Source organism: Nipponia nippon, unplaced genomic scaffold (assembly GCF_047370975.1).
Source record: "Nipponia nippon isolate SJK-2023a ecotype South Korea unplaced genomic scaffold, ASM4737097v1 scaffold_2, whole genome shotgun sequence".
NCBI lineage: Eukaryota > Metazoa > Chordata > Aves > Pelecaniformes > Threskiornithidae > Nipponia > Nipponia nippon.
In genome coordinates, this window is record NW_028262336.1 from 67,574,956 (window position 1) to 67,647,044 (window position 72,089).

The following is a 72,089-nucleotide window of genomic DNA, read 5'->3' on the forward strand; positions in this document are numbered from 1 at the left end:
AGATCCTCAGTATCCTCTCAGGAGAGGCACCCCTCTGTTTTCCCCCATTACCTCCTTTAATCTTTCTTAGGTAAAACTGGCTCGGTAGACAAAACCTGCTGATGCATGGCTATGGATGACAATAATTTCAGGCACCACAGACAGACCTGGAAGAGGATGCATGTCCACAAGCTGAGGTCTTAAACTGGGGAGCAAGAGTGAACAACCTTGGGCAAGATAAAGCATTTCCCAGACACAGTTCTCCGTTCTCACCTTTACTGCAGGGATGACTAAGTTATGAATGAAGTTGCTAATGGCCATGAATTAAAGAACTGCATATCAGTGCTGGTTTATTTTGACAGGCCTAAAAACTTTGGGCTTATGGCTGCTTCCCAAAAAGCCTAGACCACCTTGCAGTGGAGTGAGTAAACTCAAAAGAGGGGAGAAAGCTAGACTGTGACCAGGAAACGTTACAGCCACGGCAGCATAAGCCATTCTTGCTCCTGAGTCAGAGTCCTGTGTGAGCATGAGTCAAATCCCTTAAATGTGGCAGCACGGCCACAGAAGATTTCTAGCTATGGCACCTTATTGGGGCTCCTAAGCAAAGCCTAAAGTAGGAAAAACCCCCTGTATTTAAAAATTAAACAGCTGACAGAACTGAACCTTTTCAAACAGGAGTAAAACCAGGTTAACATCTAGAAAAACAGTTACTTTGCAGGCACGCTTTAGTGAGGAAAACTATCTGAAGACATTTGTTTAAAAACAGTCACCTTCCTGTACATAACCTTTTTTACTTTCCCATACTTCATGCTGCTGGAAAATTCCTAAAGTTCTTTAAAAAAAAACATCAAAATGTGCCTGGATACTGGCTTGTCATTCAGTGATAGTAGGCATTTCAGACATACGCACACACAGAGAATTGCATATGTAAAATCTACTCAAGCTAGTATGATGAGCAGAAAACCAAAAAAGAATGGTGTGAAAAAAAAGGGATGGGAGAAATGTAGTGATTTTAGTAGGCATGCACTGACTGTGTATTTTCTGTAAAATATGAAGGGATAACCAGACATTTTTTTGGTGACTGTGGGTCACCTAAACTTGAATGAGCTTTTCATATTCTCGTGATTCTTTTTTCCATATGCAAAACTGACACTTCTTAAAATATATGTAAATAAGTGTTATTTACAAAGACAGTCCGGTCATAGATGTAATGAATCCAAATAGATTTAGCCTTAGCTCAGTTGTTATTTTCCAAGCTCCTCTCTTCACATGCAAGAGTCATGCATTTAGAACAGGCTGCCTGAGGTCATAGACAGGATTTAACGAGTGCAAGCCTGCTTAAGGAGGCCGATTTGAACCGAGTGGATACAGAGCCTTATTTATGACACAAACATAATCTGAATGAAATTGGTTTATGTCTTGTTCGTGTTTAAGAGTACTGTGCTACCCTTATGCAATATTTGCATTGGAAAATAAGAGATTTGCATGGGAGTGAATCACTAAAATTATTCACAGGGCATTACAGGATTTTACAGTGGATCTTTCATAAGGGAATCAGGATGGATACTGTCGCATTGATTTCAAAATGAAATTTGGATGCTATGTGTGAAATTTTGTTAGTTTTTTTTAGTAAAAAGACTGTCTCACCATCATTTTGAATTTAAAATATAAAATCTCTTATCTTTCAAATGATACCTTTTGCTCTAGAAGATCTGCAACCTATCTATCTGCATCATGGTGTTAGTGCAGGCATTGAACATGGGGAGATGATTTAGGCAGAATGAGAAAGCAACGTTTGGAGCACATAAGGTCATCTCTTGAATAGGAGGATTTTCTGCTAGCAGCTGGCACTGCTGAATCTGACCAGTGACTGGAAGGCATCATGCCAGAAGCTAGGACTTAAAAAGATCTTCAGGCTGGGGAGCACAAAATTGAAATGGAGAGGAGCTGATCAGCTTTTTTTTCTAGTTTTAAAGATAGGTCAGGGAGGTGAGTGAGGCAATGATTGATGGTGTTGGCACTTCTGGGTTTGTCTATGGGGGAAAGCTGCACTGAGCTAAATTTAATTAGCTTTGAAGCCAGTATTGTTACTGTGGTGCCTGTCCATGTTATGTACCTTCTTGGTGTAGGGGGGCATTTTTCATTTTCAACCTGTCAGTAATATATGCAAGATAAATGGAAAAAATCATTCTTACTCTGTCGTAGAAATGTACACATGAAAGTTTGCTCTGGTACAAAGTTAAGGCCAAATCCATGCCAGGAAAGATTTGTCAGAATAGCTTTCCCAGCAAGCCCTCTTAAGACAGGGAGAGCCTGTATGAGCAAGAAAAGTGCTTTACCTGTGTAACATACACCAGTGCAAAAGTGCAAAATAAGCTGTACCACTTTTGTGCCACGATAAGTAGGTTTCCCCTCAGGCTTTTATGAACATAAAAAGGATGCAAGACAAAGCACCTCACTGGCCATTTGTACAGCTGCCAAAGTTACTTGTTACACGAACCGCTATGTCTGTTTAAATTCACATCTACCTTGTTTTATACTATGCCATTCTCAAGACTAATGCTGCATAAAGCCACCACCAGCCACACTAATGAAACGTTGTGTCTATACCATGGTTACTAATCATGTTCTAAAGAAATAGTGAACACATAGAAGAACAAAGTGAAGCTCAAGCGCAGCCTTGGCTGCAGTGACCATGAAATGATGGCGTTCAAGATTCCTTAGGGCACCGAGGAGGGCTCACAGCAAGCTCGCTACCCTGGACTTCAGGAGAGCAGAATTTAACCTCTTCAGGGATCTGCTTGGTAGAGTACCATTGGATAAAACCCTGGAGGGAAGACAGGCCCAAGAAAGCTGGTTAATATTCAAGGATCACCTCCTCCAAGCTCAGGAGCGATGCATCACAACAAAGAGGAAGTCAGGTAAAAATGCCAGGAGGTCTGCGTGGATGGACAAGGAGCTCATGGAAAATAAGGAGGTGATTGGTGACAGCCAACATGGCTTCCCTAAGAGCAAATCCTGCCTGACAAATTTGGTGGCCTTCTACAACAGGGTTACAGTGTTGGTGGATAAAGAAAGAACAACAGATGTCATCTACCTGGACTTGTGCAAAGCATTTGACACTGTCCTGCACAACATCCTTGTCTTTAGATTGGAGAGATATGTATTTGATGGATGGACCACTCAGTGGGTAAGGAATTGGCTGGATGGTTGTACTCAAAGTCTTGTGGCTCGATGTCCAGGTGGAAACCAGTGATGTCCAGGTAGAGACCAGCGATGAGTGACGTTCCTCAGGGGTCGGTATTGGGACCCATATTGTTTAACATCTTCATTGACAACATGGACAGCAGGATCAAATGCACCCTCAGCAAGTTTGCCGATGACACCAAGCTGTGTGGTACTGTCAATACGTCATCCAGAGGGACCTTTACAGGCTGGAGAGGTGGGCCTGTGCAAACCTCATGAAGTTCAAGAAGGCCAAGTGCAAGGTCCTCCACATGGGTTGGGGCAATCCAAAGCAGGCTGGGTGGAGAATGGATTTAGAGCAGCTCTGAGTAAAAGGACTTGGGGGGTGTTGGTTGATGAGAAACTCAACATGACCTGGCAATGTGCTCTCGTAGCCCAGAATGCCAACCGTATCCTGGGCTGCATCAAAAGAAGTGTGGCCAGCAGGTCGAGGGAAGTGATTCTTCCCCTCTACTCTGCTCTGGTGAGACCCCACCTGGAGTACTGCATTCAGCTCTGGAGTCCTCAGAACAGGAAGGACACGGACCTGCTGGAGCAAGTCCAGAGGAGGGCCACAAAGATTAATCAGGTGGCTGGAACACCTCTCCTATGAAGACAGGCTGAGAGAGCTGGGCTTGTTCAGCCTGGAGAAGAGAAGGCTCTGGGGAGGCCTTACAGCAGCCTTCCAGTACCTGAAGGGGGGCTACAAGGAAGCTGGAGAGGAACTTTTTACAAGAGCATGTAGTGATAGGACAAGGGGTAATGGCTTTAAACTGAAAGAGGGTAGATTTAGACTAGATATAAGGAAGAAGTTCTTTACAATGAGGGTGGTGTGGCACTGGGACAGGCTGCCCAGAGAAGTTGTGGATGCCCCCTCCCTGGAAGTGTTCAAGGCCAGGTTGGATGGGGCTCTGAGCAACCTGGTCTAGTGAAAAGTGTCTCTGCCCATGGCAGAAGGGTTGGAAGTAGATGATCTTTAAGGTCCCTTCCAACCCAAATCATTCTATCATTCTATGATTCTATGATTCTATGAACATAGGTAACACATGGTTTTGCAGAGATACCCTAATGGAGATGACTCTATTGATTTGGACTTTTCTTTACTGCTAAAAAGATTAACTAATTTTTTTTTTAACCTCAGGGAAACCAACGTGTGACAGCTCTCCTGTGCTAAAAACATAGTCAAGATAAGGTGCTTTAAGTTTGTACTGAGGTGAATTTTCCAAGGTCAGTCCCAGGCAAAAGGACAGGGCTGACCTTGCTGAACTAACCTTGTGGTAAAATTAAAGTATCCAGCACTTGGCTGTGTTTCCAGTTTGGCATATCTGACATATATTAGTGATTTTTATGCAAAAATATCATATCTTTTTTTTAGCAGTAAAGATCTAGTCTTTATAATCTGCTTTTGTGTTACCTCAGAAGCAATTCTGTAGTCCACCCTCCACACAGTACAAAGCTTATCAAAGAGACCTAAATTCTACACACGACTGAAATTTGCTGTGAACGTCTGTATCTACAACAAGTCCTCTGAAACAGGGAGCAGTATGTCCAAGTGTTTCGTTATCCTCGGTGATGCAATTTGCATTTGGAATAATCATGTCTACACAGTGCTCTGGAATCACTATGTCTACACAGCTGTTACAACACTGCTGCTTTGCATTCTTGGAAGATTCCACAGTTTATTGCTTTGCCCCTCTGGTTTTTTCCATGCTGGTCATTGTGAAAGATCCCACCAGAAGGTAGTGGAGTATTTCCCACAATTTCTCTCATTTCATCACAACGTTCAAAGTGAGCTCCATTTTCAAAGGACTGTTGGGCATCAAGCAAGAAGCACTGAAGACCACTGGGAGGTTCCTGGTGCTATTTGTATATCTTTAGGGACAGCGACGTGTGCATAGCTGAAGCTGAGCAGAGACAACTGACTAAACTAATGCATTAAATGGTGAGGCTCAGTAGTGATACAGAACAGGGACAGCCAGAAATTTCAGCAGGGTTTGGGAATATTAACTTTCAAGAGCCTTAAATGGAGAAATTGCCCTGCAACTGTAAGAATGGAACATGCCATAAGAATTTCTCTCAGCAGGGTAAAATTTACTTATCCTTTTTCATCTGAAAGCTCGCCATTCTCATTTGGTAACCATTTCTGCAGAGAGAAATCCACAGGAAAAATGGTCAGGATTATTGTGAAGGAGTTATGTGCAACAACTGAAAAACTGTCTGGTTTATATGACTTGGCAATGCACAGGCATTTATTGATGAGTTTGAGTATTTGAAGTTAGCTAATTGTGTGCAAGTCATTAATGTGACCAATAAGGCTATTTTCACTTCAGATCGCACCTAACAGAAGGCAGCATTTTTCGATGATGTAGCAAAGACAGATGATCACCATGGGAGACTTACTAATATTAGAATGATGTGATGGGTAGGTCCAAGAAACCTACATTTTTAGAAATGCCGGGCTATTTAATGCTATTTTTTTCTTTAAAGGCAAATATAGAAAACTATAGTGCTATGATTATTCTTGTCTGTCTGAAACACTTAGCATACCCCTATTTATGAAACCTTTCACTGGACGCTTAACTAAAGAAAGGGTCATTTATACCCAGCCGAGTGGGGTGATTTTAGATTATGCATTAACATCACTCAAAAACTGGATGGCAATATCTGCCTCTTGTGAGAATTATTTCCTTTGTGTTATGCGGATTCTTTCACAGCAAAGTAAACAGAGAAACACTGAGAAATTTTGAGTGGTAAAAATAGTAGTGATGGTGCACTCCTCCATCTGATCAGGAAGACAACAGTCAGGCATGCCCTACAATTCAAATGTGAAATGGGTGCAGATTTGTGAACAAAATGGATGCCCTCTTAGGGCAGGAGTAGGGAAATTCATATACATGAAGGGCTGTAATATATAGTACACAGGGATTATATTGAATTCTGCAAAGCTCTTTATATAATCAAGCAATGTTATGAAAATCGTTTCAGAAGATATAAGCTAGTTAGGGCAAGAGAGCAAGGGAAAATATTCTGTGGAACTGTCGAAATACACTATCCCTTTGGGCAGATGAATGAGTTTATGGGGTCCCACACTATGCACATTTTATTTGTTGCTTTGGAACGTAGAATGTGGAAGGACAAACTTGTACCTGCAAACTGCTGTTAAAAGGTGCTACCTCAGTAGATAGGTTGTTAGAGAAAGGCTGACAGACACAGAGAACAGGGTTTTGTCTTTGAAAAAAGCATATTTAGACTTACCTGCTCTCTGTCTCCTGCAAAAGCTGTTTCTGAAGGTTCATGACCATTTTTCTCTACTCTCTCTCCTCTTTGTCCTGCTAAAATTAACTTTCTTTCCATTTCTCCATCTTTTTAATCACGCTGTTATGTTGTGTACACAAAATCAGTAAACATGCCATCCCTTCATTTCCTTTCCTTTTTGCGTAGATTGGACAGGTGTTCATCCAGTCTAGGCACCTGTGGCCATGGTTGCTGCAATGTGGCATGGGTGGGAAAGATAAAAAGGAATAGTCGTGCCCGAGAAACAGCCTCTGTGCCAAGAATAATAAATATTGCTCTTTCCTTAATTGCGCAATATCCATTCTAAAACAGAGTACTATCTTTGCCTGAAGATTTATTTTCTAATACCTGAAGGTCAGTATAAAGTCATTGTTAAATAAACGGGATTCTGCAGTCACCAAAGATAAAAAATGCTTAGAATCTCCATAGTTATTAAAATATTTGTGTAGTCAGGGTTGGGTGACTTATTTTGTAACAACTCAGTCCAAACCTGAAGGCATAATGAAAACAAGCCAGAAAATTTATTCTAGCATTTTTTCTATCCTGTACCTGCTGTTACAATTAACTTGCCTTCTACTTGTTAGGCCACACAGAGTTGCCACCTTGGATACGTATGACTCCGAGGTAAATGGTAGAATGGGAGAGAAAGACAACAACGAGGAAGGGCTGTTCAGCAGACTTCATCTGAGGGTTTTTTTATATTTATAAGGAGTGGGACTGAGGTCTTGTACATTGAGGCACTTTAGCATTCAACTCCAAAGTTAAGTGCTTTGCTTCTACTGTGGATTCTTCAGAAAAGAAAATTCAGTGTCAACTTTCATTAACCGATGGTGATGTAAGACACTAGCTATTCAAGGAAGATGACATTAGTATGGAGGTCATATGTGTTATAGAGTCAGAGATGGATGGGCAACTTGCTATCCAGCAGGAGACATAAATTCAAGAACTGCTATGAATTTCTAGTGAAGTCTACCCACAGTCAACTCAGTTAGGAATGTGTAATTTCAGTAAAGGAACCAAAAATTATCAGATACCATGATGCACATAATACCCCTTGAATGCTCCTAACTATGAAAGGTAGGAGTACTCCAGCTAATCCTGGAGGCCACATAGATGTGCAGAAGTCTTCTTGAAGACCGTAAGTAAAATGGTGATGCATATATATTTCGTAACCTTTGACAAAACATCTATTATGGTAGAAATGCTGTATATTACATATAAAGGAATGTGTCTTTGTGACACATGGCCATGCATTAATTCTTAAATGTATTAGTTCTCACCATACTCATTGGAAGAGGCAGTATGATCATAACCAGATTAGCACATGAAGGCTCCAGCGTAAGTACAGCCAATACCAAGAGAATCAGGAGTCAGTAGCTAGCTGTATAAATGGAAGAATTATGCACTTTGTAAGTGCAGCAACAAATTCAATTAATTTGAGATCTACACCACTTGGATAGGTGGGTAGCCCTTGGCATAATGCTTTATGCTTCAAATGATATCAGAGGTATTTGAGCATTTGGCATAGCTGCATAATTTGTAACATATGATACATGTCTTAAGACTTGTTGCTTGCTTCAAGTCCTTGGTTGTCAGAGATACATTCACAACCAGAACCTCTGATGCTGTGCATGGTTAAGCCTTTGGGGCGATCATTTAAACGCCTGCATGCCATGATTTCCTATCTATGGTGACAGGTAGTGAGAAAGTTTTGGCTTGTCCACAGGTTTTGTTGGCATAGCCCGCCTAAAAAGACGGAAACTGGTCAATATTGCAAATGCCTTAAATAATTTTCTTTGAAATGTTTTTCAATCCCTAGACCAGACAAGCAAATATCATCAATAGGAAAGGTATTTTCTAACACTGGAATTTCACTTAAACGTTTTTTGTAATGTATTGTTATTTCTGGAGGTCTCCTACTTGATAATCTAAGAAGAGTACTCTTTGTTCAAATTAGAGGCTTAATAGCTGCATTGATGATTATCGAAAATATTTTGGTGAGCCCAAGAGTGAATTTAAAAACCTGTGTTGCAAAAACCAGTTTCCTTTGAGGATTTCCTGTCTCTTCATCACTAGAGCAGAATTCTCGAATGCAAAAGAAATTCTTCACCCACTAGCCAGTCTTTTTGAAGCAATCTGTGTACCCAGCTAGCTATTTGCACCAAGCCACCATGTTGAAATCTTTTGCCAAATTGATTGGTAGGTCAAGATGAGTTATTTGAAAACAGCTTCAACATACCCCTTCAGATAGCTCCCTTATGGATCATCCATGCCATTATGGTTTTATTGTAGAAGGAAACAAATCCATTTTAAACTTTAAGTTTTGAACACATTTTAAATCCTTAAAAACTTAAAGATTAACATTTTCAAATTCAGTAAAAATAAAAAAATGTTTAGATAAAGCAAATAAAAAGAGATAAATGAATTCAATTAATAGTTACCTGAATTAGAGAATGCTGTCTTGCTTTATTTAGTCTGATTCATTCGACATACAGTAATCTTAAATATCTACTTATAATCATTACTTCAATATAAAGCTGTTTAGTTAAGAACTCTAAGTTCTTTCATCACATTTAACTAAAAATAGTAAAAAAAACCCTCATAGAATCATAGTCTAGCTTGCAATTTTGGTAAAGAAATTGAATGGTTTTAAATAATTTTTGTATCTTGAAGATTCAGAGGCTCAGCTGCTTCTTTTCCTCATGATTATATAACCAACTATATTTTTTTCAGTTAGGAAAGAAAAACGCGGTATGGATGGTCTGATGTAGAAGTCTGCAGCGCAAAGAACTGGATCAGGACTAATCATCCTGGGCTCTTTTTATTGTCTGTGAAAAAAAAAAGGGGGGGAAAAAAGAGAGAAAAAGCACTTTAAGGCATAATTCATATCATCCTAATGTAGGCATCTAAAATAGGTCAGATTCATTGAGCTCTAAAATGTCTGTTTTTCTCTATGGACAGAGGCATGGTCACCCTAGGGAATCACTAGCTTAGATGTGGATATCTGTTATCAAGTAAGGCGAGATGATTTCCACCCCATGTAACTTTCGTGACCAAGAACAAATATCTATAAAGAAAGAAACATTGCCTCTGTAAAAAGGCTTCTAATACAATGATATGTGCTACAGCTCTTGTGTCACATTCCCTACAATGCCCTAGATGCCCTAAAACTTATAGTTTGAAATTTCTATCACACAGGAAAACGTTAGAATTCTGCATTATACTTCATTCTGACTCGTGAAAGTGATTGCTCACTAAACTTAAAACTAACACTTGCCAAGAAGTACATAGCAGTGATCTAATTAAAGATGTGCACACAGAACTCAGTGCTGATTAGTATGTGTATTATAATTAGTGCATACAGCAGTACATCAGTATATTAGGGTATATATGCATCTGTGTGTATATACACACATACTAATAGAATGCTTAAAAGACAATTATAAATAATAACTGTAGCTAGGAAAAACTGAAAGCCAACAGATAGTCATACAAATGAATAAATGTCATACATTAATAAATGCAGTGTATCGGTATGCAAACTAAATATATCTCTGAAAATGCAGGGATAAAGACAACAAGAATCTGTCTTTGTTTTATTCTGAATTTCTGTAGGACTATTCAGGACAATAGAAATCCTAGAGATTACATAGTTCCATAGCTAGCTGTGAAAAAGAAAAAGCATTCATTAAATATTTCTGGTTTGCATTTAGAAAGGAAAATAGAGTCTTCATTGCCAAAGTATCATCTATTCTGACATTCTCCTAAGTGGATGGTAAAGAGCATCTATTACCTTTTTTTAATTGGCAGGACCAGATAACTTGATTTAAAGCTTTTAAAAGGAATTGTGTACAGCTGCTCATTGGCCAAGAGCTTTGGCATACTGGAGAAGTCCAAGAGGCCTGGAAAAATCTAATGCCATGTTGATATTTCAACAGCGTAAACAGGATGACCAGGGTAACTGTAGATGAGTTAACTTGACCTTGGTTCTGTGTGAAAGAATGGAACAGCTGATATGGGACCCCGTCCATAAGGAAATAAAAAATGGTAAGATAATTAATGCCAGTCAACATGACTTTATGCAAAACAGGTTAAGTTAAACAAACTGCGTAGTACTTTTATGAGATAAGAATTTTGATTATTTGATTTGTTTAATAAAGGTAACTGTGTTGACAAAACAACGTCTTTCAGACTGCTGTTGAGCAATGATACTACATGACACCCATATTAAAATATTAGCACCAGAGCAAACCCAAGAAAACATATTAAATGAGACTAAACTGTGTAACTCAGACATTCAATGTGTAACTGTTAACTAAATCTTACCAAGCATTGCCAGTGTGGTGCTTTCATGTCTGAGACAGTGCAATTCAATGCTTTTACCTATGGCATGAGAAAAAAAACCCATAAACTACATTCTAGTAACATTTCTAGTGATGCAAATAACAAAAGGAGAGAAATGACGAGGACAGATTACAAGCAGGAAGTGATTTAGACAACTTTCTAGCGAAGTAGAAACAATATGGGTATTAATATTGCCAGTTAAAGGCTATCTATTTTGGGAGGAGGACATACAGCTTGCACTTGCAGGACTGAGGAGTGTAATGGCTCTAAAAAAATGGGAAGGCAATGGTTGATGGTCAATTTTTTAGCGTAAAATAGCATGAAGTTGGCTAATGTGATCCACAGTTTTACTTAGGAAGGGGTCAGAGGTGGTCTTCTAATGGGTATGGTGGTCAGCCCAAATTAAGGTTTCCGTAAAGGCAGAAACAATGAAAGCTACCACCCAAGAAACACATATTACTCTGTTTTGGACTATAGGAACAGAGCAGTTTCTCTGGGATATATTGCAAACACAGTGGATGAAGAAATGGTTAGCAGGGGTTATGTACATCTGCATAATTGAGACACAGAAGAACAGCAGGGAGTTTTTCCTTGCTGTGATTGGGGAAACAAGACTTTGGCTACATTATTGGTAAATAAGATTGCACAACTTTGCTAGTCCTTGTGGTGGTTTTGTTTTGGTTTTTGTTGTTGTTTTTTTTTTTTTTTTTTATTTTAGTAAGCACAAAGCAAGTCTCAGAGTGAATCAAGAAGCTCGAGACAGTGCTGAAATTTTTGAGATGTTTAATGGGAAACCCATCCTGACAGTGTCCAGCTTATTTTCCTGTCTCCTGGTCCCCAGGGATTTGGTGTGTAAGAGGCGGGATGCTCCCCTGGTCCCCTCTGGGGCAGTCATCGTTGGCATGGGAGGACAGAGCCGTCTGTCCATGCCCCCCCCCCCCCCGCCCCAGTTCCCCCCTCTTCCTCCTGTCTCCCTTCTCCAGGAGCATCAAAGACACTCATTTTCCACTCCTTTTTCCCTTCCTGGAAAGCTTTAAAAGGGAAAGATGATGAAGAATCTCTGTAGATCTCACCCCACTCTTGTAGTTTGGAAAGGAGAAAGCATATACAAAAGCAGCTTGATGCTGACTTGAGAAGCTATACCGGATTGCACGCAGTCAGCCCCAGCACCCTGATCCCTTAGTCTTGTCCAGTCTCCAGGGCTAGGGTTTCAGATGGAAACCAGGGAGCAGGAAAAGGCACCACTCAATGATTAGGTTTCATTTCTGTATGGAGCCAAACCTGAAGTCCCAGCTTGGGATGAAGAAACTGCTTGGCGTTTGGCAACCTGGTATGGTTAGGTAGGCTGCTGTAGGGAAGCAGAGATGAAGCTGAAGAGAAATAAGTGGGGAGACGCATATCTGTTGTTATTACTCAGTGCCTGTGGATAAGATAGTAGTAATGGCTGATAACGTGATGGGGAATCAGACTGGTGCATCAGGTCATGTTGTGAGGCAGCAGCCCTCATGCTGCCCTGCAACTCAGGCATATAGCCCACACACCTAAGGGTGCCAAGTATCTTTGGTGACTCACTACCTTACGGTCCTGCAGCCTTTTCTCTCTGTTCTGACACATGATCCTATATCTGATCAGTAAAACAAGGGGTTTGTCAATCAGCTGCATCTAGTACATCAGTTCATGGTGCAGAAGAGCCTGCAGCAAAAATGCGTGAGATGGGGGCCAAATGGAGAGAAGTGTCAGGCAGGAGCAAGTGTACCAATATCTTGGTTAGTGCACAAGATTTGGAAGACAGTGAACTGAGAGGCAAATGTGGGGCAGGACTGATACCAGGTCTGGGAGACAGCAGGAGTCAAAAAATCACGTAATAATCACTGACATTTGTATGGAATGTGAAGATCAATACAGATGAAAAGGGAGAAAATTGATAGGTTATAAATAAAGTACTGATGAATAACACCCCTGCCCCTCAGCATCTTCACCACCACACTAAGGATACTGTGGGCTTCTGTTTTTAAACCCTCTTCTAAACAGCCTGTAATTCTGCCCTTTCTAAAACAATGACCCAACAGCTGGTGTCTTCCTTCTTTCTCTACCATCATCAACCATCATCCGTGAGGAGAGAGAGGGAAAAAATGAAATATCTCCATTTTGTTCCCCTCTGGCTTCCCTTGCTGGCTAAGCGTCTGTCCCACAGCTGTCACACAGCACTCAGAGAACAATGAGCAACTTTAAAGTACAAATGTCTTCCAGTTTTCTGATTTTCAGCCAAATCATCAGGCTTTTGCCCCATAATGCCTAAAATGTTTCCTGAAATTTTCCAATAAATTCCAAAGTGGTCACATTGTATCCAGACAGGCAAGCAATTGAGTCCATGCTGGCATTAGGGTTTTATACTGCCTACAGAAGCTCTAAAGATGCCCTTACTCGCATGAAGGTGAGTGCTGAGAGTGGGTGGTATCTGGCCATAAACTTCCAGGTACAAAGTTAATGTCTTAACTCTTTGTAAAAAATTTGAATTAGTAGTTGCAATTGTACAAATCAACACCTACATCATATGGCTACGTATTATCACCTCCAATATTAACAGGAACATAAAACTAGATTCACTATATTGTGAATATACTCACTGTTAGGTTTCAGATCTATCCAAAGAAAGGAGGAATAACTCTCTAGCACTTCTGGAGGAACTCCAGAGGCTGAAATGCATTAGTCATCCAACTTTTAGATAGCTATGGTTAGCTGAGATGAACACCACCTCACCAAATACACAAGGAGATTCAATCCAGCTGAGTTTAGAGCATCTCTTCACTTACCCCATCACTTATGGATATAACTTAATGGCCACTCGAGGCCTGTAGAGGAAGACTTAAATATTATAATCTAGTTCGATCACAAGTTATTTGTGCTGTAGAGGACATCAGATCACTGAACTCTCTACAGTTTGCTTTAAAATCCATGCTGCTAAAGTGAATACAACTTGAATTCTCAATATCTATTCTTAAGTGACTTGTTAAGCCTGAGAAAAAGTATAAAATTTATCCAAGAAAACCGATAAAATAGAATGTACCTGTTGAGAGAAAATAGGTCTTGTGGATTGTGATGGTTTTCTACAGATATAACATCACTTCTGGAAATGCAGAGTACAGCTGCTGCATTTATGTAAAATAACCCTGGTCTATACAGCACTAAAAAAGTGTATTCTCCTGAGCTTATTTATAATGAGGGACAGAAATTAATTTACTGAAACCAATGAACTTGAGACAAAATATTGTCAGTTCTATGGGGTTGTTTTCAAAAAGAAGGGAGCCGCATCAATTGTCTTGTGTTCCTGAATCTTACTGAAACAATTCAGAGGGAATGGTTTGTAAAATTTTAAGATATTTTAAATTCTTGAAATCCAGCTGGAGGCAAGATATTTGTTTGAAGTAATATGCTAATTTGTTGCATGCGTATAGCGCAGTTACAAATTTGAACATGTACATGGAAAAAGCAAATAAAAAATAATTATAGACAACCTTCAAAAGTGAGAAACTGAACAACCTACTTTCTTTTCCCCAACTGAAAGTGAAAAAAGCAACTAAAATCAACAAATCATTAAATTGGGTTGTAAAATTATTTCAGTATTATCAGCCTAAAGGATTGATAATGTAAGGATGTCTGAGTGCGAATGTTTTGGGGAGTGTGATTTTTAACTTGTTGGTATTTCTTTAAATATAGCCAACACAGGAGGGTGGCAGACAACTGTTGTTTTTAAACCTGATTATCTTGCAAGAATATCTACATCACTTACCCATAGGCATTTTTCAGCAAATGTTCAATTAACAACTTGACAGCCAACCATTGACTTTAAAACTATCTGATCTTTCCACAATCAATAAATCGCATCTGTGTAATTTACACCATTGCGATACAGTTACATGTTTAGCACATTTGTTGTGCTTATGGGTTTCTAAACAAAGCAAAGAAGGTCAGTTTGTTACAAAGAGGGACGCCTTCTGAGGAAATCGTTATGGAGGAAACTGTTGGCTAGATACATCAGCTGCGAAAGGTAAACCAAAGGCCAAACTACGGTGCAGTCCAAGGATCTCTCATCAGGTTCAAGTCAGTTAGGACAGAAGAAGTTTTTGTTAGCAAACAAACTCAGAATGCTTTGTACCAGAAATGAAAGGCCCTTTCAGCTCACTGGAGGCTGTAACAAAAGGATACCCCTATGAGGCTTCATTTCTGAGGTTTCTTCCAGGTCCTTATACAGCTCCACCTGACGAAATGTTTTGCTTTGGTTTGGTCACCATAAGGTAGTGGACCCAATCTTATCTCACTGATCCACTTCCACGACAGCTGCTTTCAAGAGATGACAGCAACTCTTGCAACATCTGCGTTTGGAGTTATTCACCTTTAAAACATCTACTTCCATGGCCTCGAAAGATTTTACAAGTCAGCAATTCCCTAGCCAACAACAACTAGATTTCCCATCCTGTCATAGAAAGAAGTGAATTTCTAAACTCAAATGTATCCTGAACTTCCAATATGCAGCCTACCTCTCCTCATTAGATATCTGAATAGAGTAAGGAGTGATCCAAGGGACATTTCCCATTCCCTGTGGGGCTTGGGGAAAATATTCTAAACCTCCTTTGCTGCATATCAATAAAGACACTGGGAAGAAAATAACGACAAAGTGAGGAACAGAACTGAAAGATGAGATCAGAAAAACAGAAGTGTGTAGGAATGAAGCGAGGCACCCAGAAACATTCCCTTATTGTATGATTAAATGCAACAGATGAAATTAAAAACATGTTCATTTGCCATGGTTACCTCATTCTCTCTTGTTACAAATGCTGTTCCTTTGCTTAATCAGCAGTTTATCTGAAAGCACACTCTTCACTTGTATTTGATTCTGTGGTCTCCCACTTCAGTAATGAAAACATAATGTTCACATGAATATTTTATTAACATTAAGTGACCATTTTGTTTTCCATCCATGAGCACCCAGCAGAACATGCATGAATCTTCTTTTTTCTCTTTTTGTGGAAATTACTTGACAGTAATTTTTTTAGCAAGTTATTAGTATTGTTTAGACACACAAATTGCCTCCAACCACAGTAGTGCTTGCTACAAGGATCTTGGAGATACCCACTCCTCCTTCTTCTGCCCCACCATCCAGCCATCCATGACAGAGTCTGTTACGGTGGGGGCGGTGTTTGAGCCATGATGCCCACCAGCTGGGACAAGGTTTTATTCAACCTCTCTTGTAGGCACATGAAACTGCATAAATTTCTAGTGCCAACAGCTTTGTACTCATCTTGTTGTGATGCTTAACCTTTCTCAAATTAATAGTTGCACCTAAGCTGTATGTCTGAAAAAATATGCTTCCAAAAATATGTTGAAAAAGATACTCCACCTCTTCCTTGAGCACACGTGTTGCCTTTTGTGCTTTCCCTGTGCATATGAGCCCGCCAAAATACAGAAAGTCGACACTTTTCAGTTCCTCTTTAAATGCTGAGCATGCCTGCAGGGTCCATCAGTTAAGCAACTGGCAAGCTGAAGCCACTGCTTGTCAGCCACACCGTTCACGGGACTGCAGAATCGCCTTTCTCCCATTTGACTCCCCACATCGGCAATCTTCCTCAATTCATTGTATGTGTACAATATATACATTAAACAAAACAGAAGGAGGCCCACCATTAATTACTCATCTACACAATGTCTAGCACAATGGGAGCCCGAGGCTCCAGTGAGTTTCCCAGACGCTGTCTAAATAATGCAGATAGATGATAATTCTCCTTGAAAGCAGTCAGCCCATTCCGAGGGCAAGCCTTCCTCATTTGATTCACATAAAACTTCCACTGAAGGGATACATTGAAAAAAGCGGGCAAGATTTTCCTCTGTAGTGACTCTATTCCCCCAAATGTCTCTTTATCTCCCTGGTGGTCTTGTGCGTGCACAAATTAGACGAGCAAATGTTTTGCACGAGTAAGAATTGCACCAGTAGCTTATCCCAAACAGTAAGAGTAAGCGACGATTCATAATCATAGTTTTATACTCTTTATTTTGCACAATCAGATAAGTAGACAGAATATAAAAAACAAAAGAAAAAAGAGAGAGAAGACTGTTCTTTCCCTTTCAGCAGCAATAATCCTGGGACTATTTATATGGTGTATATATCATAGAAATCCAATAAAACAGGACTGGAAGTAAACATGAGATCATCTAGACTATCACACTGCCCTGAGTCAGGACAACTGAACTTGTGTCATTCCCGATAAATATTTGCACAGCTTAAAATGCTCCAGTGATGGGGACTCTATAAAAATCCCTTGACAATCTACTCCAGGACTGCATTACCCCTGCTGTTAGGAAAATTATCCTAATGTCAAGATAAATGACGGAGGAAGTTAGGCTCCCTTCTGAAGTTTAGAAAAAAGGAAAAAAAAGCTAGAGGGAAAAGGGTTACTACCTAAAGCAGACGCAAAGGCCATCTGAAATGAAGACAAATAGCCAAATAAATTGTAGGGCAGAGGGGAAAGCTGAATGCCTGGGATTGTTTTGCTGGGGAACAGCCTCCAAGGGCAGTAAGAAACAAACAGAAAGAGAGGCTGGAGTAACCTGCCTAGGGAAAAAAGTAAACGAACAGATTTTCAAACAGAGTGCTACCTGGAAAGAAACAGAGCTGGAAAAAGCAGACCGCAAAAAACCCTCTGCTGTTGGAGTCCTATTGTGTTTGGGCAAACAGGTCTTTGCAAATTTTCTGTGAGTATTGCATCAAAGAAATATTGAATTCTATCATCGGTCTTTTCTTGAACAGAAATACCCTGAAGGACCCTAGATCTTGGCTATCCGTGCAGGTCAGAAAGGCACATTACAAAATCTCTTTAAAAAAATAAGTGGAAAAAAAAAGGGCATTGTTTTCTATGATTCTTAGATACTTACATGTTCTTCTCCTATGCAAGAGGGGTATAGACTTCAACTGTTACTTGAAAATATTTGGCTTTATTGCTTGGAAATATTTGGCTCTATTGCTTCACGAACCCTTTTTTTCTACGACAGGATTGGTTATATTCTATCAGCCTTTTTCCTTTAAAGAAACAACAACACTTTTTAGATTCGTGATCGCTCCAGCAGGAAGAAAAGAGAGGATTCCCCCCCCCAAAAAAAAACAACAAAACCCATCATTTCAAAGCTCTTTGTCGACTCGCCGGCAGCTGCCGCTCCGAAGGGCGCCGGAGGGCGAGCGGGGACCCGGGCTTCCCCCGCTCCCGACGCCCCAGCTGCACTTTCCCGCCCGCCGGAGCCGAGCCGCCCCGGGGGCAGGGCCGGGCCCGCCGCGCCGCCGGCGGGGGGCAGCACGCACAAGCGCGGCGCCCGCCCCACGCGTGGCGGGGGGTGGTGGGGGTGGTCCCGGGGCTCCCCCCGCGGCTGCGGGCCGAGCTGCGCCTCCCCCGTCGCCGCCGACGCGTTTGGGAGGCGGGAATGGAGGGGGGGAAAAAAACCAACCAAACCCCAACCCAAAATAAGAGCAGCCAAAAAAGATGTTCCAGGAAGAAAATCCTGGTGATTGCGCCGCGCTGACGCATCTCAGCCCCCAGTGCGTAATGTGCGCACCGGCGGCGGAGGGGCGGGAGCGGGGCAGGAGCTGGTGACACGCACCCCCCCACGCACCCCCCTCCCTGCCCGGGACGGCCCCCGGGAGGTTTCACCAAGGCAGCGATTCCCACGGGAGACGGCAGCGGCGCGGAGCCCAGCGGGAGGCGCCCCTCCCCTCCGGGAGGGCGCGGGAGGGCGGGGGCCGGCCCGGGGACCCCGGAGCAGCGGCCCGCCGTGGGACACGCTGCCGAATCAAGGCCTGTGCCCCAAAACGGCCTTTTTTGGGGTACACCTGTGGCCCGAAGAAGGATCGCCTCCCTGTTCAGACCACAGGAACCTCAGCTCCCAACGTATCGGCCTGCTGATGGACTGCGGGGTTCTGAACTTGCCACTCAAAATACAAATTTTGAGGAACAAATGATCTAAATGCAGAAAAATATCCATGTCTTTGTCAAAAAATAATAAACTGGATAGAAGGCATGCTCCAGATTTTCCTCAGCTTTTTTCACCTTCCTTATAAGAATGTACGAGCTAATAACATCTACATTGTTTCAGTATATATTTAAAATAATTAATAACAGTATCATCAGCTTCAAGAATTACTGAATATGCACAGAGTTGCATAACTGTAACCCCGATTTATTTAACCTGGAATTGTCTGGAAATCTGTGGGTGCAACCTTTACTTAAGAAAGAAGTATTTTCAGAGTTTATGATTTCTGAATATCTTTCCCTCCTGTACAAAGCCACCCATAATTGTTTTCACAGGACCAGGGGAAAAAAAAAACAATTGGCAGCCCCAATTTAAGTGGGTAAAGCAACTGTATCCCTTAGAGTTACTCTTGCTACCGAGGGATAAAGCACGCTGTTAGGAGTTACAGAATGAGCAGCATCAACAACCTGTTTTATAAAACTATCTGGAAAGATGGCCTGTCCTTTCTTCCAAATAACACAGACTTCACAACTGGGTAGTAGCGCAGTCATGGTACATTAGCACTCAAAAGAGCTGAGAAAGGTTAAAGAGAAAGAAGCTGATGGGAGTTCATGTCCTCTTACAGTAAGGTTATGAAATGTATAACCAGAATGACACTGGGTCAGAAGTATGCAAATAAATGTACCAGGGAATAAACTGACTTCACCTGTTTATGTAGAAGTTCAAGGACATCAAAATATAAATCACTCTGTTTTCTTGGAACAGATAACTGTGCTCTTGATAGTATAAGAAAGTGCTGCTGACGCACATAATCTTTCTCTACACTTTTTTCCCATGGCTTCACTACCATCAGCTCTGCGATCCTGGCAACAGGTAGAAGGCAACAGCCAAGCCAAACATCAAGCACATCCCTTTCAACTGTTACTCCTTATCCTGAAATTGAAAGATATTTCAAAATGAGGTTTAGACTAAGAACAAACAAAAATGTATTTTTAAGGGATGTGACAAACTTTGAAATTCAACCTACTCGTGCATCCAGCCTCTCAGAAAGTGGTGTGTGAGTAGCCCCGCTGTGACTTTGGGCAGTATTTAAACAGAGCTACATATTCATACGGCCTGGTGCTCCAATCCCCCTAATGGGGGGGGGGGGGGGGGGGGAACCCAACCAAACAAAAAAAAAAACAAACCAAAATCCAACTGGATCCTGTCTGTGTTGGGCTTGTAGAATCAAGCTTCCACATGTAACTAAAACCAGTTGCATGCCCCTAGAGGTAATAGTTTTATCTGACCATTTAACTACTATTGAGGCAAAGAGTCTTCCCAAGCAAAATTCACTGATGGCTCGAGAATTGCATTGCCTGCAAAACAGTGTCGCTGGCCACTGTTTATCATCCATCCATCCATCCATCCATCCGTATAGTTCAGTAACCAAAACACGGAGTTTAAATACATTAATACATAAATGAAATGATCATACTTTTTTTTTTTATATATATATATATATAGCTAAGGAACCCTGAGTACTTGAAGCATGGAAACATGAAATCAGTAGGGCTCTGTGCCGGCAAAACTGTATTTGCTATATCTAGACTAAACTTCATCATTTTCATAAGCAAGGTCTATAATTTTCTAGGCATGTCTCTGCCAGTTTAGGGTGGATGGAGGTAACGTTTTATGACTGACATAACTGATGGCAAATGCCCCTCACACAGACAGTATATTTGGATAAATCTGACCATTACCCGGCACAGTTTATTTTTCTTGGAGGAAAAAGATGGCTGAAGCAAGGTATGCTGGCTAAAGCATAGTTTAGCAGGCAGGAAAGATGCTAATATTAGCACTATTTTGTTGGTCTACTTTGTATATTAGCAAAGCATTCCCAGCAGAGACCTCCAACTAGAAGATAAATGTGGTGAAACAGAGATGGGCCAGGGTGATATGACGGATGAAAAGAAACGGGAGAGGTAAACGAGATCATTTTTTCTTTCATCATGATGGAATTATTCTACAGAGATGATTTAAGCGAACATCCTCTGGCAAATCGATTGCAGTTACCGAAGGTGCTGCTGTCCCTATTTGTCCACCCCTACCTTCTGCCTGAAATTACTTGGTGGAACAAGAGAGCATGTGCTATGCTTCAGCCCGCCGTATCACCGAAAACCCACTTATTTCAGAAATTAAAGCTAATGTGCTACACAACGCATAGGAATAGCTGAAGACATGCTAGCCTGTAGGAACAGTGACCTGTAGCTGAGAGGTGGGATGGACGAGTGCTGTTAGTGCATTTATTTAAACTAAATGCCCGTGTAATTACATTGAAATAACTGGGGAAATTTTCCAGAAGGGATGTAGTTTTGAAAAGCAATTCGGACGAGTTCAGAGAAAACTCTGAATAAGACAGATCACCTATGTAAACTGGAGTCATTCGTTCTAGCGTGTCGGTCATGAAAAAATAGTACTTTTTAACCTGAATTTTACGGACACCTGAGTCCCACTTCTTGTGCTTTGTACCCCAGTTATGCACTAAAAACCAAACCGCAAACATAATTATGGGAAAAATAATACTTGTTATGAAGTGGCTGCTGCTAAAAATGAACTGCTGAAGATTCTCCTTATATCAATGCCAATACAGAAATAAAAAGTATAAACTTCAACCTTGAATTCTAGTCTGTCTTAATGTCATAGAAATTGTTTGCAACCTTAGTTCTGCTGCCATAGCCAGTATATCAAAGGTGTATTGCCCACACAGTCGAGAATAACATATATGGAAATACCAAGTAGATGAATTGATGCTCATCTTTTTTACATGTCAGACCTAAGAATGCTTGCTGAAGGCCACCAAGCATATTTCATAAACGTCTGGAAAAATACTTCCAAATTTCCATGGGTTTTCCAGACAAAAGGCTCCTCTTGGTGTTTACGGGCCCAGATCGCTCAGAGTGGCAAGACGGTGTTCAGGTGACTCGCTCCCCTTATGTCTTCAGTAGCGTGAGTACAGCCGGTAGTCTGGCCCGTTACAGTCATAGGCAGAAGATCAACTATTCCTGAGTTTTCATATGAACCTTTCCTCGCTGAGCTCTGTTATGCAATCATTACATATAATCTAAATTCACAACTACCAATTCTACGTGTTTTCCCAGATACAGAAATCAAAGGACGTTAGCGGGACAGCGAAGGCCGTAAGCGCCGTGAGGAGGCACCCAGGTACAGGGAGGCCGCAGGTGCCTTGCCCAAGGTTACGCACCAAATCGGTCGCACGTCGCGGGCGCTCTTTTCTTGCTCCTGCGGAGAGGTCGGTGCCTCAGATCTCCAATTACTTCTCTCCCCCCCCTTAAAAAAAAAAAAAATTAAACCAGGTAACTACTACCTTATATGTAAATGTTAGTGTTTCCCCATAAGACGAAGGGAGAGGTCTTTCTTCAAAAGCTGCTTTATTGCAGCGTACCGGTATTTAGAGTGAAGTGGTCTTTTCCAATCATACCCCCCCTTCCTCTCAGTTACAGCTGTTGATTTCTAAATGGGTTATTATGACCCAAACCGCGGAGAATTTCGGGCAGGCGGTAGCGGAGCGGGGCCGTGCGGCGGCGGCGGCAGGGACACGGGCGGGCTGCGGGCGGGCCCGCCGCCGCCTCCTCCGCCGGCAGCACCGGCAGCCCCCGGCCCCCGACCCGCCACGGCCCCGCACGGCGGCAGCTGGAGGCGCCGCATCACTTTCGGCTTTTTTTCCCTTCTTTTTTTCTCGGCTTTACAGGCAAACGCGGCTGCTTCAGCTTCGTCGCAGGCCGGGAAACGAAAGCGTGTCCCGACGGCGCTCCGGGGGGAGACGGGGAGGCGCGGGCGGGTGTTTGCGTGACCCCAGCCTCGCCCGTCCTCCCGGGCGTGTGCAGCGGGGGCTCCCCCGCCGCTCCGGGGCGGGGGGCGGTGCGGCTGTGATTAGAGACAGGCCGGGCCGGACGCTTCCAGCACAGCCTTTCCCCTTCATCCCCCGACTTTTATGACTGCTGCCCTCCCCGCACCGCGCTGCGGGCTCTGCCCTCCCCGGCGGGGGGACAGGCGGGCACCCCCGCCCCGCAGCCCCCTCCCGGGCCCCCCGCCTCCCCCTCCCTCCCTTCCCCCGCTCCCGCCGCACTGGGGCAGGTGGGGGCTGGCGAGCCCCCCGCCCCTCCCGCCGCCCACCCCGGCGGGGGCCCCATCCCCGCCCGCCGCCGCCGCCCCCCCTCCCCTCCCCTCCGCCATTCACCGCCCTCCCGCGGCGGGGAGAGAGGAGCCCGAGGCTCCCCGGGCGCGGCCGGGCCAGTGACCGATGCGCGGATCCCCGGTAAACAAGCGAGGCACCTCGCCCCCCCCACCCCCCCGGCCGCCGGCGGCGGAGACCCCGCGCAGGGGAGCGCTAGGGGCGGCGGGGGGCAGCGGGCAGCCCGCCGGGGGCGGGGGGCCGGGGGCCGCGCTCGCCCCTCCGCCGCTCGTTAACTGCTGCGATCCGGCGGCGGGGCCGGGTTCGTTTCCAGAGGAAACGCGGACGCTGCCCTTATTGCCCTTGTTCACCGCTGAGGCGAGACGCCGGGATAAATTAATTTATTTAATTAAAACCCACTAACAGTGCCCCCCCCCCCCCCGGTGGCATTTCTCCGCCCGCACGGCCGCTGCGGGGGGCGGGAGCGGCGGGGGGGACCGGGGGAACGGCGGCTCCCCGAAAGGTTTCGGGACGGGGGGGGGAGCCAAATCGTGGCGCGTGCGGTGGGGGGAGCGCGGGGCGGCCACGCACGCCGTGCCGCGTGGGCGCGGGCTGACACACCAGGTGGAGGAGTGCGCGTACGGTGCGGGGGGGCGCCGCCGCGCGTGCGTGCCTGCGTGAGCGAGGAGGGCTGACGCAGACACGCGTGTGTGTGGGTGTGCGGGGGGTAGGCTGGCGCACACGCACGCCCGGAAGCTCCGCGCCGGGGGCGGGGGGCCCGCCAGGTGATGGCCGCGGCGAGCTACGCCGATGCCCCCGCCTCGACGGACGGCGAGGGACGGCGCCGGGGTTCCGGCTCCCCCCGCCGCGCCCGCGCCCCCCGCGCGCTCCGGTCCGCGCGGGGGGGGGGGGGGGGGGGGGCGGGTCCCGCTGCGCCTGAGGGGGGCCGGAGGCTGCGGGCGGGAACGCGCCCGCCGCGGAGGGGCGGGAGGGGGGCGGGGGGCGAGGCTCCCACCGCCCAACGGCGCGGCGCCGCCTCGCACCCGCGGGCCCGCCCCGCCGTCCCATTGGCGGGCGGGGCCGTCCTTCGCGCGGGGCGGCGGCCAATGCGAGGCGGTGCCGGCGGCGGCCGCGCCCCGCCCCGTCTCGGTGTGTGAGCGTCTCGGTGAGGCGGCGGTCACGTGTTGTTTTGCTCTTTAGTTGGGGCACTCGGAGCGCGATGTGTTACTTACGGCGAAACTCCCGCCGGCGCCGGCAGCAGCCGCCGCGGCAGCAGCAGCAGCGGCAGCGGCAGCGGCAGCAGCGGCCGGGGAGCGGCAGCGGCAGCGGCGCCGCCGGTGCCCGAGCCGGGGAGGACGCCGGGCGGCCGCCGGCAGCACCCGCTGCCTAGAGGCGACGGCGGAGGACCCCGCTGCGGCTCCGGGCGGCCGCGCTCTCCCCGCGGAGGAATAACTTTATTTCAGCCGCTTCCCCCCTCTCTTTTTTTCCCGCGGCGCTCGGCCCCCAGCCCCGCGCGGCGGCGGCGGCGGCGGCGGCGGCGGCGGCGGCGGCAGCGAGAGGAGGCGGGCGGCGGTGCCGCCGCGGGGCCGGGGATGGCGAGCCCCGCCGTGCTGGGGCTGCTGCCCCCCCTGAGCTCCCCGCCCGGCCCCAACCTGAACAACAACAACAACAACAACCAGGGCGTGAGGAAGTGCGGGTACCTGCGCAAGCAGAAGCACGGCCACAAGCGCTTCTTCGTGCTGCGGGGCCCGGGCGGCGGGGAGGAGGCGGGGGGCGCCCGGCTGGAGTACTACGAGAGCGAGAAGAAATGGAGGAACAAGTCCGGGGCGCCCAAGCGGGTGATCGCCCTGGACTCCTGCCTCAACATCAACAAGCGGGCGGACGCCAAGCACAAGTACCTCATCGCCCTCTACACCAAGGACGAGTACTTCGCCGTGGCGGCCGAGAACGAGCAGGAGCAGGAGGGCTGGTACCGGGCTCTCACCGACCTGCTGAACGAGGGCAAGGCGGCCTGCCAGGGGTCCCCCCACCGCCACCTCGCCTCCCCCTTCTCCGCCTCCTGCAGCGCGGCCGCCGCCTCCCTGGCCGCCGCCGGCGAGGACCTCAACTACGGGCTGATCACCCCGGCGGCCGCTGCCTACCGGGAGGTCTGGCAGGTGACGCTGAAGCCCAAGGGCTTGGGGCAGAGCAAGAACCTCACCGGCGTCCACCGGCTCTGCCTCTCGGCCCGCACCATCGGCTTCGTGCGCCTCAACTGCGAGGTGCCCGCGGTCACGCTGCAGCTGATGAACATCCGCCGCTGCGGCCACTCCGACAGCTTCTTCTTCATCGAGGTGGGGCGCTCGGCCGCCACCGGCCCCGGCGAGCTCTGGATGCAGGCGGACGACTCGGTGGTGGCCCAGAACATCCACGAGACCATCCTGGAGGCCATGAAGGCGCTGAAGGAGCTGTCCGAGTTCCGGCCCCGCAGCAAGAGCCAGTCCTCCTCCTCCTCCTCCGGGGGGGCCGCCGGGCCCGGCGGCGGCCCCGGCGCCTCCGCCACCCACCCCATCACCGTGCCCGGCCGCCGGCACCACCACCTGGTCAACCTGCCTCCCAGCCAGACCGGCCTCCTCCGCCGCTCCCGCACCGACAGCCTGGCCGCCGGCACCAAGTGCACGCCCTGCCGGGTGCGGACGGCCAGCGAGGGCGACGGCTGCCGGGTGGGCTCGGTGGCCGGCAGCCCCATGAGCCCGGGCCCCGTGCGCACCCCCCTCAGCCGCTCGCACACGCTTAGCGGCGCCGGCGGCCGGCAGGCGGGGAAGCTGCTGCCGGTGCTGGCCGGCGGCGGCCTGCAGAGCAGCCGCTCCATGTCCATGCCCGCCTCCCACTCGCCCCCCTCCGCCACCAGCCCCATCAGCCTCTCCTCCAGCAGCGGCCTCGGCTCCGAGCCTGCCCACCCCCACCACCCCCAGCGCCCGTCCAGCGGCAGCGCCTCCGTCTCCGGCTCCCCCAGCGACGCCGGCTTCATGTCCTTCGACGAGTACGGCTCCAGCCCGGGCGGCGACCTGCGGCCCTTCTCCTCCTCCTCCACCGCCAGCAACCGCAGCAACACCCCCGAGTCGGTGGCCGAGACCCCCCCGGTGCGGGACCCCGGGGGCGGCACCGACCTCTACGGCTACATGGCGATGGAGCGGCCCCCGAGCGGCCGCCTCTGCTACCGGCCGTGCCCCGAGGCGGCGGCCGACAGGGGCCATCGGAAGCGGACCTACTCCCTGACCACCCCGTGCCGGCAGCGGCCCGCCCCGCCGCAGGTCTCCTCCGCCTCCCTCGACGAGTACACCCTGATGCGGGCCACCTTCGCCGGCAGCGCCGGCCGCCTCTTCCCCTCCTGCCCAGCCGGGGCTTCCCCCAAAGTCACCTACACCCCCTACCCCGAGGACTACGGGGACATCGAGATCGGCTCCCACCGCAGCTCCGGCAGCAGCAGCACCAACCTGGGGCCGCCGCCGGCGGCGGGGGGGGGAGGAGGAGGAGCAGGAGCGGGGGGAGGTGATGACGGCTACATGCCCATGACCCCCGGCGTGGCCGCAGCCTTAGGGCCGGGAGGCCGGGGCGGCGATGACTACATGCCCATGAGCCCCACCAGCGTGTCGGCCCCCAAGCAGATCCTGCAGCCCCGGGCGGGGGTGGGCGGCGGGTCCCCCGGGAACGGGAGCAGCTACAAGACCAGCTCGCCCGGGGAGAGCTCCCCTGACGAGAGCGGGTACATGCGGATGTGGTGCGGCTCCAAGCTGTCCGTGGAGAGCTCGGACGGGAGGCTGAGTAACGGCGACTATATCAATATGTCCCCTCGGGACCCCCAGCACGGGCCCCAGGCTCCCTCCCTCACCCCCCCTGACTTCTTCTTCGCCCCTTCGGGGCACGGGTCCAGCGAGCCCCCCAAGCCCGGCTGCTATTCGTACAGCTCCTTACCCCGCTCCTACAAGAGCCAGGGCCTGGCGAAGGACAGCGACCAGTACGTCTTCATGAACTCCCCGGGGAGGATGATCCCGGAGGAGGCGGTGTGCGGAGCGGGGCAGTCCCCCGCCGGCACCTTCGCCCCTTCCAGCCACACGGTGCCTTCGCCCCTGCGGCACAGCCGGACCGAGAGCTTCCTCAGCCAGCGCTGCCAGCGGGTGGCCCGGCCCAGTCGCCTCTCTTTGGAGACCTTGCGGACGATGCTGCCCAGCATGAACGAGCACCCTCTGCCGCCCGAGCCCAAGAGCCCCGGCGAATACATCAACATCGACTTCGGGGATGCTGCCATCTATTCTCCCCCCTCGCTGCCTGCCGATAGCCCGGCCTCCTCCCTGGGCTCGGGCACGGGGCAGAGGCGCTCCCCTCTCTCTGACTACATGAACATTGACTTCGGGTCACAGTCGCCCTCCCAGTCGGGCACGGTCTCGGTGGGCTCCCTGGAAGCGCTCTCGCCAGGCTCTTCCTCCAGCACCAGCCAGCCCGACGGGCGCTACCTGAAGGCGGCTGTGGGGGTGGCTTGTTCGTCCAGCCCGTCCGACGGTGGGGATTACACCGAGATGACCTTCGGCATGGCCACCACCCCACCCCAACCCATCGTGCAGAAGCCAGAAAGTGCCCGGGTCACCAGCCCCACGGCTGGGGTGAAGAGGCTCACCCTCTCTGGGGTGGAGGCGTTCATTCTCTCCAGCCCTCCCCCAGACCCGAACCGGGGGGCCAAGGTCATCCGGGCGGATCCCCAGGGGCGCAGGAGGCACAGCTCGGAAACTTTCTCCTCCACCACCACTGTGACCCCCGTGTCCCCCTCCTTCGCACACAACCCCAAACGGCACAACTCGGCCTCGGTGGAGAATGTGTCCCTCAGGAAAAGCGAAGGCCTGGAGGAGGAGCAGGGGAGCAGCCCCATGTGCCGGGAGACCTCGGCTGGCTTCCAGAACGGCCTCAACTACATCGCCATCGACGTGGTGGACGGGACCCTGGCAAACTGTGACAAAGCCAGGTCGAAAGCCAGGCATGTCCTGAACGGGGGCATCAACGGAGTGGAGATGAGCGCCTACGCCAGCATAGACTTTCTATCTCACAACCTGAAAGAAGCGAGTGCTGTGAAAGGTGAGTAGCTACGCCTGACAGTGCCTGCCACGCGTGTTTGTGCTTGGTGTTCGTTTCCCACCGCCGGGTTGTGTTTTGTCAGGTAGAGCACTATCCCTCCTCGCTTTCTTAAAAATCTCTTTTTTTTTCCCCCAACACGTCCTGTAATAAAGAGTCTTGGAGGAACTCGCTGGCTCTTTGTATGAGAAAAAGTTTAATTTTGGGATATTTCTTCACGTTTGAATTCTACTGCGCTATTATAATGAGTGTATACTTCTGGGTACCCCAATAGAAGCTAATGTTTACACAGTTACGATGTTTGGGCTGTACTTCAGAGTTTTCTTATGTAAGATTTTGGAAAGTGTTTGGAAAATGTGACCAAAATAGTTTATGTTAATGCAGCTTCTAAATACTATTTAAAAATGTAAAATGATTGAGTTAAAAAACAGGATTGTTGGACTGAGGATATCAGATTACAAAAAAATCCTTGGCTCTCTGGCTGGGAAGGTCAATCATACCAAAATGAGAAGGATACATTTAATATCTTGGTTTTGAAATATCTTATCATCTCTTGCAAAAGTTTAACAGTAAATCGTGGTGAGCATGGAATGTGGATTTAAAAAAAAAAAAAAAAAAAATTCTTTCCAGGAGTCACTATATGCACGAGCTGTTGCATGTTGTGTCGCACATTTCGCTTCAAGGCCCACCCTATGGTGGTGTGTGACTGCGTTCCAGCTGGCGGCTCGCTCCCAGCGCCAGTGACCAGTTGGTTGCCTTGCTCTTCTGCGGATTGCACACGCTGGGTGTTCAAAGACAAAAGCAAACCGAAGAAACCTGAAACTTGGGGTGAGAGAGAACTCAGGTTTTAATTATGTAGCTGTTCCTTTGTTGAAGTGCTAGTTATGCTGTTTAAAAAAAAGAAGGGAAGAAAGAAACAAAGAAATCCCGCCACCCCACCCCCCCCACCCCCCCCCCCAAATAGCAACCCTCCTCCTCTTAGGGAGTGAGAATTTGCCCACAAGCGGGGGCTGCCTGGGGAGGGCACAGGACAGCCGGCCTGCCAAGGATTAAAAGTGAATATGGTGAGACACCGTGGGGATTCTCTTTGCTCTTGAATTTATGCAAGAGGCGGCGCTTTAAGCCGGTACGGAGATACAGCTGTAATAGATGTTTACGGGTCTAGCTGGGTGAAATGACATAGCACGTAAAAGGGGTTGCTTGGAGGCGAACAGGTATTGCTCCTGTATTCACGGTGCTGACAGAGGGCATCAATAATAAGCAAACAGCGACAGTTTGTACGAGCCACTCGCAGGTTTTTTCTTCTGTTTTCTTAGTAGCTACTTGGTTTTGAAGAAGGAAATATTTTGTCTTTTGATAGGAAGTGCAGGAAGATGGAAAAGGTGAGAGCCCCACCGTGTGCAGAGCAAGCTTTGCACCTAATTAAGACGAGAGGATTGCTGAATGAAATGTCAGAGTTTGAAAGGATGAGCGCTCATTCTGAATGACTGGAAGGGTTGAGGGCAGAGCCTTATTTGTCTTCTGCTTTTAGTTTTGCTGGGCTCGCTTTCAGGACCTGGGCCGGCGGGGATGCTGCGGTTACCCCTCTCCTGCTCCAGCCCTGGGATCGCCCTCCCGGGCACCAACAAACTACCGCGCCCCTCGCTTTCCAAGAACTGATTTCTCACAAAAAAAATGAGTTGTTTTGTTTTTTTTTTTTCTTGAGCTACCTACTGCCCCAACTGCAAACCAAGCCCCACGTTGGGAAAGAGCTATTTCCACAACATTCCCCAAACTGCTGACCCTAAGGCGGGGGGGGGACGGGGCGGGGGACGGGGGGACGGACGACAGGGGGAGGGGAGCAGGCACCAGTTACCGAGAAAACCTGGAGTGGATGGGAGCAGGGGCACCACCATCCCCGGGAAGAGCCGGAGTGAGGGAGCCGGCAGGAGCGATAGGCAGGGGGACCGACGGCCGTCCTTCCCATCCAGTAAACAGAAGGAGAACGCAGTAAACATAGCCGTGTTAATTTGGTACACGGCGTACAGAGGAGCGGGTTCAGCTCTGTTACATATTTCTCTAAGGGTGGTTGTAGGCTTGCCTAATTTTAATATTTAATCCGCATGCGTGTGTTATTTTTCCCTCTTTCCTGTAAGCTTTTAAACACAGACCACACGGAGAAGTGCGTTCTGGGGAAGCTCGCTGAGATTTAATCTCCCTGGAGGAGGCGAGGCTGACTTCTCCACCGCCCCGCTTCCCTGAGAAGTGTTGCACGCCTGCTGCTGCTGCTGCTGCTGCTGCTGCTGCTGCTGCTGCTGCGCGCACTCGGGGTTAGGGGGCTCGGGGGATGGCCGTGGCCAACATCGGGCCAAGGCGGTGGGGAAAAAACGCACACGAGCATCATCAGTCAGCAGCGTGCAGGGTTAGGTACCAAAACCAGGGTTTCGGGTTAGTTGCGCTTGTGGCAGGCAAACTGGAAAAGTCGTAGCGTGGGGAAGGAGAAATATATCGCAAAGGACTTGATCGGTGTAAGTCAAATCAAGTCGTTAACTTTTGCAGATTTCCTAGTTTCTCTTTTGGTTTTCACTGGGATTTCACACTGAAGTTTGTTCACGGAAGGACTTCTGCCACTGTTCAAAAAAGATCACCAAGTATTGTGCCAGTGTATTTGAATTTCAGACATTGTGATCTGGGAGGCTACTAAGAATTTCGTGTTTTACAGAGAAACACGTATGCAATTTAAAGAAAACATAAGCAAGATTGTTTTAACACAGTAGTAATTCAGGTAGATTTGAGAGAGTCTAATTTTGTAAAAATCAATGGTTTGCACAAGAGAGAGCTTATATATAATCAGCATTGTTTACTTAGTTGTTTGCACTTTTTTCAAATTTTGTTTTTAACTGTGTTAGCAAAGTGAGAAGCTTTACTTCTTCAGAACTTCTTCAAAAACCAAAAGAGGTTTCTAGCAATTTTAAAACCATGGAGAATCCACATGTATTTAATATTTAGAACAGGAGAGTCTCAGAGATACAGGGTATACAAACAAGCTCCTTGTGATTACCTTCTCAGTAAACTAATATTTTGATTTGTGCAAAATACATGTAAAAAACCAGTTTGAATTCTTCCTGAAGGACTGTAGCAGTAGATGTGTTTTCGTGTGGATAAGTGTTTTAAGGGAAATTATTTGTATCATTTAAAAGTGGCTGGTTTTCATGTGTAGCTTGTCTCTCTGCTATCAGTGACTTGCCTCTGCTGTAGGGAGTGCTGTGCTTTTGGAAATCTCTGTCCATCATATCCTGTCGTGGCAAGAGCAAGCGAGTGCTTCCACAACTGCTGTCAAAACAGAAAAATTAAAAGGTTGCTTGAAATTATCGGTTCTTTTAGTTTTACTGTGTTTTGAAAGTGTGCAAATATTTAAGAATTGGAGAAACACTTGCCTTCATTTGATGTGTAAATAAAATAATACTGTTACTGGTTGGTTCAGACTTGTTACTTGCTGATAATTAGCCTTTGTTCTTAAATTATGACTGCTTTTTTGCTTAAAAACGTATGAACTGTGTATGGTTTTCATTATTTATGGAGACATTTACAGTCATTTTTCTCATATAGTGTAAATTATTTATTCCAGTATATTTATGACAGATTACGCCCAATAATGATGTGACTTTTTATGGTGGATCTTAGTTCTATTGAAGTCAAATGGGAGTTTTGTCTCTGTTTCAGTGGGGTTGAGATTTTACCCTTTGTGTGTAATCCTGAAATTCTTAAGTAAAATTCCCATTAAATTTAGTGGGTGTGTAATAGGGAATTTTGCTTAATTGAAAACACCAGACTTGGGTGGGTTATCTTTAATTTTGTTTTCCTTTCCGTTAACAAAATGCTCTGTAACTTGTAAACTATTCTAGTAGTTGGTCTAGTTTTCTAAAATTGAACAGATACTATGTGTAATGGTGCAAAAAACCTTGAGGGTTATTTTCCTCCTGTGTTAGTTTCTTTTGTCTTGATTTATTTAAAGAAGTCATCATCTGTAATGCATCTACTTGGGATCGTAATAAGGTGATTTTTGATAATAATGACCCCCCCCTCCCCGCCTTGTCAATTAGCTCTTACTTTTGTGAGGGTTTTATGATTGCACCAAAACAATAAAAAGCCTATCTTAAGAAATCTCTTCCTGTGTCTTTCTAATGGCATTTTAGATTGTTGAAGACATAACCCTTGTTCCCTTTTTCTTTGGGATTGCTTTGCACAATGAATTATATTATTAAGGTTTTTTTTCCCCTCTGATGTGCCAACTGCCATAAAGTTTTGGTTCTCAGAGCAGCATGAGAACGTTTAATTGTCTCTCTAACAAAACTTGTATTCATTTTGAAATGACTTCTTGAAAGTATTAAAAGAACTATATGCTGTGTTAGAAATCTATACATCTTTTAAAGTCTTTTTTGAATAAATTAGTTGTAGTCGTTTCTCTTACTGATACGTTCTGTGAGAACATCAAAATTAAGAGCAGAAGGAACTGAACTACTTTTAATACCTTACATATAGTTTGATTTTTTTAACCTCTTACGCTTAGAATTAAAAATTGGAGGTTTTCTTTTACAAGCTCTAGAAATACCCTTCTTGTTTCTCAGATTGCATTTTACAGCTGACCAAACCAAAATGAACCTAGCGGTGCCACTCCTGAAACACGAAATGTAAACTGAAGTTATCTAAGATTAAATGAAGCCTTTGATATTTTAAATTATGTTGATTATGCGGATGTCAGCTTTTTACATGCAGATAGAATATTAAAACGTGTAACATCTATTAGACTTTTTATTTTGCTTTATACTTTAAATTATGTTTAGCTATGCTGCTCATAGAAAGAATGTCATGATTACTTTGAGTCATTTAAGATAAATTGTTATAGACCAAGTTGAATGGTGGGTTTGTTCTAAAATGAACCAGTACAGTCATTGCTCAAGGCAGAGGAAATGCTTAGGTTGATGATTGCTTCTGATTACTTGATTTCTTTCAAGATAGCTACAGAGACTAACGTTCACTTGTAAGTAAAATGGATAAAGGAATGTTTGAACAGAAAGAGTATTAGGACATGTTTTATATGGTGGGTTTTTTTTTAATAAGGGGAGAATAGCATGGCTTTCTTTACACTTGATTTACTATTATTTTTGAATAGCATTAATTACACGGGAATGCTGAAGTGATTTAAAAGTTGAAACACAGCAAGCATCCACAGAAAAAGTAAGCTAGAGTTAGAGTCTGCAATCAAACTTTCCTCCCTATTCAGGAGTTAAATGGCAACATAGGTACATCCAGGTATTTTCTGTTTATATCAGATTTTCTCTAAAGCACCATTAATATGTTTCTTTTTAAAGTAATAAACACATAAAGAAATGGCTATATCTGGTGTCTTTTTTTTCCCAATTTGTTGAGGTATAGTATGCCTTTGTACTGGTCGTCCATATGTTTTCTCTGTGTGTCTAGGCGTGTTGCGTATTAGTCATGATGTACTTCAGCAGAGTTTGTGGAAGTTTTAACGTTATGTTGGCGCGGTGTGTCTAATAGCAATGTAAAGTGAGTATAGCCACTGATTTGATAAATTAGGCCATGTGATTATGAGGGTTTCACAACTCTGTTTTTTATTGTAGTTTCTTACAGTGTTTGCTTAGAAGCGATCTGTGTATACATGGAAATCAGTAGCATCCCTTGAGTTTTTAGAAGACGGTGACCCCAAAGTTCAGATATGTTTTTTTTTGTGTGTCTGTTGTCTGGCATGTAGTTATTTTTAAGGTTTTTGTGCGTATGTATGTAGGGGGTCAAGAGTGGCAGCCTTGAAAAGCGAAGTTCAGCTGAGCAGTCCCTTTGCTGCTGGTTGTTGAAAAGGCTGGTTTTCCTCCTGCAGCCTTCCCAAAGGAAAACTTCTCTTGGTTTTTTTTGTTTTTTTTTTTTTTTTTTACACTTGTGTTTGTCTCAGCTGCCTTTAGCTATCCAGCATGTGGGCATCTTGGGTTAGTCAGTCTGCCAGGTGCTCCCCAGCAGCAGCAAACAGAGCCAGCAAGGGTGACTGCTCCCACGCCTTTTACATGCAAGTTATAAAGTAGCACGAATTCTCCCCTGCATCTCTGTCAGCTTTAGAGGAAACCAGGCTTACTGGTTTAGATTGTATTTGCAGTTTCCGCACTAATTTAGGTAGGATAAATCCCTTAGTTGTAGGGTTGCAAGTGTTTGTACTTAAAGCAAGCTTTTAAGGCTTAGGTATTATAAGCCTGATCCAAAACGCAGAGAAATCAAAGATTGCTTACATCTTTACAGAGGCTCACCTGAAAAATACACTTCATGGAGTGTTAAAGTGCTAATACGTATAGTAATATTTGAGGCTGACTCCAAGACAGCAGTAGTGTGTAATTTCCTCTGTGTTGCTACTTAGACAGTAATGAAGAACTTTCCTGAAGAATCGGTATGGTCACAGCCACTAGCCTGGTAAGTGAGGGCACATTTGCATGGAGTTGTGCTGTTGCTTGGTAGCTGAGGTGAAAAACGGACCACTAAACTAGCGCTGTTTAGAAAAGATGTTCGATCTGATGATGGGAAATCCCTTCGGAAATCGATTTAAAAGACCAAAGGCAATACTCAGAGTTCTGTTACTGTCCAGGTTTTTTTACTTTCAAAAATTTTTTTCATACCAATTGTTCTCAATTTTTTATCAGTGATGATGACCCAAAATTGTGTACAGGTGTACCAAAAATAGTAATTAAAAAAATCCAGTTCTTGCGCACAGTGAAGGGCAATACATTTTGTAAAGAGGCACATTACAAGTTAACAGCGGGGAAATACTTTCCAAAATAAACATCTTTGATACTAGGGTGTTTTTTTGTTTGTTTTCAAATCCAGATTTGCCTGTCTCAGTTAAATAGAAGTTATTTTAGAGTGTGTTTTTTTCACCTTGGCAGATCAATCACAGAAATAGTTAAGAGAATAAAAAACAACCCAAGCCCCAGACCTAGGCCCCCACCTCTGATGGTGACATCTACATTGCAGAAGAGTAATGCAATAGCTTGATTCCATAGATTAGGAATGATTCAGTGTTTTGTTTACATTATTTGTCAATCTCTTCTGCATCCTAGAGGAGAACACTTCCTTCCTGGCAGATGGCAGCCCCAGGGCCATGCACCTGCCATTACAAGCACTACGCACTAGTAATCTACCCCAGCATCGCTGTTGACAAGAGGCTAATGATTGGAGACTGTCTGCCTGACAGCCTAAACAAAGTAGGAACATATTTGTCCTTCAGCGAGGGTCTGAGAGATCTTAGGAAGGACAGTCGGGACGGTATACTGAAGAATTATAATGGAATTTAATTTAGACCTCTCTGGCAGTGTTTGCAATGCGAGCCACTTTTAAGATAATGATGCTGCAGAACGCGAACAGTGTCTCAAAGAAGGGATTTTCTGTTTCTCCGGGGGAGCGATAGCCGACTATATTAATAGCTCTGTGTCGATGGGAGGAAGACTTGTGCCACAGTCCTCTGCAGCAGAGTCTGCCCTCGCTGGAAGCGGGGGGTCGGATGTACTTGCGCAGGGCTCTGTCTTGTGCTGGTAAATGGGGCCAGAGCAGCGTTACAAAGTCAGAATGTCTCTTTAATTGTTTGAGTGGCGTGTTTGGTGCTTGCGTAATGCATTCCCGTTTCAGTAATTTGATTTGTAATATTATATGTTTTTATTATATGTTTTTATTATGTCATTAGACCAGGATCTCTCATCTTTTGTTCATTTCTCTTATGTGTTTATGTGTGTTTGCTTTTCTTCTTTGAAGTAAGTGTGGGCGACGTTTCTAGGGGACGCTACCCAAGGCGAGGGTATCTTTGAAGTAGGCCAGGATGTTCTTTGCTAAATTTAAAAACTACCCAAATATTACCCAGAGTTTGTAGAGTATTAAGCAGGATTACATGACGCACGGATTAGACATTGTTGAGCAGCTTGTTTTTGTTTGAAGGGGTCAGAAATGGAGGCACTGGGACTTTAGCGGGATGCCAAAATAGCAAACTCGCTGATACCAGAAACAGCAGAAGTTTCTTAGAAACAGTAGAGCACAGTGGAGAATTTTCCAAGCTTTCCCAAGTGATGCTTTAGTAAAATTTGTTTGATACGTGTTGTGATGTTGAGCGTAAGGTATGAAACTCCTTGTTCCATTGGGTCTCAATTTCCAAATCTGTTTCACAGATACTTTAAAGTAGACCAAGAACAACGCTGTAAGTGCAACTTGAGGCAGAGGACTCTGCTTCTCTTCAGTCAAAGACAAATCAATAAATCAGTCCAGTAACAGCGGGAAAATCATGTAAATGAAATAAGATCTAAGGAGTTTTAGATTTTAGTTTAGATTGTGTCCTCCCAGGCAGTATATTATTTAAAAACAGGATTCAAGACAGTCCTAATGTCCAGCTTAACCCCTCATTAAATTGGGTAGCATTGTCAAACTAATATATGGAATGAGAATTCAGACGATTTTTTTCTTTTTTTTTTTTTCCTTTGGATCTAGGCTTTTGCTCACTAGAAGTCACAAGATTGGTTGAACAACACATCTGGCAGTTTTTTTGGGGAAGAGTTAGGCTTAACTCTTACGTAGGAGACGGTAGTGTTGAACTCAAGAACAAAACAATAATGGTGCTGGCTTAGTCTGCCTTCACTGATGGAGATAACTGAGGCTATAGAAAGTTATTTGCAATAACTGGTAATGCTACATTTTAGCATTATTTAAAAGAAATAAGAATAGAATTGACAAATGGAGGCAAACCTCATCAGTTTTCTAGTTAACGCAAAACCCCTTTACAGCACCAAGTTGACTGCTTCAACTACTGTGGTCTGTCCAGTACTTGAATTATTGAGAAGTTACATGATGTGAATTTCTTCTGTAGTCTTTTTACCAGTTTCTCTGATACTGATTTTTTTTCAAAAACTCCAGTGAGTGGTTTTAGTTTACTTTAAAGGCAGACCAAATGTCAGGTGATGTGTCTAACCAAAATTTTCACTGATACCTAAAAAAGACTTCTTGTGAGGGAATTATGAGATTTGGATCTGGAAGGTGGAGGTAAAATTCTTCTGTAAGGCAGTTGCACTCGGTTGTGTTGTAATATCATTCATTTTTACAATGTAAATATTTGGAAAAGTTTATAGGAGGGTGGACTTGCATCTTTTACAACAGGTTTCAGTCCTGAGCAATTATTTTCTGCCAAAATTAATTAAATGTAACTATAATAATACTGTCTCTTTAACATAACAAAAAGAAGAGTTATACTTTTGTTGTAACAATCTCGTACAGAAAGTATTGATAAAGATTTGTGACGGTGAATAATATTAAAGTTGTTTGTGAACTATGAATAGTCAGTTTATAATAAAATTATTTACAACTAATTAGTTTTGATCTAGCATAAAACTTAGAACATTTATGTTTGGATCAGACTTGTATAACTTAATGCAAGGCTACATAATTCCCTCAATGGCAAAGTTACAGAATTAGTGCTCATGACTTCAACAATAGTTACAGAGAAATGACTATGTGGAAGAGCATTAGGAATAAACATATATACATATATATATATGAGATCCTGAGGCACAGAATACTTAAGAGAATTGGCCATAAACTTAAAATGGTTAGTACTTGTGACTTTATAATCCCAATAATCTCACAAATACCAGCGAGAGATTCTAACGTGCACCAATGAGTGCTAGGTTAATATTGCTTTCTTTTGGACATCTACAGAAAGGTAACTTATGACACTGTTCTGTTTTAATCTTTAAATGTCAAATGCAAGTCCTGTCAAGATAAGCTTTTAACTTTAACCGTAACTGGTGTATTTTTAAATAAACAGTAGATTGCGTGGGTTCTAAATAAATAAATAAACTGATAGTACTCAGTTGTTGAACGTTAGCCAATAGGATGATTTCCAGATACAAATGCACCAATGTATTTCAGCACTGGAAGTGATTTCTAGTCCAGTTCCTCTCTTAATTTTTTTCTGTTAGTATGAATGTTCAAGTGACAGTAAAGTAAAAGCTTTGTAAGATATAGTAACATGAGATAGTCCATCTGTTATTTAAAAAAAAAAAGGGGCAGAACTTCATAGTAGTGAAATATCTGGACTTTTTTATTATTGATTTTTAGTAGAACTGGAATTCAGCCCTCAGGAAATAAATTGATGGACTTTTATTTTAATAAGTGTATACTTGACTATGCTAGGAAGTGGAAACAATAGACTTGGATCTTGCAGCTTGAGTGAGCACGGTCAGAGTGGTGTGCCTGAACGCAGAGGGAGCTGGTCTGTGTTGCGAAGGAGCTGTGTAGAAAGTTCAGATACCATGCTGCTGTTGGATGGCGTCGTTGCGAGAGGTCGTTCAGAGAGTCTTCTGCGAGTCTGAAATTATTCCCCAAGCCTTGAGTCCGCTTCATCGGTCACGAACACGGCAAGCTTTAACTTGCCATACTGGCCATGTGGTTGCTGTGTTGTCAGATTAAGAGAAAACATTGCAACGCTTCCTTTTCCTCTCGCTCCTGAGTAGATGTTTTCCATTTTCTTTCTACTCATAGATAGGCTGTTGTTGCTTTTACAAGGTGATAACATTTCAACCATACTATTTTGAAAAATAAATTGAGAATTATTTACATTATATTTTTGGTCACGTAGACTCAGGCTTGTATTATACTTATTTTTACTTTGCCGAAGAATATAATTGTATTGATTTTTACTAATAATTTCCATATTGTTATAGTGCAGCTTGCTCTGTTTCCTTAATTAAACATAGGAGAAGCAGAATGCTGAAGTTTTTTTAAAAAAAAAAAAAAAAAAGGTGCTGGGACTTTAGAACATGTACCTGGGAAATAGTGAGCTCTTTTAAGGATTGATGCGTAGGAGACAACTTTAGGCTCCCCACCCCGAGTGGAATGAAGTGTATACATCTTATTGTTAGTGAGGTATCTTAACTCTGAAGATGTTCTTGGTATTTCCCGTTAGTTTGCTGTAGATCCCAGCCCCTTCATCAGGCACTGATTTTTTGCTTGTCTTCTTGAGGCGATTTCCCATACATTTCGTAAAGGGCTACCTGAGCAGCCGATTCTTCTTCATTCCACTCTGGAGACAAAGTTCTATTAAGTTCTGCTGAAGATAGCAAAACAGTAGACAAATATGTTTTTTATTGAAACTGTGTGTTAAATTTCTTCTTTGAAATCTTTTTTTTATCATGTAAACCTATTATTTTATTGGACTGTGAAGTGGCTTTATCTTACTCATTAGTGTAGCTGTGGTTTTGTGCGAATGTGTGTGTACCCGAGTAAGATCTTAATTTTGCTTCTGTAGTTAAACATTTCACATTTTGGTATGCCTCGAAGTATATTAACTCATTATTTGCATCAGATACAAACAAAGCAAATTCTTATGTGGAAGAAGGAAATAAAGTGTGTAAAACCCTGTTGTCTCATCAGTTAAAAAAGCACCATGCTAAAAAGAATTATATTCGGTAATTGTCGGTTAATCCAGGAGCAGGACACACTTGTCCAAATTCTGTGATTTAGTTTAGGAAAAACATTGGAAATAAGTGGTACCCGTGTTAGTACAGGATATAGCATAGTGGGGCTATGACTGTAACTGTCGGAATGAACAGCATTGCCATCTGTCTTTTAAGTCTCAAATTCTGTTTCTTCGTTGTATCAGATGCCACTGGAGGTTTTTTTTTCCTAGTATATGTGTTTGTCTTGGTGTATATGGTGGCAGCTTTCTTAAACTTCTTCTCTGCTTCTGTAATGTGGTAACTTTCAATTTGCCAGAGGTTTCCGAGATTTTTCGTAGCAGCAATGAGATATTAATAGGGAGGCTTGGACTCATTTCTCTTCTTTCTCATGGATCATCTTAGGTCCCTTTCTGGGCCATTTGTGACCACATAATATCTTTCTGGAATAGTAATAATTAATTACTTCAATTAATTTCTTCAATGTACTTTAATTAAAAATAGCTACTGGAAATAAGGACCTCTGATACAGTATAAAGTAGTCTGTGGACTGTAATTTGGAAAGCTGTGATGTGGAGGAACCAGCCATTTACAGCCTGTTCATGTTGGGTTTATTTTATGTGTTTTATGGAAACGATTAAGTGATTTTGCCCAAGTCTTGTTCCTGCTGTATAGGAAAGTGTATCTGTGGTCTTTTGTCTCAAACATAGATTCAATCTGGCCTTTTTTTTTTTTTTTTTGCTTAAGAGACTTTCTGATGACAGTTGGAGAGGTTGAGGCATCAAAGTGGATGACACTGTCAAAACTGTTGTGCCTTTTACTAATGTCTCGGGTTGATCCGTTGGTTTTTGCTCCTCGTAAACAGGCATCTTGTGATTGCTGCAGAAAAGTTTTGGTAGGATTGTTCAGCACAGACGGGATGGGATAGTTTGCAAGCTGAGGGAGGATATTCCAGAGGAGGCCATTTATCCATGTTTTTCCTAACAGGTTTTGTGGAATTCAGCTGTGCTGGGCTCCTATTTTGGTCTGATGGACACAAGAGTATAATTAAAAGGCAGAAGTGTCTTTGTCCGAGGCCACAGGATGACCACAGGACTTGAAAATCTTAGGGGACCTTGACGTAGGTGTTCGCTCGAGTGTCTCCAGTGTGTCCTAAGGGTCCATGTTCCTGTTTCAGATTTCCACGTATATGGTGGTTTTCTTCATCTAGCTGGTGTTCTTGCACTTTATGTAGATCTGAGAGGTTTGGCCCAGTCTGTAGACACCTCGTTTGAACCTTATTAGGAGCCTACCGAAACAGCCCTCTTAAAATAAAGGTCTGGCTTCCATAAGTAGTCACTGGAAGGATATAGGTGCCTTTTAAGCATTGAAGAGGCTGGTCAAAGCCAGACTTGGAGATGGGCACAAACCTGTCTTCCTTGACTATAGAGGGAGCCTATACACTTGGCATAAATAGAACATCTAACTTCCAGAGGTCTGTGGCTTGTGAGATCAAACTTGCTGTGTGCAGTCTATTTTAAGCAGAAGGACTTGAAATGAGACTGATATTCATATGTGGATCAGCTGGCGTAGCTAAGTATTCTTGCCTGACCTGGACGGTACTCTAGTTAGTTGATGATGTATTGTAATTGTTCAGTAAATGTGAAATTAAAAAGGATTTGTGTTTCCTCTAGCTATGCAGCTGCTGCACTGTTGGCTGAACACTTCTCAAAATATTTCCTGGTCAATCACAATACGTGAAATATGCAATGGTATCAGGGCCTTAGCACTTGGAAGCAAACTTGGGCTTTAAATGCGCAGACATATTGGGGGAAAGTGGTATTTTGCAAAGTATTTCTTCATGCGCGTTGTCTGCGATCTTTCCTCTTCTGTTCTTCGCAGAGCGTCCTTCTAGAACAGCATCTTAGCTTTATAAAGTCTCACCTACTGCATGGTATCCTACAGAAAGTTATAATTCCTTAAGGTGACATCCTGATGTGTTCATGGCACCTATTTGAGCTGTCCTAAGTGGCTTTAAAGAGCTGGGATGCTGACAATGGGAGAAAATATATGCAACTCTTTATGTACTGGAAAGCCTCCCCGAAGTCTAGGGGAATTCTGTGCTGAGCATCATGGGACTAGAGGCAAACTCTTAAGTATCCCATCTTAAATGACAGAGATGGTTTTTAATCTGTTTTATAGAAACAGTCCTGGCAACGTAATACAATTTCAAAAAGGTGACAGTGTTAGTTATGTAGTTGTGTGGTCAGATATATTGCTATAAGTAAAATGTGTTTTTCAGAAATGCTATATGAGGCACTGGTGAACCTTTTTAAGAAAATTAAGTGTCATTGGTTGCTTATAAACATATTTACTGGCAACAAATCAGGTAGGCCATAAAATGAAGCAAAACAAAGACACCTGTGTGAGAGCACTTGGGAGAGGAGGAGAAAACAGAACTGGTGAAACAGGAGAGTACAGCTCTGTGTCAATATTTACTGAGAGCTCTTGTAATTAGAGAAGAAAGTGCATCTTGCTCTGGAGTTAGCAATATTGCACGTAAATGATGCTAATTTTTTTTGTCTTCTCAAAACTTCAGAGACTTTTTAAAAAAAAGTGCTGTGAAAGCACACTGTGCTCTGACAGCATAGTATTTCTCATATTTTAACAAATAATTTTTTTTTTTCCTTGGGGAAGGTAACGTTTTACACTGCAGGTCTCACAGCTGAAAAACAATGAAATAAGTGCTGTTTTCTAAGCTGAGATTCATTGCATGTCTCAGATATTCTTGTTCCTTAGAGTAGGTAAAACTTGGCATTTTGCATTCACCTTCCTTAGCTGCCTTTCTTAAAAGTGAAGCTTTAGCATCTCTTTGGTCTTGCAGAGCTAATGAATATGGGCTTGCTTCACTTGATTTCTGCAGTGAACTATTAGATGGGGAGGATTCAAGGCGCGGAACAATCTCATTTTTTTCAGTACAATCTGTGTTTCTTGCTTGAGAAAGAAAGTAAAATATGAGTAAGACAGAGGAGGTAATTACTGTCTATGCTTTCTGCCATCACAAATTATTTTATGACCAGCTTCCAGTTTTGAAACTGGTGTTCTCAGAAGATTAACTACCAAAATTACTTTTCTAAACAGTTTACTAAGCTTTTTGCCTCTGCTTTCCAACATAGTGTCAGTTAGCCTCCAGGAGCGATATGTGGATGATATTTGTGATGCCCGTGTGACAAAAATACATCCTCTGCTTTCATGTCTTAACATAATACTAGCTTCTGTATGCAATACAATCCATATCAGCTTCAGAAAGAAATGCTAATTCATATCGAGATTAAATTCTGAGCAGGAGGTTACAGGTGCCCCTGTTTGTTTTAAAAATGCACCATAAGAATGTGTTTTTTTTAGATTTTTCTAGCATTTCTCAGAAATGCATTTGATCCAAGGGAGAAAGCAATCCAGTTTGCAAATAAAAAATCTACAAATAACGTCTTTGAGACATCGTTTTGCTTTGATTACTAGGGCATTTGTCTGTTTATTGAAGGAGCAGTAGGAAATGTCTGCTGGGGGATTGTGTTAAGAGTGGCTCTTTTCAAGCAGACTTAGTGGGTTGCTGTAGCGTAGTAAGTATTAAGGCTCAAGCGGACGAAGGTGTTGAAATCACCAGGGACAGGGCACCTCGCTAAACCTGTGAATCTGTCTTTCAGACAGTATCCACTGTGCCAAGTGTAGCTGTGGGTTGCAAGCCTACAGTCTCAAGGAAGTTAATGAGAGCTCGGCTCACGGTCGTTAACGAGCTGGCTAGGAATACTTTTACAAACATTTTCTGGAGAGATGATCATAGGCCCATTGTGTACCTAAGACAAGCGTAAGATGTTTTTTTGATTGTTCTCTGTGGAGGTGTTATAAAGTATTTCCTTAAACTGAACTCTTTTGGTTCTGGGCAGGATCTGTCTCCCAAATCCCATGTCTGAACTGTGGGACCAGGACATTTTCCAGGCCCGGGGTTCATGGCATGGACACTCCAGTCACCTTCTGACTGCACGGAAGGTGACAGAAAAAGGCCCAGGTTTGCATCATCTCCCAGCCCCTGTCCTGTCCCCTGGTATTCGCCTAGGGGGGCGACCCAGCCTCGGGCAGGGAGGGAGACCCTGAGAACTGCAGTGAGTTCTCTGGTGGCTTCCCATAACCATCTTGCTTACAGCTCAGGACTTCGGGGCTATCGGCTGAGCCCACTTGCCTCGTTTCAGGTGTAGCCATAGTCATCTCTGAGTATCTTAAATTGTGACTGTTTTCTCTCTACCTAAATCTATTTCTAAGACTGAATTTATGTATTTTATTTTGTGTTACATAGATTACATTTAACAGATGCCACAGGGGTAAGGAGTATAGCTGAATACAGCAGGACACATAGATCATCATAAAATAGCCACTGCAATATTCTAATGAGCAGAAATAGATCTGTAAATGTTTTTGACCAGCGATAAGCTAAACTTGTAATTCAGTCAGAAAGAATGTTCCTGCAGAAATATTTTTAAGGCTTCAAAAAACAATTATTCACAGAAAATAGGTAGTTTCTCATCTATGTGTTGTGTACTGTGGCCGTGACAGTGTACTGAACCTGGCAATCGCTGGTGGCTGGGTGTCACAAGCAGAGTAGGTACCAAGGTGTGTTGCAAATGAAGTGAAGGAACGTGCTCAGGGATGATGCAATGAGGGACAGTTTGCTCTGCTTGGAGGAAAGCCTGCTGGTTACGGCTGGAGCGGCAGCTGGGAGCCGCATCCCTAACGCGTGATGAACTGGTAAGGCTGTGCTTTGGTTTTAGCTCCCCCTCATCATGAAGGGTTTGTAAGTGGTCTGGTAGTATGAGGAAGTTCACCTTTTCCCAAGGTTTTGTTGTAATAGCTTTTTCTCACAAATTTAGTCTTCCAGATTCTTTTTTGCAGTGTTTTTTCCAAGTGCTTTTCTGGAGTGTTTTTTTTAGTTCTTTTATGTGTTGCTAACAGGAGCAATACATTTGATTGATAAGTCATAATCACAATTCTGTTCCATTCATTTACTGTGGTTAGTAGAAAAATCTATTGTGCCTATGTGCATGTACAGTGCCTGGAACTATAGGCTCCATTAATAGAGGTTTCTAACAACAGCAATATAAAACCCCCAAAGTTTACAGGATAAGAAAGCCTTTAAAATAAGGAGACTCTGGCTTTATGCATGGAAATATTTTACTTTTTTTTGATCCAAACGTTCGTATATAGAAGCTTGAATTATTGTCTAAGTGGAATTAATAAAGCAAAAAGGTTAAGGGCTTAACCTGATTTGTGCTGCTGTATTACCAACTTGGAACTATGAGATGCAGTTTTAAAAGAACAGGCGTAATATATGGAACAGGATTAACAGCTGAAGTGACATATGTAGCTGTTTAATGACTCAGTAATGATACTTCAAAAGATAAAAAATTGAGAAAGTAAACTGTTCTTATATTTTCTAAGCAATATTACCCAAAATGTATCAGCTCATTCCTCTTTCAGTGTGACAAAGCGTCCTAACCTGGTCTCATGGAAAAAAAAAAAAAAAATCTTTAAACGTGGACAGAACAAATCTGAAAAAACACCAGAGGAAAAAAAGTCTTTGTGTAAACCTACTGAGAAAGGTTTGGTTAAAATGAAAATAAATTGTAGGAGCTATCTGTGTCAAATATTGAGAATCTATTAGGAAATTATGTAAAAAGAGAATGCCTCTTTTTCTCCTCTTTTTTTGTCCTAAAGGGCAGACTTCTAAGTAAATGGCCAAAATAAAGTAGTAACCTTTGTTGAGAAACACTGTACATCTGTGGATACTTTTTTCCCTTCTCGCAGAGAACTTCTTTTCCCTCCTCCTGCCGCAGTCCGCATACACAGTGCAACTGATATCCCATCAAAGTGTTAGAAACCTTTTCAGGTACCATATAGCATAGTTTTTCTTCTCCTAAGAATCGTGCAGAAAGCGTTGGCCAGCTGTACAGGGCTTTTCAGCCCAGTTTTGCAGGGTTGTGCAGAAATGCTTGGGCATCGTGTTTTTCAGCCTTTCCACTGAGCTCTTACGTTGTGGATTGGAAATGTCCGTATGGGGGAACTGCAGTTCCTGTTGCCGTGTGTCTCAATATATAGAGTAAAGGAAGGACAACATGTGATGGTACATGGACTGTGAGTCTTCACTGTACCTGGGAAGTAAGACGTCCACTTTATTGGGGACGTTAAGCTAACGTGTGGTGGGTTCAGAACAAGCAGGACGAAATCATTCTTCTTGCACCCTGTAGTTCAGGTGTGAAACTCCAGGCTAGAGGGTACTAAAGGTTTCCGTGAGTGGAGGGGAAGTGCAGGAGGTCCTTGAGAGGTAAATCGTTAGAAGCTAGGTGAGAATTTGGGGAAGTATCTCTGTATGCTTGTCTTGGTTTTTATAGTCTTGCTTAAGCAGCTGCTTTTGCCCCGCTGTCAGAGAAAGGGATCTGGATTAGAGGAGTCTTTAGCCTGCTTCAGTGCAGCCATTTTGTGCTGTATTGCTCATTTCACTAAATGGTTTTGGGGAGGTTACGGGGTGGTGGTGTCTTTTCAGCACAGAACACAAAGCCTGCAACTTCTTGCCTAGCTTCATCTTTCCCTCACTCCTCGATTACTGACTGATTCACACTGACAACGGCGAGAATACAAAAGATTTCTAGAAAAGCATTGACGGAAATTGAAAATCATCCTTTAAAATGTTTTTCTATCCTACTACCAGATGCTCAGAGTTTTAACTGAGGGTGTGACAGCAAGAGAAAGCAGTAGGGAAAAGATTGCCTTCCCATGCAGGGGAACCTTCCCAGGTTGTTCCTCTTAGCCCTTCCCTGCTTGCTTCTTCTCTCCCTTCACTCCCCATGTATCTCTGTTGTGAAAAGAAGCATCTCTCTGGACATATCTCCTAACTTGAAAGTCCAAAAGCCGCAGCAGCCAGCCTAATGTTTAGTGCGTGACCATGAGTGCGTTTAGATGCCGGGTTAGATGCATAAATGAATGTAGGTAACGCCAGGGGTGTTTCAGTCTCCTTGGTAAGCAGTCTGAAAGTCAGTTTGCAACACAGGCAGGTAGTTGACTGTGAAAGTTGAGGAGGACCTTGTGTTTTAAAACATGCTGCTCTCTGCAAGATAAATGTCTTCTGACCGACCAGCATCCAGTACCTTTCTGGCTGAAAAAAAATCTTAATGCTCTTTCTCCCCACCCCATCCCTAGCACATCTTAGCCATATATTCTTTGGTAGAGTGCTCTCGTTCTTTCTTATTGAAGCTGTTTTCATGGAATAATAAGATATCCACTGTAATGGAAAGGGAGAATGAACATGACTTCCCACAACTTACATGAGTCCTTATCCCTGTTCCCATGAATATTTAACTTTTTAATATGAATAATTCTTCAATTTAATCACTGGAAAAGATTGCTTTTTCTCCCAAGTGAGAAAAAGCATGCTTTTAAGCTCTTTGAGAGCACTCTAACATTGTGTGTTCAGGCGTACGGATGGAGGTAACCTAGTGGCTCAGAAGAAGCTATTGGACTTTGGTACTGGCCGTTGGTATCTGGAATGGCAGCGAGGTTCTCCCGTGTGGATCTAACCAGAAGTCTGATTATACTCTGTTACCTGCCTGGAACAGGTCCACCAACATTGATGGCATTTCAGTCAGCAGTTGTGCGAGAATATCGAGCTCTACTTACAAGAGCTCTTCTTTCTTGTCAGACCTTGTTGCCCTTGTTAATGACTACTGATATATATTAGAAGAGGGACAAATACGCCTTTTACATCCCAGCTGAGCAAACTTCTCAGCAGTTATAAAGGTGTGTAAAAGGATATGGCCTCTGCTCCTAAAATTAATACCAAGCCATACACCTCGCAGACTTCGAGATCTTTCATAACTCTTATTCATCTGAGCCTAACATGAAGTAGGGCAGAAGAATTGTTGCTTAGAAGTGCCTGTTTCTTCTCCTTGACTGTAAGGAGCTGGAATGACAAGCTCCTCACAGGGTGAGTAGGTCAGAGATGTGGCGGTACACATTGGGGATGGCAGAAGTTAGCGGAGTATTGCCTAGTGTACCCTGTAGGGGAAGACGTGCTAATTCAGTTGTTTTTGTTGTGTCTCCGAAGATGGGGCTGGTAGGTAGTTCAGTGTATTAGTCACCAATCCCTTCCTCCCTCGCCCTTCATCACTTGTAAGGTGAGCATGTTGTTTTGCAAAAATTCTGTCTCTTAAGAAACTTCCAGCCTCACCTCGTAGGCAGTGGTGTTGCTGGAGTTTGTGTGTTGCTCTCAGTCTGTGCCTGGGAAGAGCTGCGCTCTCTCCTTGATGTGGTGGAAGGAGCTGTAAAAATCAAGCCAACCGCCTAATTGAGGCCACGTTTGCAGTGTTGGGTTTTGAATCTGCACAGATAAAGGAATGGTGTGATGGTTGTAAGGTGGGAGGCAATTCCAGTTGCATGATAATGGTCATCAGCCAAGAACGTGACTTCTTGTTCCACGGAGGCTGAATCCTGTGCATGTGAACTGTTGAGTGGCTCTTTGGCTGGCTGCCACAGACTAATCTTTTCAGCGGCAAATTTTCTGTGTAGTTTCTACATCTCCTTCTGCATCTGTGTTTCTGTCCCTCTTACAAACTCCCAGTGGAAGGCCAAGAGGACTAAACATTTTTTTTCTAGTGTTTTGTTTGCTCAGAGAAAGCAGTTTGATTTTGTTCAATTTCATGTAATGTTTTTTCAATGGTTGTATACCCAACTTGCAAGGGAGAGGATAATTGAACAAATTTCAGATAGTACTATGTTGAGGGTTTTTTTGTCTAATTTATTTTATCCCTAATCCTGGGATTAAATCACATCTATACAAACTTGTTTAATAGTACACAGTGGCTGTAGCTCTGAAATTAAGAGATAGAATAGCAACTGTATTAAATGAATCCTGGAAAAATGAGCATGTCTAGTTTCTTAATTTTAAATTTGAAGTGCCTATTTTTATTGTAATTGATACGGGAAATGTATTTCTGGAGCAGCACTTTAGCTATAAATTCATTATAATGACATTTGTAAGTTTAATCCTTTCTTTTCCACATAATTACATTTTAATGTTTAGTTATTCGTACTACAAAATCTATAAGAACCTTGACAAAATGATATGAAACACAAATTATATCAAATTCTGAAATCAACTAAGCATAGCCCTCATTGTCATCTGTACTTCTACTGTAGACTTACCTGCTTCAACTCTAGTGTAAGATGGCAGGTAAAATAAGTGTTAGTTGTGTAAATATATGGTATCAAATACAGATTACTTTGATTTTTAGTAACTTTGGATAAAAGTTGACACTCTTTATAAGTTGTAGGGATTTGTCCATGCCATCAGATGAACACTTTAGCTTCTTGTGTGTGTGCTAGGGCAACAACAACAAAAAAGTACTTGCAGGTGCTGACATGCAGCATCTTTTTCCAGATAATCTAATGTTTTGTTTCCCACTTTAGAAGACAGTATCTTTCCCCGTGGTTATCTTAATGCAGTTCAAGGTGTTAGGATTTTTAACTATTTGACACAAGAGTTAAAAGTACTATAAAGCTTATTTTAATATAGATAACTGTGGCCGCAAAATCCTTACTTTACTACTTTAAAGAAATTCAGTGATTATTGCTTTTTATTATTATTGTCAGTCATGAAGAATCTATGTTGACCTGATGCTCACTTTTCTAAATTAATAAAACAGCAGAGACATATCTAAATAATATTATGTACTGTTTCTTAGTGGAATAACATACCAAAAGAGCCTGGTTACTTGGGGCAGCATGTCTCCAATTATGATCAACCATGACTTGTTTAAAAAAATAATAATTACATGGCTTTTTCATTTCACGGTTTAATTTGTTTTTCCCATCAAATGTGGAAACATTTTACTTTGGATGGATATTATTCATGGGCTTTGTAAACTGTTAGAGCATACTACTTCATGTTTTCCTGCGAAGTGTTGGTAAGGCGAATGTTTAAACTCTGACTGAAACCTTTTCCTGTGATGATGGCTGAGCTCGGCTTTATTTGGTATGAGCAGTCCTGCTGAGCAGAGCTCAGATTCCCTGGAATTACTTGTGGAGAGCCATAGCTCAGCACGAGTTGTTCTGTTATCTTTAGCAGGGTTACCTATGTACTTAATATTAAGTATAGCATTTATTAAATTGCTTAATGAGAGTCAGAGCCAGGTCGGGATTTGGGTCCTACTGTGTACCTCCCCGGTAGCATCCTGAGGAGCAGGCAGGCTGCATTTGCATTGGGATGCTTGGCCGAATTTGTGACCTTACAACATGTGTGTGTGCCTCCTGCAATCCCTCTGGTGAAGAAGCCCTCAGAGATTGCAGTTCAGACCGTCTCCCGTTGCCATCAGTGCCAGGTCAGCATGGATTTATTGCCATCAGGACCCATGCTGTCCCTCCGCACCCTCAGCCCCTGCCGCCTGCCTCCCTGCTCCGCTTGCTGCCTGACAGGGACTGCTCTGGGCGTAGGGAAGGTGCTGCTGAGGGGCAAGGCTGCAACCCCTGCAGGTGCCTGCAAGCCCATCTGCTGCCGGGTGCCTGTCCAGGTACAGTGCACGGTGCTGGAGGGTAGGGAGGGCAGTGCAGTTTGCTGGTTGCGGGGGGGACACTTGCCTTTTCTCGCTGGCCAGCTGCCTCGCCCAGGGCCACGCATCTCCTCCGGGTGTTGGGGCGGCCAAAGGCATCTCCCTGCGGGTGGGATTGGGTTCCTTGGGCTGTGCCATCTAATGGCCTGGCCTGATGCCCACAATCGTACATGTTGTTAACCTCCAGATTCGGTTGTATCAATACGATTGCTCTTCCAGGAAAAGTTAGTTAGCGGGATCAGAGCCTTAATTGATTTGGCAGGCAGCGTGGGGAGGGGAGACAAAGGGACAAAGCCACCGAGTGATGTGCCTGGAGTCAGGGCAGAAGCCCGTGGCAGAGCTGGGGGTTCTGTGTCCGATGCCTGATCCGCTCTGGCAGTTGCGCTGCCAGCGGAATAAATTTACTGGTTATGAATAACCAGCAACGTGTTTTGCCATGAGCCACATGAATAGCTGTTTCTGACTGCGTGCTTGTTAGCAGATGAGAATTATTTTTAGGAATTAAGAAAATTTTTATTCATTGCTTACTGACTTTGAAAATTAATAAGCAGACTAGATCTCCTTTAATTGACTAACCATTGTATTCTCTTCACAGTGTATTTAACAAGTCTTTGAGTATTTCCTAGCAATTCATGTGTGTGTTTATTATCTGATTTCTTCCCCAAGAAGCACTGGTGGAATCAGATGACTTTAGTTTCAGAAACTCAGGAGTGGTCATGGATACTTTTCTTAATAAAGCCTAAAACCAAGAGGAAACTTCAGTATTGACACAGTGTTGGACTTTGTATTTTGATTTGTGTGTGCCTATGGGGAATGAGGTTATCAAAGAATGTATTCGTGTCCTGTAGGAATTCTGTTTAGTTCCTGCATAAAGACAATGTATACTGGTGTGACTTGCTGTGTAAGTGGAATGTTGACCTGAAATAAGTAAAAGACACTAATCATTGAAGTAAAAATTAACAGTGATATTGATGGAATATTTTTTTTTTTTTTTTACTTTAGCATGGAACTTGCAACTTACTTCTTGCAAGTAGGCTTCCTCTGAAGCTGACATGGCTTTATGTGGATCCTTTCTTGATTCAAAGCTTATTTGAAACCTGATTCAAAGCTTATTGAAGTCAGAGGAAATTGTTTCATTATTGAAAACTATGTTTGGGTTAGTTTTCGGAGTTATAGGTCAGCATTATAGACTCATTGGATGATGTGTTTATTGCATCATAGGCTCTTAGGCTTGCGCCCACAGCCCCATCGTCCACCTGCAAACCCCTATGAACCAAGTGTGGAAGTGCTTTGAAGCATCGGCCACTTCAGCTGCTCCAGTTTAATTCTGGCTGGAAAGTACCTGTTGTGCTGTAAGGACAATGTTGGGTTTACTCAGGTGCTAGTAATCCTCCCTGATGACCGCCCTAGGCTGACATACTTGTGGAAGCATACTTGTTTGTGTTCTTTGCATGTACAAAAATATCTACCTCTGATTTCCCTATCTGAACACACGATTTTTTTTTAACTTCATTTGGCTTTCGCTATCATGTGGCCACTTTTGGGAACCTAAATTTAGTTGTCAGGTTGGTTTCCATTTGGAGGAGGAAAGCAATAACACAGAGTCAGCATTTATCTTTAAACACTCATTTGTTTGCCTACGTGATGCATTTATCCTGCTTCCCTGAACAAAAGTCGGAACAAAGTGGTTTGTCAGGCGGCTCTTCCTCGAACGAGGGATCTCTGCTCCCTTCTGAGAGCTGTCCGTCCTGCCACATGTTCTCCCACGCAGCCTTACTGGGTGGTGATGACAGTTTTGGGGCTCCCTTGGTTGCACCATAAGTTCAAGTTCTTAATTTGAAACACCGTCCCAGCCCAACAACAAAAACTAGTTTTCTGAAGGTTGAATGGGTAGATTTGACTTAGTTTCTGATCAGAAAAGTGGCAGCAAATAAATGGCAATGGGTGGGGGCAATGAGGTGCTCTCCTTTTGGCCTTAGCAAGGTATTAATTCATCTCAAGTTGTGTCATGAAATAAAATCCTAAGTAATATCCTAAGTATCTGATCATATTGTGGCTCCAATTGACTCCAGCAGGACTAGTTCCTTAAGTAAACCTTAGCTCTGAGAGATTCAATAGTAATTTAGCAATTCTCACATATATGCCAAGATATGTCAACCTTTTGGTTTTGTGTAGACTTGAAGGAAAAGCCTTTGTATTGGTTTGTCAGATGCTTATATGGATTGAAACTTGCACAGATAAGCACTATGCTTACTTTAACATGCAGGTTTCATATACTATTTATTTTGGTGGTCCCAAAGGAATTAAAAATATACAGGAATACTGACTGCTTGTATCAATACAGTCAAAATTAATGGGTTATGTCCTTTATAGACTTTTCTAAGTAACAATGGTAGTTCCCAAAGTGTTCCAAATAACTTCAGTTTTTAGGAAAACTTGTGTTAATACATCTTCAAACTAAAATTTTCATCTAACTTGTAAACTTGGGGACAACAACATACAGCAAAAAATTTGCTATAAACTATTGCATGAACTAGACACTATTAATAGCACTTAGCGGGAATGTAACGTTGCTGCCTGACGTATCAGGATTTACCACTTAGTTGGCACCTTTCGAAATGAGGTGTCAATGTTTTGTCGTGTAAAATTTACAGTCTTGGTGTTTTAATCACTACTGTTGGTACATTGCTGCTTTTCAAATGCTATAGCAAACGGGAAAAATCTACGCAATAAGCAGCATACCGAGGACATTTTGATTTTTAATGACGACGTTAAGAAATCATCTTAATGTTGTGAGTTAATCAATGTAATAATGTCCCTTTATGGCGGTGGCACATACTATCCATTAATTCTTTGCAGTGCAAAAACATGACAGGAGTCAGCTGCATTCTTTAAAATAGGATGGGTCACTTTGTAATCAGTTTCTATTCTACTGCATAATTCACCTTGACTGTTTAAAGCAGCTTTGTAGTCAGTAATCTGGAGGAGATTCCTTCCATTTGCATACCTACCCACTTTTTTACTTCTGGAATAATAGTTATTTAGTAAATCAAGTAACTAAAGTAGAAGGTTCTTTCTATGCTTGGTTGTGTTTTTAGAAGACTCTTTCCCTAAAGACAATATAGTCTTAAGAAACTTGTTTTTAGTGTCTGGAAATGGACGGCTTTTGATAACACCTAGCTGACTAAAAAAACAGTTGAGTTTGTACCTACTTTCTGTAACCCCTTTTCCTTTCCACTGATGCAAACAGGGACGGTCACAAATTGGACTGGGGGGATTTTATGTCAGGTTTTCTAACCAGTTCTGTCTCCCATGGTTTGCTGGTCTGAAGAGCCATGGCTGAAAAGTTCTAAAAAAACAGGAGGTGGTGTTGGATTGGGGAATACTCCCTTTCTTGCCTCTGCAATACCTTATGATGTATACAAATATAAAAGCAGTTATTGCATAGTTGTTTGTTGGTTTTTTTTTCCATGAAAACCCATTCTGAATAATCTTGCTATGGTATTTTTTGTGTTGTTTAAATTGTAAATATAGGGTTTTTTCAGCTTTTATTGACTTTCTTTCATTTTTCTTTTCAGAGTGAAGGAGTTGGTTTTCTCACCATGACCTCAAAAAACAGAGTACAACATTCAAAGAAGCTGCTTGGCCTATAGTTTTTTTTTGTTGTCGTTTTGGGTTTTTTTGTTGGTTATTTTTTGTAACTGAAGCTGCTTAAGGTTTAGTTTTTGTTGTTGTTGTTATTGTTGGTCCGGACAGTTACTTAACTGTTGTGGACTAAACTGTGCAACAAATCTGGGAGGAAGGGAAAGCAACCTGCCTAACTCATTACCTGTCCATGGCATCTACGGTATCATTTTGCTGCTGTTTCGACAGAAGTTGGAGATGCTCTTCAGATCGTAGGAACTTTTCTGCCGGCCTCTTTAACTAACGGCCAATGCCTTCATTTCCTTTTTCTGCAAAGACAAACTGTATTTATTCTTCGGCATATTAGGGGATTCTGTAACACCTGCTGAAGCAGTAAGATCTGGTATTTACTGGCATAGTTTCAAGCCTACCACAGTACTACCTCAGTTCAAAGTAAAGCCGGATTTGCGGTGTTGGTGTACGACAGGACCTCCTTTATCTCTATGCCGAGTCTCTCTCAAGAACGGTCGTCAGCCTTACTGAACTTGCAACGCGTACAGCTGCTGCTGCTGGGTTGTGAATCACTAGCCGCAGGGTTTACTTCTCAGACAAAGCCGAACCAGGGCACTGGAAAGTCTAACGTGGGATGAAACTCTGTGAATCGGACTTGGACGGAGGATTCAGAGTAGTTAAAAAAAAAAAAAAAAAAGTGTAACTGAAGCAACGTAAGTTAAAAACAAACTGTATTGGGGGTATCTCTCTTTACCTTTGACACGCTTGTTTAATCCTCTCTATGTAGGTGTTTATGTAGGTACTTCAGATTGCAAAAGCCTTTTCTCCTATTTACAAGCTCACTTTTGTCAGCTAACCCTGTTCTTAGCTGCGTTTCTTGTAACCAAAAATCCACATAGGCATGCTAGGAATGCAGGGATGATAATGGGTATCGGGCAGATGCAAGCGCTAATATTAACACAGTATTATCTTGCTGTCTAGAAAGTCCTGATATTTGCCTTTTTACCAGGAAAGTACCATTGCAGCTGCAGGCATTATTACAGGGAAGATGAAGAACCATGCAGTCACTTATCCTGAGTTCTTTCCAAGGCTACCTGTGCATCACATTTCCAGTAGCCTGAAGATCCAAGCGATGTGGTGGCTGCCATCACAAATGTCACATACAGCTGTTGCACCAGACTAGCAGAATGTCATGCCACCTTGTTTCTCCTTTGATAAATTTGTTGAAGAGTTCATATACATTTTAAGGGTACCTCCCCAGTGCCTGCTCTGATAGACATGTAAGTATTACTAAGTTATTTGAGTTATGTGAGACTTTTTTTTTCTTTTTCTTTTTTTAAATCATTGTGCTAGGTGGAACCTGTACTTCACTATTAACAATGCATTATCTTTTGGGATTTTTTTTCTGATGAAAATGAGAGTCAATGTCTTACAAATATAACGAATGGCAATGCGGTCTTCCTGCTTACATGCTGAATTTTTAGAACTGAGGATTGTATTACAAGACAAAGATGAATGTAAACTAATTCCTTCTCTACCCCATGACACACTTTATTTTTCAGTGTAATTTTTGGGGTCTTAAATCACAGCAATGCATAGGCTAGTACAATATTAGATCTAAAATCAATTTAAATATCTAATCTATCTGTTTGAGGTTTGGGGTTTTTTTAATAATAATACTTTAAATGTTTCTAAGACATTCTAAAATGCTGCTTGTTCAAGTCTGGAACTAAAAAAAAGAAATACCTTTGACATTTTCTGTCTGAACCCCGCCCCAGCACTGAGCATGGTACCTGCTGAATTCAATGTTTTGAACTTCTATTTTGAAGTACCCCTCTATACCAATTAAGAAATCATGCCACTAAAACAAATGGCTGAAATGCATACAGCAACTTCAAAACGAAAACTTGACAATATAGTCAATTCTTCTCTATCCTGTATATTTCACAAAGGCATATGCAATACTTACATTCTTAATTTAGTTTACAGAATGGAACCAAAATGTATAAATGTTATGTTTGCTAAAACTTCACAATGTATATTGGGTCTTTGTACATTTTGCCTGACTTACCTTAAATTTAAAATATTTTTTGCTATGTAACCTTAACAGTTATTAAGCAGTGTTTTTTCTTTCTGGGTACGTATTGTTTCTGGATATCAAGATGTTAAATATATTTCTTGCTATTGTGATATGACAAGAGACTTAACTTATCTTGCTGTGTCTTCCAATGTACACGCTGTATATAAGGATAAATGTGATGCTGCTGGAGACCAGAATAAATGGAACTAGAGTAGTGTGTTGTATTTAGTCTGTATTGATCATGGATGCTCTCCTTAATAGCCATATGCAATAAAATACATTATTTATGAAAGGAGTAAAGTATTTGTGTGCCTGTTTTCTCTAGAGGTGGGGTGTTTTTTCTTGTTGTTTACATAAAATCAGTTTATTCTCTCTTCTAAACAGAAACACACTTTCTCCATACTTACCTGCTTTCCTTTTAATGCATATAACACTCCTGAAAAGTAACGAAATCATTTTAAATCTTGTTTAAGAATAAAAAGATCAGTATTATAAAGGCAAAGTTTGTCTATTTGAGGAAATAGCTAGGAGCAGAATTTGGTCTTAATTTTTAATTCCAATTTTAAAAGTGAGTGGAAGACTATGGGAGTCCTTCTGGCAGCCTGGAACAGACTTGCCCTATACATGCTGTATAGTCACTTACACTAGTACAAGGTGAATGGGAACTTAATGCTGTATGTAGGTATCTCCATCTGCTGGCTTGCATGCAGGGGCTTTGGGGTGCAGTCATAGACACCATGGGGTCACCGTAGCCTGATCTGCTCCTGGTCAGTAAGAATGTCCCTTATACTTGTGTAAATGACCCTTTTTCAATGTTCCTTGCACCCAGGTAAATGACCTGTCTGAGGGTCACTGACTCACGACAGGGATTGGGGTGATTGTGCAGGGGACAGCAACAGTAGGTTCATAAAAAGCTTGATGTCCATTTCACAGCAGAGTCTTGCCGAGATCTCCTTTACTTGAGCTGAAGAGTGTCCGAGTGACACATCTTTGTTGATCACATGCAAGGCTTGCCGGTGCAGGAGGAGACATGATCTCTCTGTGTACCACATTTAAAGTCATTTGGAGTAAAATCCTGTCTTGGGACATGTATGTTTTTTCCTGGCCATGTCTACCACTAAGTGGGCTGGTACTTTCATGGTTACCTTATATTTTGGGGATGGTTGAAGGACCGTACTCGTACAACTTTGTCTTAAAAGGACAAAACCTGGCTCATTGTGGCAAGCTCAGGTTCTTTCTCTGAAAGTGCCTTGAATGGAAAAGAGCAATTCTGCTTGTTGCTGCAGTAGGATCATCCTGTGGCTGCTGGAGTGTCCGTATAGGCCACAGAGTGCAGACATAAATCACAGATAATGTATATGCTGCCCGAGAGAGAACATTCAGTTCCTTCTCTCATCTGTCCTGACCGTCTTAGCTGCAGACTTGGCTACGGGAGACAAAATGGGGCATTGTGGATCTCATGGTTTCTGCATCCTTGAAGAGAAAGAGCAATTGCTTTAGTCTTTGAAATTACTCTGGAGAAATACAGCTATCCAAAAGTATCTTCTCCTTTTCTGCTGTCAACAGGGTATGTGAGTGGTACCTTACAATACCATAGAAGAAGAATGTGTTTGATAAGACATCTGGAAATCCAGTGTCAGATTCTCTGGTGGGTTCAATTTCTGATAATCAGAGCATAAAGGAAACCTTTGGATACTCAGTCCACCCACAGCACAGTTTGGTGTGATGTAGGCTGCTTCCAAACAGCAACATTTGCACTGACCTGAGAGTGGTGCTCTTAAGTGCTTGTCCAATGACTGTCCTTCTCAAGGACCTCAAAGCAGTCCATGGCTTCCAGCTTCCTTGGGAACCTTGGTTTACTTTTTGTGGTTCAGGGTTCAGGGAAGGGTTGATACATGTCCAGGTGTCACTCAGCATGAAATTAGGTTACATTGAGCACTTACCTGTGCCCTGGAGCTTAGAAGCATTCCCAAATTCTCCAGTTCAGAGTGGCCCTGGAGACCACTACGAAAGGCATCATCTTTCAGTAGCCTTTAAGTAATGACCACGGGACAAGCAAGTTACCTTCTTCAACAACTATTCCTGCTGTTCAACTTGCTTTCTGTTCTCAAAGAGGGTGGGAAGAAGTAAGGATTCAGGTCTTTGCTATGCTAATTCTGAACTCATTTGTGAGTGTTCTGAGTGAAGAAATGCAACTTGGAGTTTGCTCTTGGGAGACCCATTGCTGAATACTGCAAAGGGAACAGATTTGGCCAGAGATGCAAGCCTTTGTGCTCTGTGGGAGGCAAATCACGTACCAAATCTTTCAGTATATTACTACTGCTTCAGTTGTTCCCAGATGGCTTTTCCACCTTGAGGAACTTCAGCCAGCTCTTGCAGAGGCATCAAGATGCACTGCAAGACTCACCTGACTTGCACCTGGCTTTTCCTGTGGGACAAGTGTCTCTGAAAGGGTCTGCAAACAGAGATTATATTTAATGAATGGGGGTTTTGCTTTTTAGGAGCCCTAAATATTTAACTTCCAGTTGATGATAGATATTTAAGGGTATGATTTGTGACATTTAGTGGGAATCTGACTTCTGAAAATGACTTCTCTGAAGTATCTCAATGGCCTACCAAAATAATAATGACAGAAAATGTCACCATTCACTTTTGAAAATACAGATCCCTGTTTGGTTTTTTATTTTTTATTTATTATTGTGATGTGTACTAGATGTGGTGCTCGAGGACATGGTTTAGTGGTGGACTTGGCAGTGATAGGTTAACGGTCGGACTCGATGATCTTAAGGGTCTTTTCCAACCTTAACGATTCTATGATTCTATGATTCTATATATCAGACTATACATGTTTTACAACGTTCAAGCTAGGGATGGGGAAACTGTGGCCTGTGGGATGGATATGACACATAACATTGCTTCACATGAGCCATGGCCTCATAATTTTTTTCATATTATTAGGCAACATAGTGTCATGTGTTGAACGTGTGGTTGCCAAAAGTTTTTCAAAAGTCCTCAGTATTTCTTTACAGGGCCTGTTTGCATCTTCTCTTTTCCCCTCTGCTTAAAGTGAGCAATAAACACAATCATGAAAATGCATCAGCAAGTGCTAAACTGAGTGTAGAAGGTATGTCTAGAAGGTCAGGAGCACTACTGCCAAAATACTAGCTCTTACACAAGGAAGAGGATATAAACATCAGGCTATGTTTACATATTGTAAATGGAGGAGGCAGAAGATGGAATTAAACACACCTTGAAACATCCATTAATACAAATATGAGGAGCATCTAGATAAAGGAACAGGATTCCCTTACTTGGAAACATGCTTGCTGCAGATGGACCAAACTGAACTCCCACATTTGACAGGAATTAAACATTAATATATTATTCTGTCTCAACCTTTGAAATTTCTGCTACTGCTCCTAAAAATAGTTTTCCTTCTCATTAAGTAAGGATCCTATCTGAAAATGTGGGTGTACCCAACAATGCAGTTATTACTTCCCCATTCATTCATTAGCCTGAGTAGGCTGTACGGCAGAGGTGAGCATCCAGGCCTACCATTCAACCTCAGACAAACTCCAATGTGGAAATTTTTCCCAAGCAAAAGGGTCCAGACTTAGATATTGTACTATGACTTAGATTTTCCCAAAAAAAGTGAACTGAAGTGTACCCTTAATTCAAAATATCAGATCAAAGTATGAAACTTGTGTATAAAGGGATGAATTTACTGCATGTCTGCTAGGATATTTTTGTGTGAAAAGTCTGACCTTAAAACAGTAGAGTTAATATATGCTCCTAATTCCTTTAAAATTTTTCCTTTCACCCAGGCATAATGGTTTTTGGACAAATTTGTACACTAAATGGCTGTGGAAAGGTCTCCCAGGTATCCCCTATGAGGTCTCCAAGGCATAGTCTAAATTTGTGGTGCTACAATACATTATGACCCTATTTGACAGAGCAGTTATTCCTGGAAAAAAAATGATAATTTCTGTAACATCGGCCCTTTACTGGCAATTGACCAGATTTAGATGCAGATGTTGAAGAGAAAGGAACTGATGAGACTGGTTTCTCTCAATTAAAACTCAGATCATTTGCTCAAGAGTGCTCTTATCCTACGGCAGATGAAACTCCTTATTCAACATGATGAATCCAAAAAAAACAAAGTGACACCATGATCAACTTCTCTGACAGTTGTGGGCAGTATCATTTCGTATCAGGAGACACGAACACTTTCCCTGTATCAGGAGAGGAACCATCCCATGCATTACAGAAGACTGGCAGCTCCCCCCTGCTGAGGAGGCTCAGGGCAGAGCAGGGCCTCCAGGCAGGGCTCCCACCGCTCCTTGGGCATTAGGGGTGAAGCTGGTCAACCTGACAAAGCAGCCTGTTCTCATCAAACCTTTCAGACGAGCATTGCCATCCTGCAAAAGGACCAGAAAGTGCAGGGGGTGGTATTATGCCATTACTTCAGCTGTGTGATAAACCTAGGTGAAGCTGCCATGGTTCATGTAAAGGTGTATAGACTTAAAAAAGCTACAGAGCTAGGGGAGAAATAAGGGATGCAGCAACTACACCGCCATATCTATCATTTTACTTAATCTGACCCAGAGGTAACAGTGAGGTGTTTAGCCCTTCCCTGCAGAGCAGTGATTACCTCAAATTATCTCGCACTTGCCATGGGATCAGGGTATAAACACAGAGACTGGGAATTAAGTTCACACCGAGCTTGCCCTTAGTAGGGTCACCTGGATCACCTACAACATACCCACCGATTGCCCTTTTACTGCTGCCAATTTGCAGTCTAAAGATCACAAGCTGCTGCACAAAGATAAACCCTGGGGCCCCGGTCTCAGTGGCCACAGATCAGGAATATGCCACCATTGCATTCATGGTGATTTACTGCAATCGAAGCTCTGACTCAGAGTTGTTTGGGAGGTTGTTTGTTTATTTTTGATATTTTGTTTTTTAAACCTTATGTCCTCTGAAGGCTTTTCTGTGTTGTGGTGTAAGATTGCCTTTGAGCAGTACCTCAAGAAATGTAATTATAGTCAGTTATTTATCATGTCTATCAAGCTGTTCCATTTAAATACCTTGATTCTTAAGTGGGATACATGAAGAACATTTTTTTTTCTAGAATGCCAAACCTCACAACGACTGCCCATTTTCTCAAGGCTAAACTGCTTTTAAATGACATTTTTTTTGTTCCTGTTCAATGTGTCAATGCAAGCAGAGAGGAATTTTCATGGCTAGTCTATGCCTTTAGCCAATGAATCAATAAAACAATCCAATATTAATTTCAGCTGCAGATAAATGAATGTTTCTCTAAGGGTTTCAGAAGAGTAAAGGTTAAAATTTAATCTTATTTATCTGAAGAACAAATATTGAAGTGTTTCTACTTTGAGCAGAGTCTTTTCTTAGTAACAGACTTGACAAAAGAGGAATAATATTTTCCTTCTCTGCCTTCGATGCAGCATGATTAATATCCCAGTGCTGGATTCTATATTAATTTAATCAAATAATGGTTCTACTATTTTACAGGAAATACTTGGACAATATAAACATTTCATTACTTTATTGACTTTGTCTGTATTTCTGAGAAAGTAACAGACCCCAGGATTTTCCTGTTCTAAAGGAATAAAGAAAATGAGATTTCTAATTGAGCAGCTCTAGGTCAATGCCTTCAAAACCAGAAATGCTGTACTGCAAAAAAATTCAAGACAGCATAATTTTCATTTTGGAAACCTGCTCGTTTACTGTTTAACAACCACATTTGTTATGTGATGTACCCGGAGAACTCCATTGCCGGTTTAGATCTGTGATCTTTGCTCTTCATTTACAGACATGCAGATTAGGAGAAACATCCAGAGGTCATGATCAGAAGAACCTCATTTATGTTTGGACTTGCCTTTAGACTCTCCAGCCATTGAACTGCCTGTCCTGCTACAAATTATAAGCTCCAGCAATTCTGTTGTTTTACACTGTGATTGTCCTCAACTTTATGTGTACAGCAGCGATGTACCGTCTTGGCGCATGAGGTGCATCATCGCTCTGTGGGTGAAGTTCTCCCATGCTGTTCTGTGAAATGCTCTGGTTGTCCTCTTCTACAGAAGCAGCACTCCATTTTTATCAATGGATACTGTGATAAAGGCCTAATTATACTTGTTACTACATGAGAAATCTCGTTTTTTATGTGCATTCAAATATAGCTTGACAGATGTCAGTGTACCAATTGACATGTATTTGGAGGATGTTGTTTGGTTGGTTGGTTTGGTTTGCTAATAAGTGGATGCCTATTTTACTTGTCCTCTAGCACAGAAGATCCACAAGGTGAACATCTATTGTCCCCTGAATGAAAACAGAAATTTCAAACGGACCACCAACTTTTGTCAGCCACCAAAGACTTCATCTTCCTGCCTCAGAGCTTGAACTGCTGGCTGTGTGCCTCTCAGCGCATCCATTTCAATTGTCACATTAATCCGTGTGACTGAGAAGTAGTGAGGGCGAGGGCTCTGCAAAAATCTTTTTGAACCCCTGTCTCACGGCATTGATCTGCAAGGTGGCTCTGGAAGATGACTGACTCGAGGAAAAGAGAAGTGAGATTTTTCGTGTTTCTTTTGCATTTCAGGTTTTTCAGGAGCCTTTCAGGGGAAGAAATAAAAACCTCAAGCTAAGCACAGAGCGGCATGCATCATCATACAGGAAACCCCATAGCCGGTATGGTGGTGGGTACAGAAGCAGCATAGAAATGGACGCCGGCCTCCCCGCCGGCTGCTGGGATGGGAAGAGCTAATGGGATGGATGCATCATCTGCTGGGCTCCGCTCAAGCTGCTCCCGCTCCAACCAGCTGCGCCAGTGGGGAATGTCACAAAACATCAAACTCAGCCTCTGCCGATTCTTTCCGCCATTGTGCTCTCCCCACTGAGAGGGCAAGCGCGGGACCCTCGAGGTATTTTAGCTCCTTCCTCAGAGGTGGCTGCTGGAGGAACCCAGCCCCTGGCAGCCCCCCAAGCCAGGCTGCACGCACGGCTTCCCCACGCTGAGGTGGGCCACTCGCCCCTCCGCTTGCCCCTCTGCTGTGTGTGTGTGGCGCAGCCATCCCTCAGATTGCGTCTGCCTCATTTACAGCACTAAAGAGGCTTTATCGGCTGCTTTGCTGTGCTTTCTGGGATCCCCTGCTTGATTTCAATGCATGCCTCCTTGGCAAGAAGCCAGCATTTTGTTTACCTCTTAAAATAAGATTCATTAATACGTTTTTCCTGTTCTAGTTTATTTGTGTGTCATTTGCCCTGCGTAGGCAATTTTGCTTTCCTAGTCCTTTTTTTTTTTTGTTGGCTGGGGAATGGGGGAGGTTTGTTTTTATCATTGATATATTGGTGAGTTAAGTAATTGTTTGCAAAATGAACCACATACTGTTTGTGGTTTAAGGATTTCTTTTCTTTTTTTTTTTTAAGTTTCTAAGCCAAGTTTTGCTAACAGTTATTTTTATGCAGCCCCACTGAAGTCAATAGAATTGCTTAGTTATGACTGAGCAGCGTATTAAGGCCCACTGTAATTTTCTCTCAAGCCTTGTTTAGGAGGGTGTATTTATGTGGTGCATCCACCACTGCTAGCACCGATGGCCCTGCAAAAGGACTAGCTGCAGAGTGAACGTTAGCAAATGAAGTCCCGTATTTCTGAATTGCCAGGACAAGGGAACCTGAGAAATTTAAAAGAAACAATGCTGAAGATCTCAATCTGCATTAATATTACACTGCTGCCAAAAACATTGGTGCTACTTTAGCAACGAAATCAGATTCAGGTTTTTGACTGTGCAGACAGGCTGACCAAACGAAGTGGTGAGAAAGTAATAATTTCACAACTTCCATTGCACTCTCCTGCAGAGGATGTAACTTTTTTGTATTTTTAAGTGGTGAGATGACAATGAAGTTAGCAGAATCCCTTTCCTTTTTGTTTACAAGCCCCAAATGGTTTTTCAAGCTCTCCGCGGCCAGTTTGTGTGTTCTGGAGGGGCTGTGAAATGAGAAGATGCTAACGAGTGACTTTGCTGCCAGTGCAGGTAGCGTTGCTGCCTTTAGGGAAGGGAGCGGTGGCTGGGGCAGCAGGGCAGGCAGTGAGCAGTAACCTGGGGCTGCTTGGGCTTGGAGAGCCCCTCAGGTGGAGGGGAATCAGGAAGGCCAACATATTGCAGGGGCTTACAATGGCCCTCACGTGGTTATTTAAGCATAGGAGTTCCTACAAAGCAAGAAGCGTAGCATGCACTTTTCCATTCCTCAGTCCCGGAATTTAATTAAGTTTGTCCTACAAACTGTTGTTTTGGGATGAAATTGTTTTAATCATTTAATCAAATGCGTTCAAGGTCAGATTGAGAGAAGGAACTAATGAATACATTCTGGAAGAAAGACACTTCATGTTCAGTGCCACTCTGTCGGGGAATGACTGAGATCAATTTCCTCTTCTTATAAAGCTAGAGCACTGGGGCTTAAAAAATTTATGTTAAAAAAAATCTCATTTCAGGACAGGAAAAACATGATTGATCGGCTCCCTCAAAGAAAGGAAGTCCTTGTCTAATTAACACCCCCATTTGCTTTCTTTTAAGGTAAAGCATTAGGCGATGCTGAGTAATGATCTTTTGTTTTATATTCTGTTTCCTCTTCTGCTAGATCAGTGAGTCAGGGTTGGCAATGCGACAACATTTTGCACCGGTCCCATGACCACAGTGAGGAGGATTTTGAAAGCCAGCTTCCACATTCCCTCCTCAGAAGAAAGGCACATTCCAAAAAAGTGTAAGATCTCTTTGTCATCCTGACTACCTATGCTTCAAGTTTAAAACCTGTTTCCTTGGTAACTAGACTTGCTAGGCTAGTCTGCTCACACCATGCATGCAGAGGCCACCACATACTGTCCAAAGCTTATTGAACCGTTTAGCAAAAACATTAAATGCATTAGATTTTTGTACTAATTTTAAAGGGCTTCTGAGAGACAAAAGATAAACTTTCTCTGCTGCTCGCCTTGCCCTGTATAAAAATCTTCACCTGTGATGCTGGAAGGTATCGTGACAGGGGATGGCGACAGTCCCTTTGCGAGAGGGAAGTCGCTCTTCTGCTGGACTCTCCTCTCCATCTCAATTCCTTCCTGGATTTCTCCCAAGCGTGGTCAGCTGCAACACCATTTTACTGTACATTTTCTGTCTATGAATGCTGCTGTTACGGAAGACGTTCAAAGTTGGCTGTTCACGGCATATCTCTGCGCTGTCGTCACATAGCTGTGTGATGGGCAGCTACTTGGATATTCCTGACTGGCAATTTGACTCTCGACACCCAGACAATGTAGATTCATACCGTCTTGGTTGCCTGCCACCCGGCCCATCTGTTGGGTTGACTTTTTGCCCGTTGAAAAGTCAGTCAGACAGGGGTGTAGGTGCCAAGAAAATGTGAATTGAGAAGGGGAGTCTGCATAACACTGCTGGCAGAGTATCTTCGGCAAGAGCCTCCTCCTTTGTGGCAGCCATTGCTGCCAGATGCCTCCCTACAGTAGGTTACAACTGCTGACATTTGTGTACCAAGGAAAGGATACGCAAAGCAGAGAGAAGGAGGAAAGAGTTTTCAGAATAGCTTTGGCAACTTGCAAGGCAAGCTGTGCTGCTGCAGGTACTCGGCTCACAGCACAACCAAGAGATGCGGGGAGCTTGCAGGGTATTAAAAAGTTACTCGGTAGGAAGGAGAGCACATCGTCAGCGTACTAGGGTGAACCCAAGGGAGCCCATTACACTTGAGAAGAGAGCGATTGACCCAATTGAGATAGCTGCAAGAGGCAAGTAAAAGTATTTCTCCTCCTCTTCCATGTAGGAGATCTATGCAAGACTGTTAGCCCTGCCTGGGGAGTGTTCCTGAATGCAGAGTAGAGATTCAAAGATAAGATCCCTTAAGACCAATCATCTCTCTCTTAGCCACAGTCAGGTTGTGCAGTGGACTGACTCATCTGTGGGTAACCTTTATAAACCAAATCTGGAGAGTGTCAGGCACATGCATGCTCGCAATACCATCCATAAATGTGTGTTTCACTTCAAGTCTGGCTGACTAGGATTACTTCATCTGCAAGGCTAACTGGTGTATCTGTCATCTTTGCTTGGACAGCCCTTCATTTCTGCTGAATCGGCATTACTGCTGCTGCCCTTTATACCAGAGGAACAGGTAGCCTGTTTCCACCATCATTATTGTACTTGAATATAGGAGAGAAATATCCTCAGAGCTGGTCAGTGGGAATTTGCCATATCAGTGCCTATGGGTCAGCAGTACACTACAACCTAACTAGTATTTCATGGATAATTTTCTTTTCTTCTCAAACTTAAAACATAAACAGCTGTGTGAGGCCAGTCTGAACTCCAGAATGTTTTACATAATTCTTTATAAACTGAAGAAAGCAATCATCCCAAACCAGGTGAATAGCTCTGTTGATCTGAATTACTTTGTTATGTTTCCAGACTTTTTTTGGTTGGTTGGTTGACGGTTTTTTTGTTAAAAACAAAGAGATGGCTTTCCCAGCTACCCCACAAAATGCAATGTGGCACTAGGAGCCTGTAACTAGTGTAAAGATGGTATCTCTCTTTTCGTGAACCTGAGGAAGGAGTTTGTGGGAGGCACTGAAAACGAAGAATTGCCCAAGTCGTCTTTTTGGGGCTTGCTGCAGTGAAAAGATGAGCTTTCAGGTACTGGGCAAGATTATTTTTGATCACTCAACTCCTCTTCCATCTTCTATTATTTTCTCTTTCTGATGTCTTTTGTGCAATGTCTAATCCCAACCAGAGAACCCCAACTTCCACTAGCCTAGGGTAATGTACTGAAGAATTAATGTACTGCAAGTGATGTCTGATGCTGTACTCTGCTTTCCCTGATGGCTGCAAGTAATGCTGAGGAATCTGGTGCTCAACATGTTGTCTCCGAGCCAAGAGTTAGGGACCACTGCCTGAGGGGACAAGAAGCAGATTGAGTGTGCCTACTTGTCAGTTAATAGTCAGCCTTATGTTATACAGTAACCACTCTACTTGCTCACTACAAGGGAAAATAAAAAACAGTTAGAAGACAGTAAAAATCCCAAACTATAGCAACAATTCTCTCTCCTTTATTTCCAAAGTGTTAGGCAGCATGCTGCAGCTGCAAACATACATGGTACCAAGTAGTACCGAAATTATTAGGTGCTGATGCTTGTGTAGCCTTTGCAACACCAGTCTGCTGCTCTGCGGTGTGCTAGCCCCATGGCCTGCCCTCAGTGCCTTTTTCCCCACCCTTATCCCCTTTGATCTTGCACTTTTGAATGTGTAAGATGTATCCTGCACAGTCCTCTGCCTTGTCAGCATGATGGGGATCGCCTGGAAGTGGGTGCTTTTGCTTGTCCCCCAACCATGTCACTGGTCCACTCTCCAGGAGGGTGTTGTGGGGGGCTAGGATGAGTTTTGATGGCGATCAGGGCTGTAGGGACAGAGGGACTGGTGGGGTTAAGGCGGGCCATGTTTCCAGAAGAAGGAGAAAAGAAGGCGGCCAGGTTGGAAGAGGGGAATTCGGTAAGCCATGGGCTGAGAGAGAGAAAGAAAGAGGTGTGGGGAGAAAAGAGAAGGAGACAGGAAGAAGAGAAAGTGCTGGAGGTGCAGGTCTCATGGTGTTACTTCCCTGCAGTGTCTACTCTGGGGTGAAGTCCTCCAGGAAAGCCACATTGTCTGGAAAACAGGGGTGTTAATGAGGAGAAACCAAACTCTTGTTCTCACCCGGAGCCATGTGCAACATGGCATTTGGTAGTATCTGTATCATGAAAAATTCAAATGGCAATGTGTAAACCCAAGTGTATGCCCAGGTAGTTGGTTGTCAACAGATCAGTCCGTCCTGGGCAGAAGAAGAAGCAGAGAAGAACAATCAGTGTCACGGGGGAAATACTTAATATTTAGTCTGACTAATACTAGGAAATATGAAAGTTCTAAGAACTGAAAAAAAAGTCAAATACTCTCCCAGTGTTAAGGTGCTGCAGTCCAATGAATAAAGTTCCAGGCAATGAAAGCAGCCTTTTAAAATAGCACAGCCTAATGCCTCACTCTTCTTCCGTGTACTTTACAGGGACTCTGGCCAGCAGTCAAACTGCTGCTTTTTGGTCCCAGAAAAATATTGCTTCCCCCTACCCCCCCGCCCTTATTAAAGACTATCCAGAACTTAGCTGAGAAAAACAAATATTCTTTATTTAAACTGTTTGTTAAAATCAGATGAATTATTTTGGCATGTATTTTTCACTAGGTCTTTTTCAACAGCGGTTCTGCTGTATCTATTGGTAGCCATAGATTATGGGAGAACTAAATGATCAGTTGTAACCTACACCCATTTCCCATTCTGGGTCACACATTGTTATGCCAGTGTTTGTAAAATGCAGCGTTTTGAGTTCCAGATTTGGATATTCAGCATTAACATAGTTAAAACCATTTATAAACCTGTGTAATATGTATGCTGCATACTCTCTGCATGTTCTGTTTATTTTCTTTGTGTAAGCTGTATACAGTCACAAGTAGCCTGTATAAGTAACATCCTTTTACCCATTTACAGCAAGGCACTGTGGAGGATACACTTCTAAACCAGGTCAGTGAATTTGGAGGCTGCAGCAAGAAAGAATGACTCTGCCACCACCGAGTCATTCACAGCCAAGTTAAGCTAGCAGACACCACTGCCACTGGAATAAGCGGTCCTGCTTTCTCCTTGCCCCTGCATATATTTCCCCCTCGACCCTATGCCATGTCATCCTTGGTGCCACCGCGAGGTTTCATGCAGCTGCCCAGTGTGCTGGGCAGGGAAACCCATCCAGGAGAAAGCTATGCCAGGAAAAGGGGCTTGGCTAGCTCAAACGTGGGTCTGTTGCCTGCTCTGGTCCACTGCATTGACAAGCACCTTCTGATGCCAGAACAAGGGAGAGGGCAATGTTGAGTCAGAAAAAAATGAAGGCGATGGGAGAATAGGACTGCTTCTTTTGGCCCCAGTGCCAGACCAAAGTGTTTGTGGAACTAAAGCCTCTCAGTGCCAGGTCTGGATCTCTTGAATTAACGTAGTTAAACCATGAATAAAATCTTATTCTGGCAGAGAATTTTCTCTGGCCTACCATAAGCAACATCCATTGCTTATTCAGTCAGGTTCCTGGAATACAGGCAATAAATGTATTTCTTTTTTATTGTTTTTTATTGCCACTTGCAGCAAGTCTTTTCCAGTCTGAGTCAGGCTGCACTCCCTTTTCTTGCACTCCAAACTGAGATATCAGGGACTGACACATACATTTTGGCACATTTTTGGGGACCTTCGTTGTCCCTATGAATCGACAGTGCCCTGCAGTCGTCACTGCTGGGGTCTTGGGTATTTCCCAGCGTGAAGCCTAGTGGTGTGCTTGTGTGTGTGTAGTGGGCAGGAGACAACCGGAGAGCGGCAGAAACGACTGCCCTTCTGCAAGGTGCTCTGGCTGTTGCCCTTCTCTGAGTGGTTATTCCCAGGGTCGTCCACTCCAAAAGGAAAATGAGGTTAATGTAAGGTTCTGCAGTAAAAGACATTTTGTCAGGTACTTGGATCATTATGGTTCAGACACTCGCTGGCTTTACTAGTAGTGTTTATGCATGGGTAAGCACAGCTTTTGCCCCACACTGTTAGACTAGAGCTGTTTGCACAATGCGTCTGAGTGAGGTAACCGCGTATAAGGCAAGGTCCAGGATGGCCAGTCCTCAGTGGAAATGTGTGCCGTTCAGCACAAAAATGGAAGTCTTCCAAATGTTGTACAATCGCTCACTCAGAAATCCCAAACAAAAAAACCAATCCAGATGCCCTACATGTAGAGATGGACCATGGGTTGGGTAAGGACTTAAGAAAGTAACAAAGACGTGAGTCCCTGTTCACAAGAGCACATAGCATAGGTGGCAGACAGCCCCTAACAAAAACAGGCTGAGTGATGGGTAGGAGGGTAGCCCAGTGCAGCTCAGCTGAAGTGCAGCGTGGAGGGGATATATTTGAAGGCATTCCAAATGGTCTTGGGTTTCTGTAGACAGCTCTAGGTTGACTGTACAGCAACGGGAAACTGGTTTTGTCCTCCGGCTTTGTTCAATAAGATGAGTGTATGGGTATCTTCGGTTGGAGGGAAATATGCCTATTGGTATGCAAAATAGTGGCAGTAGGATGAAAACAAATTCTCTTACAAACCACACCAGTCAATGTTAGGGTTGTGAAACACTGAGAATATAGATGTACCGCTGAAACATCAGGAAATAAAAGTGCTTTCCCATCTTTACAGCCATTTCCAGGCCTCTCAAAACCTCTTTCTATTTCTTTTCTTTTACAGAGTCATGCATTCTCCCTGCTCCGCCCGCCCCTGACCTTTTGTTTTACTATATTTGAGTTGGGAAACATCTCCTTTGATTGTCAGAGTGTTGCTTTCATTTGCAGTTCTGCTTTGTTTTGCAAAATCATTCAGGAATTCCTCTTGATCCAAAGGCAATTGTTTGAAAGCATTTCAGTAAAGCCTGTAGGAAGAAAGACATCTATTCTTCCGTTATTCACTTTCTCTATCATTTTTCTTGTTCTCTCCTTGCCTTTGCTGATGACCATTAATTTGTCCATTTAGAATCCAAGGAAAAGCCTGCTTTTATATTTTCTGAAAAAGCGGGTGTTCTTTTCTGTCCTTCGCAATATGCCACATGTGCAATTTGCTTCCTGCCTCGAGGTCTGAAATCACCACAACAATGCCTTCTGCCATCAAGGTCTCAGAGGCTCCTCTGCAGCAAAACACTTGAACAAACACTTAAAAGTTAAGCCTCTGCATAGTCTTATTGAAGGAGGTGAAGAAGTATGAATGTACCTTGAAATGCACAGAATTTTTGTATAAACGTTCTCAAGATTTGCACTCAAAAGGGAACTGATAAAATTTTTGCACTAAAAGTTGCTTTTCACTTGAAATGGCTTTTCAGCTGATAGCAAAATTTCACATCATTTGACATTCCACAGGAAGAAAAACAGTAAGCTCCTCAAAGCCAAGCTTCCAACTGGAATCTATTTTTTTTTATTCTCACAAAACATTAAAAATTAAGCAACTTGCAGTGATGACCACTAACCCTGGTTCTAAACTAAAAAATCACATGAAAATGAAGAGAAAAAAAATCTGTGGAGTTTTTGGTTGTTTTTCCTGCTTTGTGGTACATAAAAGAGCCTGAAAGGTTTGAAGATCGGATATAGTGACTCCTGAGACAGAGTGCAATTCCCCATGTTCAGAGTGGTTGAGTTAAGTATTCAGGTTGTTCACACTGTTAGTCTCTTCTTTGGAAAGACAGTTTGCAATGCCTGCTTTCTGGAACTGTAAAAGACTGCGTAAGCTTTAAATTCCACCTGAAAATCTGTTCCTCTTACCTTAGCATAGTCAGATACGGGTCAGGGATTGCTGCACATCCCTAGAGGTGTCTCCAGGATCACGGTGTGGGCAGGGTATCATGAAATCAGTTAAGCGACCCAAGGACTGGATCTGCCCAATGAAGAACTGTAAGAATTTGCATCAGATGAATGCACTTAGAAATAGATGAGTAACCTGTTTCTGATGCAGAGAATTCATCACAAAGTCTTCACACAAAGTCTGAAAGATCAGGCTCAGTGTCATTAAGATGTCGCTATGTTGTTATCTGGGATGAAGTGTAGGATTTATATAAACATCTTCTTTCCCTTGCTGAGGATCAGCCAATTCAAACAACTTGTATAAGTGGTTTCCATGCTAAAAAGGACTGTGTTTACATCTTGAGCAGCCGTTGCTGCATTTTGGTCCTGTACAAAACCAAACCAAACTAAACACCTATTTAATTTCACATTTGTTACCCTGTTTCCAGTCTTCTTGGATATAGTGGCTGCTTTGTACATCTGGCAGCATAAAACACAGGCAATTTGGCCAGAAAAGGAATATTCCTGCCTAGCGGGATCCCCAGGTTTTGGGAAGTGCTGTTGTGCTTCCTCTGCCACCTCCTTCCAGAGATGAGAAAGGAAAGAAAAGAGAAGGGAAAGGGATATATTTTCCTTCTAGACCGGCTTTATGTGAGCTGTATAGAGATATCTTCTACTGACGTCTAACTTAGTCATTGCAGCTCATTTTCTGCCTCTCTCAG

At 43.6% G+C, this 72,089-nt stretch overlaps 1 protein-coding gene across 1 annotated transcript; it reads left to right on the forward strand.

Annotated features, from left to right (window-relative positions):
* Positions 1-24,586: 24,586 nt before the first annotated feature.
* On the forward strand, positions 24,587-56,232 carry IRS2 (insulin receptor substrate 2). The gene is made up of 2 exons (XM_087758351.1): positions 24,587-28,135; positions 53,810-56,232. The coding sequence occupies exons 1-2, from the start codon at positions 24,622-24,624 to the stop codon at positions 53,812-53,814; spliced, it is 3,519 nt and encodes a 1,172-aa protein (XP_087614477.1). The 5' UTR covers positions 24,587-24,621; the 3' UTR covers positions 53,815-56,232.
* The last annotated feature ends 15,857 nt before the right edge of the window (positions 56,233-72,089 follow it).

Coding starts and splice junctions, on each gene's coding strand:
- IRS2 (XM_087758351.1), top strand. CDS start 24,622: ATGGCGAGCCCCGCCGTGCTGGGGCTGCTGCCCCCCCTGAGCTCCCCG.